The sequence below is a fragment of the Procambarus clarkii genome, chromosome 71 (assembly GCF_040958095.1).
Source record: "Procambarus clarkii isolate CNS0578487 chromosome 71, FALCON_Pclarkii_2.0, whole genome shotgun sequence".
In the NCBI taxonomy this organism is placed as follows: domain Eukaryota; kingdom Metazoa; phylum Arthropoda; class Malacostraca; order Decapoda; family Cambaridae; genus Procambarus; species Procambarus clarkii.
In genome coordinates this window covers 3,082,143-3,154,231 of record NC_091220.1, presented here as the reverse complement: position 1 = coordinate 3,154,231, position 72,089 = coordinate 3,082,143, and positions in this window count along the sequence as shown.

Here is a 72,089-nt window from a genome sequence, read left to right as displayed (position 1 = left end):
ATGAGAATAGTTTATTTTTATATTTTTTCATTGTTGTTCAATTCGTTTTTTAACTGTTTTTCTTATATATCAGTGATGGGAACATCAGATTAATTGTTGTTCCCAATTTTCTGATGGGAACATCAGATCATTGATGATCATCATCATCCTTGTTCGATCTGATGAACGGACGAGGGATTGGGGAATAGTGGGGAGGACGAGAGATGGGAGTGGGGAATGACGGAAAGGACAAGGGGACAGGGAAGGAGAGTAATGGATGGGAGGATGCGGGAGAGTTGGAAATTGTGGGGACGAGGGGACAGGGGAATGGAGAATGGTGGGCAGGACATGGGGACAGGGGAGTGGGGGATGGTAGGGAGGACGAGGGGACGGGGGAGGTAGGGAATGGTAGGGAGGACGTGGGGATGGGGAACTGGGAGATGGAGGGGAGGATGAGGGGATAGTGGAGTAGGGAATGTTTAGGAGGGCGAGGGGACTAAATATGTATAGTCCCTTTACTAAATCTGTTACGATTTCATTTCAATGTTTCCGATTTCATTGATAAATTGAATTTTCATAGATTTCAATTTATTTTCAAATTGATTTAATTATTTTGCGTGACATTGCATTGGAATTGATCTGTGTTGTTTACCATACCGTTCATTTTGTAAGTATAGTTTATTTATTTCTTTTTTCACTTGTTTCATTTTGATTCTTTTACCGTTTTACTAATATTTCATTGATGGGAACATCAGATCATTTGATGTTCCCAATTTTCTGATGGGAACATCAGATCATTTGGGAATTCATTAAATGAGAAAGTGGGAAATAGTGGGGAGGACGAGGGGACAGGGGAGGAGTTAATGGTGAGGAGGACGAGAGAACGGAGGAGTTGGGGATGGTGGTGACGAGGGGACAGGGGAATGGAGAATGGTGGGGAGGACAAGGGGGTGACAGGGGAGTGGGGAGATGATGGGCAAAACGAGGGGATGGGGGAATGGTAGGGAGGACGAGGGGACAGGAGTGGGGGGAATGGTGAGGAGGACTTGGAGACAGGGAAAGGTTGCTGTGGCTCAGTAACGCACATGCGTTGCTGAGCCACAGCAACGCATGGCCGGGTACAGCTAGTATATATAAAAAACTCTGAATTGTAATGTCAATCCTGAGCTTAATTCAAATTCAAATTCAAATGTTTATTCAGGTAAAGTACATACATACAAGAGGTGATACAAAAATTGATAGATTTATAGATAGAGCTAGTACATACAATGCCTAAAGACACTATTACGCAAAGTGTTTCGGGCAGGAAAAACATTAAAGACTAAAACTTAATACTAATTGAGATTAAAGTATAAAATGTGTTGAGAAAAAATAAAAATAAAAAAGGGGGGAACATGGCAGGAAAACAGCAGAAATACAATTAGGGCGACAAACAGCATTGTTTAAAAATAACAAACATGGGTTGACAATATAGGGGTAAGGTAGGTTACAAAGAATTTATTAGGTAGTGATTAGTTTTTATCTTAAACTGGTTGAGAGAGGTACAGTTTTTAACATGGTTGGGAAGGTCATTCCACATTCTGGGTCCCTTGATTTGTAGAGCATTTCTAGTTTGATTAAGTCGTACTCTTGGAACATCAAAACTGTATTTGTTTCTGGTGTGGTGCTCATGGGTTCTGTTACAACCTTCAATGAAGTTTTCGAGGTCAGGATTGGCATTACAGTTCAGCGTTTTATATATATATATATATATATATATATATATATATATATATATATATATATATATATATATATATATATATATATATATATATATATATATATATATATATATATGTCGTACCTAGTAGCCAGAACGCACTTCTCGGCCTACTATTCAAGGCCCGATTTGCCTAATAAGCCAAGTTTTCCTGAATTAATATATTTTCTCTAATTTTTTTCTTATGAAATGATAAAGCTACAAATTTCATTATGTATGAGGTCAATTTTTTTTTATTGGAGTTAAAATTAACGTAGATATATGACCGAACCTAACCAACCCTACCTAACCTAACCTAACCTATCTTTATAGGTTAGGTTGGGTTAGGTAGCCGAAAAAGTTAGGTTAGGTTAGGTTAGGTAGGTTAGATAGTCGAAAAACAATTACTTCATGAAAACTTTGCTTATTAGGCAAATCGGGCCTTGCATAGTAGGCTGAGAAGTGAGTTCTGGCTACTAGGTACGACATATATATATATATAACTGAAAACTCACACCCCAGAAGTGACTCGAACCCATACTCCCAGGAGCCACGCAACTGGTATGTACAAGACGCCTTAATCCACTTGACCATCACGACCGAACATAATGAGGTGATAGCCGAGGCTATTTGAACCACCCCACCGCCGGCACTCGGATAGTAATCTTGGGCATAGCATTTTACCAAATCACCTCATTCTTTGGGGCACACGTAAGGAACACAAATGCGAACAAGCCTGAATGGTCCCCAGGACAATATGCAACTGAAAACTCACACCCCAGAAATGACTCGAACCCATACTCCCAGGAGCCACGCAACTGGTATGTACAAGACGCCTTAATCCACTTGACCATCACGACCGGACATAATGAGGTGATAGCCGAGGCTATTTGAACCACCCCACCGCCGGCACTCGGATAGTAATCTTGGGCATAGCATTTTACCAAATCACCTCATTCTTTGGGGCACACGTAAGGAACACAAATGCGAACAAGCCTGAATGGTCCCCAGGACAATATGCAACTGAAAACTCACACCCCAGAAGTGACTCGAACCCATACTCCCAGGAGCCACGCAACTGGTATGTACAAGACGCCTTAATCCACTTGACCATCACGACCGGACATAATGAGGTGATAGCCGAGGCTATTTGAACCACCCCACCGCCGGCACTCGGATAGTAATCTTGGGCATAGCATTTTACCAAATCACCTCATTCTTTGGGGCACACGTAAGGAACACAAATGCGAACAAGCCTGAATGGTCCCCAGGACAATATGCAACTGAAAACTCACACCCCAGAAGTGACTCGAACCCATACTCCCAGGAACCACGCAACTGGTATGTACAAGACGCCTTAATCCACTTGACCATCACAACCGGACATAATGAGGTGATAGCCGAGGCTATTTGAACCACCCCACCGCCGGCACTCGGATAGTAATCTTGGGCATAGCATTTTACCAAATCACCTCATTCTTTGGGGCACACGTAAGGAACACAAATGCGAACAAGCCTGAATGGTCCCCAGGACAATATGCAACTGAAAACTCACACCCCAGAAGTGACTCGAACCCATACTCCCAGGAGCCACGCAACTGGTATGTACAAGACGCCTTAATCCACTTGACCATCACGACCGGACATAATGAGGTGATAGCCGAGGCTATTTGAACCACCCCACCGCCGGCACTCGGATAGTAATCTTGGGCATAGCATTTTACCAAATCACCTCATTCTTTGGGGCACACGTAAGGAACACAAATGCGAACAAGCCTGAATGGTCCCCAGGACAATATGCAACTGAAAACTCACACCCCAGAAGTGACTCGAACCCATACTCCCAGGAGCCACGCAACTGGTATGTACAAGACGCCTTAATCCACTTGACCATCACGACCGGACATAATGAGGTGATAGCCGAGGCTATTTGAACCACCCCACCGCCGGCACTCGGATAGTAATCTTGGGCATAGCATTTTACCAAATCACCTCATTCTTTGGGGCACACGTAAGGAACACAAATGCGAACAAGCCTGAATGGTCCCCAGGACAACCAGTTGCGTGGCTCCTGGGAGTATGGGTTCGAGTCACTTCTGGGGTGTGAGTTTTCAGTTGCATATTGTCCTGGGGACCATTCAGGCTTGTTCGCATTTGTGTTCCTTACGTGTGCCCCAAAGAATGAGGTGATTTGGTAAAATGCTATGCCCAAGATTACTATCCGAGTGCCGGCGGTGGGGTGGTTCAAATAGCCTCAGCTATCACCTCATTATGTCCGGTCGTGATGGTCAAGTGGATTAAGGCGTCTTGTACATACCAGTTGTGTGGCTCCTGGGAGTATGAGTTCGAGTCACTTCTGGGGTGTGAGTTTTCAGTTGCATATTGTCCTGGGGACCATTCAGGCTCGTTCGCATTTGTGTTCCTTACGTGTGCCCCAAAGAATGAGGTGATTTGGTAAAATGCTATGCCCAAGATTACTATCCGAGTGCCGGCGGTGGGGTGGTTCAAATAGCCTCGGCTATCACCTCATTATGTCCGGTCGTGATGGTCAAGTGGATTAAGGCGTCTTGTACATACCAGTTGCGTGGCTCCTGGGAGTATGGGTTCGAGTCACTTCTGGGGTGTGAGTTTTCAGTTGCATATTGTCCTGGGGACCATTCAGGCTTGTTCGCATTTGTGTTCCTTACGTGTGCCCCAAAGAATGAGGTGATTTGGTAAAATGCTATGCCCAAGATTACTATCCGAGTGCCGGCGGTGGGGTGGTTCAAATAGCCTCGGCTATCACCTCATTATGTCCGGTCGTGATGGTCAAGTGGATTAAGGCGTCTTGTACATACCAGTTGCGTGGCTCCTGGGAGTATGGGTTCGAGTCACTTCTGGGGTGTGAGTTTTCAGTTGCATATTGTCCTGGGGACCATTCAGGCTTGTTCGCATTTGTGTTCCTTACGTGTGCCCCAAAGAATGAGGTGATTTGGTAAAATGCTATGCCCAAGATTACTATCCGAGTGCCGGCGTTGGGGTGGTTCAAATAGCCTCGGCTATCACCTCATTATGTCCGGTCGTGATGGTCAAGTGGATTAAGGCGTCTTGTACATACCAGTTACGTGGCTCCTGGGAGTATGGGTTCGAGTCACTTCTGGGGTGTGAGTTTTCAGTTGCATATTGTCCTGGGGACCATTCAGGCTTGTTCGCATTTGTGTTCCTTACGTGTGCCCCAAAGAATGAGGTGATTTGGTAAAATGCTATGCCCAAGATTACTATCCGAGTGCCGGCGGTGGGGTGGTTCAAATAGCCTCGGCTATCACCTCATTATGTCCGGTCGTGATGGTCAAGTGGATTAAGGCGTCTTGTACATACCAGTTGCGTGGCTCCTGGGAGTATGGGTTCGAGTCACTTCTGGGGTGTGAGTTTTCAGTTGCATATTGTCCTGGGGACCATTCAGGCTTGTTCGCATTTGTGTTCCTTACGTGTGCCCCAAAGAATGAGGTGATTTGGTAAAATGCTATGCCCAAGATTACTATCCGAGTGCCGGCGGTGGGGTGGTTCAAATAGCCTCGGCTATCACCTCATTATGTCCGGTCGTGATGGTCAAGTGGATTAAGGCGTCTTGTACATACCAGTTGCGTGGCTCCTGGGAGTATGGGTTCGAGTCACTTCTGGGGTGTGAGTTTTCAGTTGCATATTGTCCTGGGGACCATTCTGGCTTGGTCGCATATATATATATATATATATTTATATATATATATATATATATATATATATATATATATATATATATATATATATATATATATATATATATATATATATGTCGTACCTAGTAGCCAGAACGCACTTCTCAGCCTACTATTCAAGGCGCGATTTGCCTAATAAGCGTACTTTTTATGAATTAATGTTTTTTCGATTACCTAACCTACCTAACCTAACCTAACCTAACGTTTTCGGCTACCTAACCTAACCTAACCTATAAAGATAGGTTAGGTTAGGTTAGGTAGGGTTGGTTAGGTTTGGTCATATATCTACGTTAATTTTAACTCCAATAAAAAAAAAATTGACCTCATACATAATGAAATGGGTAGCTATATCATTACATAAGAAAAAAATAGAGAAAATATATTAATTCAGTAAAACTTGGCTTATTAGGTAAATCGGGCCATGCATAGTAGGCTGAGAAGTGCGTTCTGGCTACTAGGTACGACATATATATATATATATATATATATATATATATATATATATATATATGTATATATATATATATATATATATATATATATATATATATATATATATATATATATATATATCTATATATATATATATATATATATATATATATATATATATATATATATATATATATATATATATATATATATATATATATATATATATATATATATATATATATATATATATGTGTGTGTGTGTGTATATCACGAAAATGAACACGTGATTAAGAATGTGACAATGTCAGACCACGGAGGAAAATGAAACAGGAAATTTCCTTAAGTACTTTCGTATATTAAATACATCTTCAGAAGGAATCCTTCTGAAGATGTATTTAATATACGAAAGTACTTAAGGAAATTTCCTGTTTCATTTTCCTCCGTGGTCTGACATTGTCATATATATATATATATATATATATATATATATATATATATATATATATATATATATATATATATATATATATATATATATATATATATATATGTCGTACCTAGTAGCCAGAACTCACTTCTCAGCCTACTATGCAAGGACAGATTTGCCTAATAAGCCAAGTTTTCATGAATTATTATATTTTCTCTATTTTTTTTTCTTGTGAAATGATAAAGCTACCCATTTCATTACGTATGAGGTCAATTTTTTTTTATTGGAATTAAAATTAACTTAGATATATGACCGAACCTAACCAACCCTACCTAACCTAACCTAACCTATCTTAATATGTTAGGTTAGGTTAGGTAGCCGAAAAAGTTAGGTTAGGTTAGGTTAGGTAGGTTAGGTAGTCGAAAAACAATTAATTCATGAAAACTTGACTTATTAGGCAAATCGGGCCTTGCATAGTAGGCTGAGAAGTGAGTTCTGGCTACTAGGTACGACATATATATATATATATATATATATATATATATATATATATATATATATATATATATATATATATATATATATATATATATATATATATATATATATATATATAATTCACATGAGAGGATGTACAATGACTTAATATCTAACATATTCAGAGATTTGAGTAGGGGAACCGAGTGATGTCTGGGGCCAGAGTTGGATATTGTCCTAATAGCAGCTTTGTGTTGAGTAATTAGAGGACGTAAATGATTTTGGGTAGTAGAACCCCAAGCACAAGTACCATAGTTGAAATATGGATAGATAAGGAAGTAATAGAGCGTCACCTGGACAGGGCGAGGTACATAATATCTGATCTTAGAAAGAATGCCAACAGTTTTTGAAACTTTTTTTAATACATTTAGAATGTGTCCCTGGAAATTCAGCTTGGAGTCAATGAGAACGCCAAGGAATTTGCCATCTACTTTGTTACAAATTTTGGAATTGTTTATTCTGAGAATTATTTGATTAGAGGATTTATTGCCAAACAGAATACAGAAAGTTTTGTCAATGTTGAGGGTGAGTTTGTTGGCAGTTAGCCAAAGATGGACTTTATTTAGCTCAGTATTCACTGTGACATTTAGAGCAAGGGGGTCAGGACTGGAGTAAATGAAGGTTGTGTCGTCAGCAAATAGAATTGGTTTGAGGTGTTGGGAGGCATTTGGAAGGTCATTAATGTAGATGAGAAAGAGGAGAGGGCCAAGTATGCTGCCCTGAGGAACACCAATGTAGATGGGTAGGGTGGGAGAAATTGAATTATTCACAGAAACATACTGGAGCCTGTCAGTAAGGTAAGATTTGAAGTATTGCAGGGAGTGTACTCTGACTCCATAATGATGTAATTTAAGAAGAAGGCCTTGGTGGTTGACAGTGTCAAAAGCCTTACGCAGGTCCACAAATAACCCAACCGGGAACTCATTTTTATTAAGAGCTGCATGAATCAAGTTAATCATGCTAATAAGTGCATCGTTAGTGATTTTTTGGGGTCTGAAGCCATATTGACAAGAGCTAAGTATATTGTGTTTGGCTAGATATGAGTAAAGCTGCTTGTAGATTAGTTTTTCAAATATTTTTGACAAGTTAGGCAGGATTGATATAGGTCTGTAGTTGTTAACATCAGTGAGATCCCCACATTTGTGGACAGGGGTTACTCTCGCTTTTTTAGAATATCTGGAAAGGTTTGGAGTTCAAGTGACTTGTTGAAGAGCAATGCAATAGCAGGGGCTAAAGATCTGGAGGCTTTTTTGTAAATAAGAGTTGGTATCTCTTGGTTGGTATAAGGGTGCCTGGTAGCCTTGTGGATAGCGCGCACGACTCGTAATTCTGTGGCGCGGGTTCGATTCCCGCACCAGGCAGAAACAAATGGGCAAAGTTTCTTTCACCCTGAATGCCCCTGTTACCTAGCAGTAAATAGGTACCTGGGAGTTAGTCAACTGTCACGGGCTGCTACCTGGTGGTGGAGTCCTGGTCGAGGACCAGGCCGCGGGGACACTAAAGCCCCGAAATCATCTCAAGATAACCTCAAGATAAGATCTCCTCAAGGGCACTAGACTTGGTTTTAAGGGAAAGGATTATCTCATTAACATCAGTGGAATCAGTAGGCTTTAAGTACAGAGACTGTGGATCGTTACCTGTAAGATAGTCCTGAACATCAGAACTGGAAGATGGAATATCTTAATAGCTTCTTAGAAGGTTGTAACAGAACCCATCAGCACCACACCAGAAACAAATACCTCTTTGATATTCCAAGAGTACGATTTAATCAAACTAGAAATGCTCTATAAATCGAGGGACCCAGAATGTGGAATAACTTTCCCAATCATGTAAAAGGCTGTATCTCTCTCATCCAGTTTAAGATGAAAACTAAGTATTACCTAATTAACTCCATGTAACCTACCTTTCCTCTAAATGTCAACCCATGTCTTACTATTTTTAAACAATGCTGTTTGTTGACCAACTTGTATATTGACTATTGTTCCTATATTGTATATTGTTCCTCCCTTTTTTATCTTTTATTTTTTTAACGCATTTTATACTTTAAGTTCAATTACTATTAAGTTTTTAATTTACTATTAAGTGTTTTTCCCCCCACCTCACCTTGCCCAAAACGCTATGCGTACTATTGACTTTAGGTATTATATGTACTAGCTCTATCTATAAATCCAACATTATGTTTGTAAATCAACTATGTATGTACTTTCCTGAATAAAATTTACTTTACTTTGCTTACTTTACTTTACTTTACTTGATCTTTGGGATTTCACTTCATCTCGTTTGTCATCTTCTATTCTGCCTTCAGCTCTTTTCTGAGCTCCTTGTTCTCCCGCTTCATTTGTAACTATCAACTGTCTGAGGATCTTAGCCTTCATTCCGGCCACTTTAGAAGACTTCACCTTGACGCCTCATTTCTCCGCTATCTGCTTTAACTACTCTTTGGTGCAACCTTCCAAATCTTCAGGCTTGCTTGACCCTACAAACGTTTTCATTTTCTCCATCCTGTCCTGAGGGTCTTCCTGAGAGAAACAAAAAATCTACCTGTGGTCACACGGGCTACCTACTGCTGCAATGAGTGAATCAATCCAACCGACTGGGCTTAAACTGTAGGTGTCTCAATTCAATCATGGACTGTCCCCCAAAATTTCTATTGGGATGGGATTGGGGATTTAAACCTCAAAAGGGAGCTCTGGTTGTTGGACCAGACTGTTACTAGCGTAAAGGCAGACAGCGTCCCCAACCACTTCCTGACAGAGCAAACAGCCGACCTCGTCAGCCACACTCCCGCTACCGTCGGTCGACCAGCAATGAACACTGGAGTGCATGGAATTTACTTGGAAGATCGCCCTGTACGCCTTTTGATCTTGGAGAGCGGGTTCAGCGTCACTTATTTACGGGTGAGGCTCTAAAGCTGGTCTCATTGTCTTGTGTGTACACCCTACTCCGGGTGTAGCGGAGTGCAGGACCAACCGGGCTGTGGTGGGGATGTGGGCTGCTCCAAGCAACAGCCTGGTGGACTTAACTCTCACAAGTCAAGTCTGGCCTCGGCCCGGGCGTGGGGAGTACGCCCGGCCCGTGGGGAGTACTCCCCACTCTCTCCTTGTTTGGTCTCTCTCTCATGCGCGCTTTCTAAGAAGCTTCTCCAGGACAAGGGCAAAAGTCTGCCAACATACAAAACACTTAATACATTAATGAACGTACATATCACAACCTATGATAAGCAATATGACCATACCACACTCCAAACTGCTACAACCCGGTAGTACTTTAAAATCGTATCCTGGCTTCACCAATTGTCTATATGAAATGGCTGCACAACTGTTGGTTTATAACTTACTACTCCCTCACCGCTTGGGGACTGAAATCCTGACACAACAATACTGTATCCTCAACCCTAAAAGAATATGAAACTCTGCCTGGGCTGAAACACCAAAAACATCTACATACGTATCCCCCAAACAAAAGAAGAAACCAATCTCTCACTTTACACAGTTTCTTACTTGCCAATAAGCATTCAAGCACTCCCCTTCTATAATCATGTGTCCACAATGAACCTCTGTTCTGCTCCTAGAGGCTCCTTAACCCTTAAGCTGCTCATGTCACTTTTAATTAGAAGCTTATCATCTGCTCGTATTTTAAAATTACTCACTGACGTTAATTATATATTTTTCCACAAATCTCTTAATTTCTGGTCCGGAAAGCAGGAAAACTCTCACAGCGCAGACTCGTTCCACCCAGGCTATATAGGGTCATAACACAACCAGGTGGTGGAGAGTGTGAAGGTGCTGTGGGTACTGGGGACTATACCTGTAGTGACTGTCAACCAGGTACTGGGGACTATACCTGTAGTGACTGTCAACCAGGTACTGGGGACTATACCTGTAGTGACTGTCAACCAGGTACTGGGGACTATACCAGTAGTGACTGTCAACCAGGTACTGGGGACTTTACCTGTAGTGACTGTCAACCAGTTGGTGGAGAGTGTGGAGGTGCTGTGGGTACTGGGGACTATACCTGTAGTGACTGTCAACCAGGTATTGGGGACTATACCTGTAGTGACTGTCAACCAGGTATTGGGAACTATACCTGTAGTGGCTGTCAACCAGGTATTGGGAACTATACCTGTAGTGACTGTCAACCAGGTACTGGGGACTATACCTGTAGTGACTGTCAACCAGGTATTGGGGACTATACCTGTAGTGGCTGTCAACCAGGTACTGGGGACTATACCTGTAGTGACTGTCAACCAGGTACTGCCCAGCAAACACAAATCATCTACACAACGTTCGCCTATCTCTTCCCATAGGTGTGGGAATGATTTGCATTGAGAATGGTGCAGGAGAGCCTTTGAGAAACTTTTACTCAAAAAATCCAAACACAAAGGTTTAATTATAAATTGTTTTTCTACAATTATTTTCTTCCAAATGTAAAACAAATAGTTTTTACATGTTTAAATATAAAATTTATGGTGTTTTTTTGTAAAATTCATTAATAAATTGTGAATGATATATATTGGCTGAGTGAAACCTTTAAAATCCATTTAGTTATAATATGAACAGAAAAAGTAGTTTTCCAAATTTTCTAAAAATCGCTCTTTTTAACACAATTTGACTCCTTATGCATTCCACTAAACACTATATCATGTTTAAATATATAATTTATGTATTATTCCCTAAGATAATTTATATAAATTTTAAAAGTTGCTGGAAAGTGGTGAGAACGAATCTGAAAACGTTTTGTTGTCTTATATTGGCGTGTTCTTATTAACTAGAGTGAGTAAGAGTGAGCGAGAGTGGGTAAGAGTGAGTAAGAGTGAATGAAGGTGAGTGAGAGTGCCAGAGAGTGTGTAAGTGTGAGTAAGAGTGAGTATAAGTAAGAGTGACTGAGAGTGAGTAAGAGTGACAGAGTGAGTAAGAGTGAGAGTAAGAGTGACAGAATGAGTAAGAGTGAGAGTAAAGTGATTGAGAGTAAGGGTGAGTATGAGAGTAAGAGTGATTGAGAGTTAGAGTGAGAGTAAGAGTGATTGAGAGTTAGTGAGAGTAAGAGTGATTGAGAGTAAGAGTGATTGAGAGTAAGAGTGATTGAGAGTAAGAGTGATTGAGAGTAAGAGTGATTGGGAGTAAGAGTGATTGAGAGTAAGAGTGATTGGTAGTAAGAGTGATTGGGAGTAGGAGTTAGAGTGAGAGTAGGAGTAAGAATGAGAATAAGAGTGATTGAGAGTAAGAGTGAGTAAGAGTAAGAATGAGAGTAAGAGTGATTGAGAGTAAGAGTGATTGAGAGTAAGAGTGATTGAGAGTAAGAGTGATTGGGAGTAAGAGTGATTGGGAGTAAGAGTAAGAGTGAGAGTAAGAATGAGAATAAGAGTGATTGAGAGTAAGAGTGATTGGGAGTAAGAGTAAGAATGAGAGTAGGAGTGATTGAGAGTAGGAGTGATTGGGAGTAGGAGTGATTGGGAGTAAGAGTGATTGAGAGTAAGAGTAATTGAGAGTAAGAGTATGAGAGTAAGAGTGAGAGAGTGAGTATGAATGGGTAAGGGTGACTGAGAGTGAGTAAGAATGACAGAGTAAGAGTGACAGAGAGTAAGAGTGACAGAGTAAGAGTGACAGAGAGTAAGAGTGACAGAGAGTAAGAGTGACAGAGTAAGAGTGACAGAGAGTAAGAGTGACAGAGAGTAAGAGTGACAGAGAGTAAGAGTGACAGAGTAAGAGTGACAGAGTAAGAGTGACAGAGAGTAAGAGTGACAGAGTAAGAGTGACAGAGAGTAAGAGTGACAGAGAGTAAGAGTGACAGAGTAAGAGTGACAGAGAGTAAGAGTGACAGAGAGTAAGAGTGACAGAGAGTAAGAGTGACAGAGAGTAAGAGTGACAGAGAGTAAGAGTGACAGAGAGTAAGAGTGACAGAGTAAGAGTGACAGAGTAAGAGTGACAGAGAGTAAGAGTGACAGAGAGTAAGAGTGACAGAGTAAGAGTGACAGAGAGTAGGAGTGACAGAGTGTAAGAGTGACAGTAAGAGTGACAGAGAGTAAGAGTGACAGAGAGTAAGAGTGACAGAGAGTAAGAGTGACAGAGTAAGAGTGACAGAGTAAGAGAGTGAGAGTGATTATGAGAGAGTTAAGAGTGTGAGGTGTGTGAGTGTAGCAGGCCAGGGAGGCAGGATGTGTGGTCACAGGCGAGGCCTAGGCCTCGTGATCTCTAATGTTGGTTTTTATATATATGTGGGATTTTTTGTCCTGTTTCAAATTATAATTATTTAGCAGGAATGTAATAAGATATTGCACAGTATTAATGTGACAATAATATATGCATTATTTCCTTGATAATCAAACTTGTTGTTCAAAGATAATATACAATCTTTGAAGGAAACATTTTGAGAGCGCAAGCTGGCAACACTGTTCTGGTGGGTGAGAGAGACATATGGTTAGTTGTACTCAGACCTACAGTGGAGAAGGGTGGGTCCCAGCTGGCCGCCACCAGCCGCCACCCGCCGCCACCCGCCGCCACCCGCCGCCACCCGCCGCCCACCACCAGCCGCCACCCGCCACCACCCACCACCAGCCGCCACCCGCCGCCACCCGCCACCCACCACCAGCCGCCACCCGCCGCCACCCACCACCTGCCACCACCCACCACCAGCCGCCACCCGCCACCAGCCGCCACCCGCCACCACCCACCACCAGCCGCCACCCGCCACCAGCCACCGCCACCCACCACCGCCACTCACCACCCGCCGCCACCACCCACCACCAGCCGCAACCCGCCACCACCCACCACCAGCCGCCAGCCGCCACCCACCACCAGCCGCCACCCGCTGCCACCCGCCGCCACCCACCACCCGCCGCCACCCACCACCAGCCGCCACCCGCCGCCACCCACCACCAGCCGCCACCCGCCACCACCCACCACCAGCCGCCACCCGCCACCACCCACCACCAGCCGCCACCCGCCACCACCCACCACCAGCCGCCACCACCCACCACCAGCCGCCACCCGCCACCACCCACCACCAGCCGCCACCCGCCACCACCCACCACCAGCCGCCACCCGCCACCACCCACCACCAGCCGCCACCCGCCACCGCCACCCACCACCGCCACCCGCCACCACCCACCACCAGCCGCCACCCGCCACCAGCCACCGCCACCCGCCACCAGCCACCGCCACCCACCACCACCCGCCACCAGCCACCGCCACCCACCACCGCCACTCACCACCCGCCGCCACCAGCCGCCACCCGCCACCCACCACCGCCACCCGCCGCCACCACTTACCACCACCACCCACCACCACCAGCCGCCGCCGCCACCACCACCCACCACCACCGCCGCCACCACCCATCACCGCCGCCGCCACCACCACCCACCACCACCGCCGCCGCCACCACCCATCACCGCCGCCGCCGCCACCACCCACCACAGCCGCCGCCGACACCACCGCCACCGCCCACCACAGCCGGCACCACCACCCACCACCACCACCACCACCCACCACCGCCGCCACCACCAGCCGCCACAAGCCGCCACCGCCCGCCACCGCCCGCCACCAGCCGCCATCACCACCACCACCACCACCAGCCGCCATCACCGCCACCAGCTGCCACCACCACCAGCCGCCACCACCACCACCACCAGCCGCCATCACCGCCACCAGCTGCCACCACCACCAGCCGCCATCACCGCCACCAGCTGCCACCACCACCAGCCGCCACCACCAGCCGCCACCACCGCCACCACCACCTGCCACCAGCCGCCACCACCGCCCGCTATCAGCAGTCACCGCCCGTTGCCACAGTCGCCACCGCAAGCCGCCACCGCCAGCCGCCACCAGCCCCCCCCACCGCCGATCGTCACCACCCACCACAGCCGCCGCCGCCCGCCACCGCCCGCCACCGCCCGCCACCACCCACCACAGCCGCCACCACCCACCACCACCCGCCGCCACCACCCACCACCACCCGCCGCCACCACCCACCACCACCAGCCGCCGCCGCCACCCACCACCCGCCGCCGCCGCCACCACCACCCACCACCACCGACGCCACCACCCACCACCACCAGCCGCCGCCGCCACCACCACCACCCACCACCACCGCCGCCACCACCAGCCGCCGCCACCGCCACCACCACCCACCACCACCGCCGCCACCACCCACCACCGCCAGCCGCCACCACTCATCACAGACCCCGCCACCGCCCGCCAGACACAGCCGCCAGTGTCCGCCACCGCCGCCACTGTCCGCCACCGCCGCCATTGTCCGCCACCGCCGTCACTGTCCGCCACCGCCGCCACTGTCCGCCACCGCCACCACTGTCCGCCCGCCGCCACCACTGTCCGCCCGCCGCCACCACTGTCCGCCCGCCGCCACCACTGTCCGCCCGCCGCCACCACTGTCCGCCCGCCGCCTCCACTGTCCGCCCGCCGCCTCCACTGTCCGCCCGCCGCCTCCACTGTCCGCCCGCCGCCTCCACTGTCCGCCCGCCGCCTCCACTGTCCGCCCGCCGCCGCCACTGTCCGCCCGCCGCCGCCACTGTCCGCCCGCCGCCGCCACTGTCCGCCCGCCGCCGCCACTGTCCGCCGCCGCCTCCACTGTCCGCCCGCCGCCTCCACTGTCCGCCCGCCGCCTCCACTGTCCGCCCGCCGCCTCCACTGTCCGCCCGCCGCCGCCACTGTCCTCCCGCCGCCACTGTCCGCCCGCCGCCGCCCTGTCCGCCCGCCGCCACTATCCGCCACCGCCGCCACTGTCCGCCCGCCGCCACTGTCCGCCCGCCGCCACTATCCGCCACCGCCGCCACTGTCCGCCCGACGCCACTGTCCGCCCGCCGCCACTGTCCTCCCGCCGCCACTGTCCGCCCGCCGCCACTGTCCGCCCGCCGCCGCCCTGTCCGCCCGCCGCCACTATCCGCCACCGCCGCCACTGTCCGCCCGCCGCCACTGTCCGCCCGCCGCCACTATCCGCCACCGCCGCCACTGTCCGCCCGACGCCACTGTCCGCCCGCCGCCACTGTCCGCCCGCCGCCACTGTCCGCCACCGCCGCCACTGTCCGCCACCGCCGCCACTGTCCGCCCGCCGCCACTGTCCGCCACCGCCGCTACTGTCCGCCCGCCGCCACTGTCCGCCCGCCGCCGCCACTGTCCGCCCGCCGCCACTATCCGCCACCGCCGCCACTGTCCGCCACAGCCGCCACTCTCTGCCGTACAGCCTCCCCTCTCTCCGTTAGTAAATAATTATAATTGTTAGTAAATAATAAAAGAAATATAAATTATTAGATTTTTTTACCATTAAATTGGTTTTAATATTTAAATTGAAAATAATAATATAATATAAAATATAATAAAAATAATATAATATAAAATATAATTTAATTTCAAGAAATTTAACTTTAAACACAAAGATGTAAAAAGGGTTCAGATTATTGGCTCAAACCTTTCATAAGAGATTCATATTGGTATATGAATGGATTATGAATGACTCATGTTAGGAGTGTAAAGTTGCCACAACATCTCAAATTAGTGTTAGATACATATGTCTTGGTTATAAGTTTTGGAAACCTATTTAAGTCCACACACAATATCGTATCTGATACGATAAAACAAACGTTTCCAATACTTTCAAATACTTTCCAGATATGTTGTGGCAACCTAAAATTGTTTGCTGGGTGGGGACTATGCCTGTAGTGACTGTCAACCAGGTACTGGGGACTATACCTGTAGTGACTGTCAACCAGGTATTGGGGACTATACCTGTAGTGACTGTCAACCAGGTACTGGGGACTATACCTGTAGTGACTGTCAACCAGGTCCTGGGACTATACCTGTAGAGACTGTCAACCAGGTACTGGGACTATACCTGTAGTGACTGTCAACCAGGTACTGGGACTATACCTGTAGTGACTGTCAACTAGGTACTGGGGACTATACCTGTAGTGACTGTCAACCAGGTACTGGGGACTATACCTGTAGTGACTGTCAACCAGGTACTGGGGACTATACCTGTAGAGACTGTCAACCAGGTACTGGGAGTATACCTGTAGTGACTGTCAACCAGGTATTGGGGACTATACCTGTAGTGACTGTCAACTAGGTACTGGGGACTATACCTGTAGTGACTGTCCACCAGGTGCTGGACAGTGTGGAGGTGCTGTGGGTACTGGGGACTATACCTGTAGTGACTGTCAATCAGCTGCTGGAGAGTGTGGAGGTGATGTGGGTACTGGGGACTATACCTGTAGTGACTGTCAACGAGGTACTGGGGACTATACCTGTAGTGACTGTCAACCAGGTACTGGAGAGTGTGGAGGTGCTGTGGGTACTGGGGACTATACCTGTAGTGACTGTCAACCAGGTACAGAGGACTATACCTGTAGTGACTGTCAACCAGGTACTGGGGACTATACCTGTAGTGACTGTCAACCAGGTACTGGGGACTTTACCAGTAGTGACTGTCAGCCAGGTACTGGGGACTATACCTGTAGTGACTGTCAACCAGCTGCTGGAGAGTGTGGAGGTGCTGTGGGTACTGAGGACTCTACCTGTAGTGACTGTCAACAAGGTACTGGGGACTTTACCAGTAGTGACTGTCAACCAGCTGCTGGAGAGTGTGGAGGTGCTGTGGGTACTGGGGACTATACCTGTAGTGACTGTCAACTAGGTACTGGGGACTATACCTGTAGTGACTGTTAACCAGGTACTGGGGACTATACCTGTAGTAACTGTCAACCAGGTACTGAGGACTATACCTGTAGTGACTCTCAACCAGGTATTGGGGACTATACCTGTAGTGACTGTCAACCAGGTACTGGGGACTATACCTGTAGTGACTGTCAACTAGGTACTGGGGACTATACCTGTAGTGACTGTCAATCAGGTACTGGGGTCTATACCTGTAGTGACTGTCAACCAGGTACTGGGGACTATACCTGTAGTGACTGTCAACCAGGTACTGAGGACTTTACCTGTAGAGACTGTCAACCAGGTACTGGGACTATACCTGTAGTGACTGTCAATTAGGTACTGGGACTATACCTGTAGTGACTGTCAATCAGGTATTGGGGACTATACCTGTAGTGACTGTCAACCAGGTACTGGGGACTATACCTGTAGTGACTGTCAACCAGGTACTGGGGACTATACCTGTAGTGATTGTCAACCAGGTACTGGGGACTATACCTGTAGTGACTGTCAACCAGGTATTGGGGACTATACCTGTAGTGACTGTCAACTAGGTACTGGGGACTATACCTGTAGTGACTGTCAACTAGGTTCTGGGGACTATACCTGTAGTGACTGTCAACTAGGTACTGGGGACTATACCTGTAGTGACTGTCCACCAGGTGCTGGAGAGTGTAGAGGTGCTGTGGGTACTGGGGACTATACCTGTAGTGACTGTCAATCAGCTGCTGGAGAGTGTGGAGGTGCTGTGGGTACTGGGGACTATACCTGTAGTGACTGTCAAACAGGTACTGAGGACTATACCTGTAGTGACTGTCAACCAGCTGCTGGAGAGTGTGGAGGTGCTGTGGGTACTGGGGACTATACCTGTAGTGACTGTCAACCAGGTACTTAGGACTATACCTGTAGTGACTGTCAACCAGGTACTGGGGACTATACCTGTAGTGACTGTCAACCAGGTACTGGGGACTTTACCAGTAGTGACTGTCAACCAGGTACTGGGGACTATACCTGTAGTGACTGTCAACCAGCTGCTGGAGAGTGTGGAGGTGCTGTGGGTACTGAGGACTATACCTGTAGTGACTGTCAACCAGGTACTGAGGACTATACCTGTAGTGACTGTCAACCAGGTACTGAGGACTATACCTGTGGCGACTGTCAACCAGGTACTGGGGACTTTACCAGTAGTGACTGTCAACCAGCTGCTGGAGAGTGTGGAGGTGCTGTGGGTACTGGGGACTATACCTGTAGTGACTGTCAACCAGGTACTGGGGACTATACCTGTAGTGACTGTCAACCAGGTAATGGGGACTATACCTGTAGTGACTGTCAACTAGGTACTGGGGACTATACCTGTAGTGACTGTCAACCAGGTACTGGGGACTATACCTGTAGTGATTGTCAACAAGGTACTGGGGACTATACCTGTAGTGACTGTCAACCAGGTATTGGGGACTATACCTGTAGTGACTGTCAACCAGGTACTGGGGACTTTACCAGTAGTGACTGTCAACCAGCTGCTGGAGAGTGTGGAGGTGCTGTGGGTACTGGGGACTATACCTGTAGTGACTGTCAACCAGGTACTGGGGACTATACCTGTAGTGACTGTCAACCAGGTATTGGGGACTATACCTGTAGTGACTGTCAACTAGGTACTGGGGACTATACCTGTAGTGACTGTCAACCAGGTACTGGGGACTATACCTGTAGTGACTGTCAACCAGGTACTGAGGACTATACCTGTAGTGACTGTCAACCAGGTACTGAGGACAATACCTGTAGTGACTGTCAACCAGGTACTGGGGACTATACCTGTAGTGACTGTCAACTAGGTACTGGGGATTATACCTGTAGTGACTGTCCACCAGCTGCTGGAGAGTGTGGAGGTGCTGTGGGTACTGGGGACTATACCTGTAGTGACTGTCAACCAGGTACTGAGGACTATACCTGTAGTGACTGTCAACCAGGTACTGAGGACTATACCTGTTGTGACTGTCAACCAGGTATTGGGGACTATACCTGTAGTGACTGTCAACCAGGTACTGGGGACTTTACCAGTAGTGACTGTCAACCAGGTACTGGGGACTATACCTGTAGTGACTGTCAACCAGGTACTGGGGACTATACCTGTAGTGACTGTCAACCAGGTACTGGGGACTATACCTGTAGTGACTGGCAACTAGGTACTGGGGACTATACCTGTAGTGACTGTCAACCAGGTACTGGGGACTATACCTGTAGTGACTGGCAACTAGGTACTGGGGACTATACCTGTAGTGACTGTCAACTAGGTACTGGGGATTATACCTGTAGTGACTGTCCACCAGGTGCTGGAGAGTGTGGAGGTGCTGTGGGTACTGGGGACTATACCTGTAGTGACTGTCAACCAGGTACTGAGGACTATACCTGTAGTGACTGTCAACCAGGTACTGAGGACTATACCTGTAGTGACTGTCAACCAGGTATTGGGGACTATACCTGTAGTGACTGTCAACCAGGTACTGGGGACTTTACCAGTAGTGACTGTCAACCAGGTACTGGGGACTATACCTGTAGTGACTGTCAACCAGGTACTGGGGACTATACCTGTAGTGACTGTCAACCAGGTACTGGGGACTATACCTGTAGTGACTGGCAACTAGGTACTGGGGACTATACCTGTAGTGACTGTCAACTAGGTACTGGGGACTATACCTGTAGTGACTGTCCACCAGGTGCTGGAGAGTGTGGAGGTGCTGTGGGTAGGTTGGTCTGGTGAAGATGGCTATGAGGTTGCAGGTGTAGGCGCCACTGATGATGAGACAGTAGAGGTACCACACACCGACGAACATCCTCCGCCACACTGTGCGGGGGAGAACCGGCAAGCTCTGGTTCAGTGGTCCTCTCAGTAGGTAGAGCCAGCCGGAGACCACGCCGCCCACCATGGCCGCCCCCGCCACACGCTCCTGCACACGTCAACATTTATGTTAATTTCCAACGAAAAATAATTAAACCTGCGGAAGATGGCATCAATGTTAACTCTTCCTGAACACCAGTAATGAATGATTTGTCAACATATTTCGCAATGCAGTCCTCGTCCACTTACTCGTGTCTAGTGTCTCAGTCCTCGTCCACTTACTGGTGTCTAGTGTCTCAGGCCTCGTACACTTACTGGTGTCTAGTGTCTCAGGCCTCGTCCACTTACTGGTGTCTAGTGTCTCAGGCCTCGTCCACTTACTGGTGTCTAGTGTCTCAGGCCTCGTACACTTACTGGTGTCTAGTGTCTCAGGTCTCGTACACTTACTGGTGTCTAGTGTCTCAGGCCTTGTACACTTACTGGTGTCTAGTGTCTCAGGCCTCGTCCACTTACTGGTGTCTAGTGTCTCAGGCTTCGTACACTTACTGGTGTCTAGTGTCTCAGGCCTCGTACACTTACTGGTGTCTAGTGTCTCAGGCCTCGTCCACTTACTGGTGTCTAGTGTCTCAGGTCTCGTACACTTACTGGTGTCTAGTGTCTCAGGCCTTGTACACTTACTAGTGTCTAGTGTCTCAGGCCTCGTCAACTTACTGGTGTCTAGTGTCTCAGGCCTCGTCCACTTACTGGTGTCTAGTGTCTCAGGCCTCGTCCACTTACTGGTGTCTAGTGTCTCAGGCCTCGTACACTTACTGGTGTCTAGTGTCTCAGGCCTCGTACACTTACTGGTGTCTAATGTTTCCTCATCTCATCTTTCGATATAGCAGCCCTCTGCTCAATGGTTCTTCCTTTGGGTAGAGTTATCGTACTTCCACCAGATATTTAAATGTCAGTAAACTGTGGTCACCCATTCCTATAGGGGCTTCGGACTGATGTCCAGAGGTTGGAAAAGGATGGGGTAGGGGTGGGAAGGGGGGAGAGATGAACGATATGAAATTCTGGAAGGGGATTGGGTTTGTGAGTGAGGGGGGATGAAAAGGTCGATGGCCTGTCCACCTTGGGTTAGGATGAGGTGTGAATCGTTTGTTTGGTTTGTGTGATTGTTTGGGTGTGTGTTGTGTAAGGTTGTCAGTGTTGGCTGGGTTGGCTAGTGTGGCTGTCTAAGTTAGTGTCGGGGTTCCAACCTCAGGTTAGTTGCACTCCTTGCACCACAAAAAATTATTTTTTTTGGTTGTATTCTTTTTATTTAGTTTTTTATGCATATATATATATATATATATATATATATATATATATATATATATATATATATATAGATATATATATATATATATATATATATATATATATATATATATATATATATATAAATATATATATATATATATATATATATATATATATATATATATATATATATATATATATATATATATATATATATATATATATGTCGTACCTAGTAGCCAGAACGCACTTCTCAGCCTACTATACAAGGCCCGATTTGCCTAATAAGCCAAGTTTTCATGAATTATTTGTTTTTCGACTACCTAACCTACCTAACCTTACCTAACCTAACTTTTTCTGCTACCTAACTTAACCTAACCTATAAAGATAGGTTAGGTTAGGTTAGGTAGGGTTGGTTAGGTTCGGTCATATATCTACGTTAATTTTAACTTCAATAAAAAAAAATCGACCTCATATAGAATGAAATGGGTAGCTTTATCATTTCATAAGAAAAAAATAAGAGAAAATATATTACTTCAAGAAAACTTGGCGTATTAGGCAAATCGGGCCATGCATAGTAAGCTGAGAAGTGCGTTCTGGCTACTAGGTACGACATATATATATATATATATATATATATATTGTGACGGTAAAGCGTTGGTGTTCGGCTGTTTCAAAAGCTAGGGGCAGGGCCTCGTCACATTAAAGAAAAAAAAAGAAAAAGCTGGAACTTTTGTCTGTGGTAAGGTAAATGGGGAGACACACAAAACACAAGTAAATTTAACAATGAAATTTTAATTACGTTAGAAAAACAAGACATGAATAAAATTAAGCATAAAATATATAAGACAAGTAAACAAACAAAATATTAAGAATAATCACTGGCAAATGAAAAGTTACATTAAGACAAGTGAGTAATAGCAAAACATATAAAAATAAAATAAAAATTAAAATAAAATAAAATGTTTATTTAGGTAAGGTACATACATATAATAAATTTTTACAAAGATTGGTTGACTTATAGGTAGAGCTAGTACATACAATGCCTAAAGCCACTATTACGCAAAGCGTTTCGGGCATGATAAACTTAAATGACAAGCTTAATACTAATTGAGCATAATGAGTAGAATGAAAACAAGAAATGAAAACATAGATGAAAAAGCAGCACAAATACAATTAAGTCGACAAACAGCGCTCTTTAAAGAAAAACAGACATTGGTTGACAATAGAAGGGTAAGGTAGGTTACAGGGAATTTATTAGGTATAGCTTCGTTTTTAACTTAAACTGGTTGAGAGAGGTACAGTCTTTAACATAGTTGGGAAGGTCATTCCACATTCTGGGCCCCTTGATTTGCAGAGCATTTCTAGTTTGATTAAGTCGTACTCTAGGAATATCAAAACTGTATTTATTTCTGGTGTGGTGCTCATGGGTTCTGTTACAACCTTCTATGAAGCTTTTGAGATCAGGATTGGCATTATAGTTTAGCGTTTTATATATGTATAATACACATGAGAGAATGTGCAGTGACTTAATGTCTAACATATTCAGAGATTTGAGTAGGGGTACCGAGTGATGTCTGGGGCCAGAGTTGGATATTGTCCTAATAGCAGCTTTGTATTGAGTAATTAGAGGACGTAAGTGATTTTGGGTAGTAGAGCCTCAAGCACAAATACCATAGTTGAGATATGGATAGATAAGGGAGTAATAGAGAGTCACCAGGGCAGGGCGTGGTACATAATATCTGATCTTAGAAAGAATGCCCACAGTTTTTTAAACTTTTTTTGATATATTTAGAATGTGTCCCTGGAAATTCAGCTTGTGGTCAATGAGAATGCCAAGGAATTTGAAATCTAATTTGTTACAAATTTGGGTATTGTTTATTTTGAGATTTATTTGACTAGGGGATTTATTGCCAAACAGAATATAGAAAGTTTTGTCAATGTTAAGGGTGAGTTTGTTGGCAGTTAGCCAAAGATGGACTTTATTTAGCTCAGTATTTACTGTGGCATTTAGAGCAAGGAGGTCAGGACTGGAGTAAATGAAGGTTGTGTCGTCAGCAAATAGAATTGGTTTGAGGTGTTGGGAGGCATTTGGAAGGTCATTAATGTAGATGAGAAAGAGGAGAGGGCCAAGTATGCTGCCCTGAGGAACACCAATGTTGATGGGTAGGGTGGGAGAAATTGTATTATTCACAGAAACATATTGGAGCCTGTCAGTAAGGTAGGATTTGAGGTATTGTAGGGAGTGTCCTCTGACTCCATAATGATGTAATTTAAGAAGAAGGTTTTGGTGGTTGACAGTATCAAAAGCTTTACGCAGGTCCACAAATAACCCAACAGGGAACTCCTTTTTATCAAGAGCTGTATGAATCGAGTTAAGCATACTAATAAGTGCATCGTTAGTGCTTTTTTGGGTCTGAAGCCATATTGGCAAGGGCTAAGAATATTGAGTTTGGCTAGATATGAGTAAAGCTGCTTATAGATTAGTTTTTCAAAATTTTTTGACAAGTTTGGCAGGATTGATATAGGTCTGTAGTTGTTAACATCTGTGAGATCACCACATTTGTGGACAGGCGTTACTCTCGCTTTTTTTAGAATATCTGGAAAGGTTTGGAGTTCAAGTGACTTGTTGAAGAGCAAAGCAATAGCAGGGGCTAAAGATCTGGAGGCTTTTTTGTAAATTAAAGTTGGTATCTCCTCAAGGGCACCAGACTTGGTTTTAAGGGAAAGGATTATCTCATTGACGTCAGTGGAGTTAATAGGCTTTAGGTACAGAGACTGTGGATAGTTACCTGTAAGATAGTCCTTAATGTCAGTACTGGAAGATGGAATATCATTTGCAAGGGATGAACCAATGGAAGAGAAGAACCTATTGAACTCAATAGCAGAATCAGAGGCTGAAAGCTGACCATCGTTATTAGACAGGAGATTCGGTTTGTTATTTAAAGATTTCTTTGATCCCAATATTTGTGAAATTGTGCTCCAAGTTTGTTTAATGTTGCTCTTTATTTGGGTAAATTTATCTTCGTAGTATTTAGTTTTGGCTCGTCTAATTATCTTAGATAGCAATAATGAGTAATTCTTTGAGAATTTTTTGGAGACAATTCCTTACCTATACTTCTTCTCAAGGTCATGTTTTATATTAATAGATTGAAGTATTCCCTTTGTAAGCCAGGGATTGTTGAGCCTTTTGGTTGTGACTTGTTTTGTAAGCATAGGACAGTGGGTATTATAAAGGCTAAGAGTTTTTTGAAGAAAAGATTGCACTGCTAGGTTGATGTCCTCTATGTTACCTAACTCGGACTCCTAGTTGACATTATCAGCAGCAGTTATAAAATTGTCTATAGCAGTTTCATTGTGCAGTCTAAAACGTATCTCTCTTGACTCAAGAGGTGGTTTGCTAATGTTAGTTAAGAGAAATGTGGGGTAATGGTCTGTAGTGCTATCGGTGATTATACCTGAAGTAAGCGGAGAGGTTATGTTTGTCCAGATGTGATCTAGAGTCGTGGCAGTGCTATCAGTGATTCTAGTAGGTCTAGTGATTAAGGGTATGAGGAAGCAGGAATTCATACAGTTGAGGAAGCTAACAGCAGTAGGGTGTTCTGGCTCGCAGAGGTCAATATTAAAGTCCCCTGCGATAATTAGGTGGTTTTTGTTCAGTCTGTTATCAAGTATTAGATTTCTAAGGTTTAAGTTGAATTCGGACACATCAGTGTTAGGAATTCTATAAACTGCACCCACAGACAGGACAGACTCGGCACCCTTGACTCTGAAGCTGGCGAAGATATACTCCCCATAGCAGTCTCTAGTTCTAATTTCTTTTAAGCATGTTAGTTCTTGGTGGTAGTAAAGAGCAGTGCCACCACCTCTCTGAAGTTGACGACAGTTGTGAATTGCTGAGTAGTTAGGCATGTTAAAGAGTTGAGTAGTATCCTCTTTCAACCATGTTTCAGTAAGTATAATAAAAGAGAATTTGTTGTCAATAGTTTCAATCAAGGCACTAACATCATCGAAGTGTTTACCTAGGGATCTAACGTTCAAATTGATTACAGAGATATTGTGATTATGAGTTAATACATTGTTTACATCATGTGCTGCAAAATATCTGCAATTTAGATCATTAAAGTGATTATTGTCATAGATAGTGGATAAGAGGTTAAGTTCTGGGTCTATACTTGTCTGCATAAAAAAAAGCTGATTGCAGGAAAAACAAGGAAAGAAAGGCAAATTACAAGGTAGAAATAAGCTATAAAATAGGGAAAAATATGTACACAATACTGTACAAAAACACAAAATGAATAAAAAAAAAAAGTTAGCTTACAAGGGGCTTACAGGGGTACAATGGAGTAAGGGAGTATGGCTAGGCTAGGCAACCTAGGTAATAAATGAGATTAAAGAAAAAACATATAAACATGGACTATACAAAACACAAGATATAGAAATACAAAACAAAAATATAAACAAGACTAAGCAATACAAAAAACAAATTGAGCAAAAATGAAAAAAATGAGGTAGATTGCTTACAAGTACTCTCAGGTACACTGTAAGTAACAATTTGCAATTTGAGATGCAGGCAAAGCCAGGGGTACAATGGAGTAAGGGAGCATGGCGAGGCTAGGCAACCTAGGTAATAAATGAAATCAAAGAAAAGTTGAATAATAAACATAGGCAAATTTAAGCTAATGATTATTAACTATAAATAGTTCAGTTATGACTGTATAATTAATAAGACCTGAAGAACTACTTAATGCACTCAATTAAATAATTTCAGTAAATGACTAGTTAAGAGTAAGTTAAAAATTAAGACAGAAAATGAAACAAGGAGACTTAGGATACCTAGCCCCACTAGTTGACAGGGGGTTAATTAAGTTAATTCACTGGGAGTGATAAGGTGAGAGAAACCACATTGGGAGAGGAAAGTGTTGAGGTTTTCTTCTTTAGTAATTGTAAACATTTTGCCCTATGCGGTTTTTCTCACCCTTATCAGTCCATCTCTAACGAAGCACTGATGAATCGCATCTGGGTTTTGTTGACGGATTTGACGCAGGCGGTAGAGGAGTTGCTGTCTGTTCCTAGTCAAGCACTCGTTGATGTATAATCCCTTCCGTTGGGATGCAGCTGTCCGGACTAGATGGGATTTCGTGAACTGGGAAGACAGCTTCAGGCGAATTTTCCGTTGGTTTTGACCTGATGGATTCTTTTTGCCTACTCTGTAGGCAGCAATAACGTCAGTTTTGTTTAGACTGAGCTGCAATTTGTTTTTTAAGAGATCCTGAGCTATTTCGACACAATTTTCACCTTCATGTTCCACAGGTATATCTTGGGACGACACAATAACAGAGTCTAGCAGCTTTTGCTGGTCTTGTTCATCCTGGGAGACGGAACGTTGGGCTGAAAATGTACTGATACATGCAGCCATTTTACTGAGAGCTTCCTCCTGTTTTTTTATGGCTTCATCAGTTTTCAGAAGGTTGTTTTCCTCACGGAGATCATTCAAATCATGCTGTAGTTGGTCTTGGCTAGCCTTGCAGTTTCTAATATCCTCGCAGAGGAGGGTTAAAAAAACTTTTAAAAAAACGTTAAAAAAAGCACTTTCGCGCTTTATATTAGAGATAACTCGTCACCGTTTTTTCTTACGATTCCGCAGAACAGCCTACTTTTCTCGTCCATCGAAAAAATATTTCTATAAATTCCATTTTTTAACCGAAATGGATGGGGATACTCTCAGATTTTTCTCCATGAAATTCCCGTTCTCCCTCACCGAACACATGGCATCTCGGCCTACCCGATCACGTGGTCGGCCCATTGTTTTGTTGACACTCCAAGTGCCCACACTGCGCTCCCCTCTCGCGGCAAACGTGACCCGTTTAACGCATTTATTTCCGTTCCGTTTCCGTTCTCGTGTACCTAAAACCCATTCAATACCTTCAACATGGATGCTGCACCAGGAATTAGCAGTGGAACGCAAAAGAAAGGTAGGAAATCTAGGAAAGCAGAAGAGATCGCCATGATTCACGATCTGTATCGTAGGGTCAAGCTCACTCTATCCAAGATTCCCGATGTTGTTGAAGCCTTTTCAGGGTCTTCTGATGATGAATTTGAGGCTGACGAACCTGAAAATGATGTGTTATATGAGGTTTCCACAATTGATGATGATATTTCGAGTGAGAGTGAGGATGAGAGTGAAGAAGAAGCCCCTGCCCCGCCACGCGGAAACCGCACGTGTCCGGTACCAAAGAGGGCTAGGCTGGGTGATGACTGGAATCGTAGCAATACTCCTCCCATCGTTGATGACTTTTCTGCAAACCCTGGCCTAACAATTCCACTACCTACTACTCCATTGCAGTTTTTACAACTGTTTTTCACTAGAGCAGTGGTTGAATACTTAGCGTATGAAACCAATTTGCATGCCACACACATCATACATCTTATGGCTGACTCAGCAAGAAACACGTGGAAACCAGTGTCTGTGAAAGAAATGGCCCGATATTTGGCCCTGTGCATACTGATGGGCATAGTGAAGATGGCTACAATGAGGATGTACTGGCAGACGAATCAGATGTGGCATTGTCGCTTCTTCAACTTGTTTATGTCGTCTGCTCGGTTCCAACACATTTCTAAGTTCTTCCACATGTATAACAAAAAAGGCGTTCCAGTGAATAATAGTGACCAACTGATAAAAGTGAGACCACTAATGGACTATTTTTCAGAAAAATTTGCATCTGTATATATCCCCAAAAAAGAATTGAGTCTCGATGAGGGTACAATGGCATGGCGCGGCCACCTCTCTTTCAAGGTCTACAATCCCAACAAGCCTGATAAATATGGTGTAAAATTTTATATGTTGGCCGAAGGGACATCAGGCTACATATATAAATTTGATGTGTATTGTGGAATTGGAAAAACGACAGTGGAAACCGTGATGGGGTTGATGGCGCCCCTAGTCAACAAGGGTTATCATCTGTATATGGATAACTACTATAACTCGGTAAGCCTAACAGAACAATTACGTGAAGTGGGTGTTTACACATGTGGCACACTTAGACTCCAACGTGGCGCCCCCAAGGATCTGCAACAAGTGGTAAAGGGTAAAATGGCAACCGACACGACCCTATACATGCGTAAGGATAAGACCTTTGTTATAGTTTGGAAGGACAAGCGCCCCGTCTCTGTCATCACCAATATCCACAATGCCGACACTACTCAAGCACAGCGCAGGAAACGCGTTCGTAAACGTGACGGGAGAACTGGAGTAGAAATTGTGAAAATGAACAAACCCAAGGCCATAGTGGATGACAATAAGTTCATGAAAGGTGTTGATCATTTTGATCAAATGGTCAAATATTATGAGTTTGCAAGAAAAACCCACAAATGGACCAAGAAGATCACTTTCTATTTTCTGCAAATGGCCATGCACAATGCATACGCATTGTATAACCACTACTCAACAGATACAAAAAAACTAACACTATTAGAGTTTCACGCAGTAGGAATAAAAGCCTTATTGGCGTGGAACAGCGAGGAATGGCCAACAACAACAAGTATACCACATGTTCCCGACATAGATGCCAGCGCAGCTCCTCCTGCTGACGCGGCAGTTTCAACACCCGGCACATCTGGTGCGAGGCGTCCTCTGTTCACCTCAACACCTCAAGCCCACTCATCAACCACAAATTCTGAAATGGACATTGAGGACATAGAACCACTTGATGTTTCTGATTTCATAGAAGATTCTACTACAAGTTTGGTGGTTCCTGTAGAAGACAATATTCCTCCAGTGCATCCAAGAAATACAAGAATTATAGATTCAGAACAACGTCTCAACTACAAGTTGACGCATGAACTCGTGCACTTGGCTAAAAAAAGAAGATGCCGTGTTTGTTACAAGTCTGGCAAAAGGAGGGACGTGATATATGGATGTAAAACTTGTGATGTGGCACTGTGCGCTGCGCCTTGCTACACAAGGTACCACCGAAGAAAGATATTTTGGGTGGAGAAAAAATAACTACCGGCAACAGCTTCACTCCACCTAAGAAACATCAGATGAGCAACTTCAGGATCAGAAGCCTGAAGATGGTGGAGTGAAGACAAAATACTCAACTGTTGATCTTCAATCAACATAGACTGGGTAAGTACACCTTTTTGGAATTTTTTATCATGTATAAGAAGTTATATTATATACGTTTTGTAGAAACTTATTTGCGAATTTTTTGGTACCAGAATGAATATTATATCACATAAACTTCTATGAGTAAAAAAAAAAAAAAAAAGTATGTTTGGGGGTGTGGCGGGTGTGGCTCTGGGTGTGGCGGCCGTGTGGCAGTGGGTTCCCTTTAGCCGTTGATATATCCAACACGTGGGAAATATTTGTATGTGTTATGTATATGTCTGTGTAGGGAATTTTACTGCGATCACTGTCATACAAATTATAAAATGTTTCAACAAGTATAAACATGACAAACATCAAACGAACGAAAACAATACGTTCGTTTCTGCCGCGAACGCATACTGAGCCACGTGGTTCTATATTTGGCGCTTCTCTTACACATGCTTTGTACAAATGTTATACATTTCATCTTATAGAAAATTTTATTGCGAACACATTGGTATAAAAAAGAAATACGTACATAGAAAAGTAGGGTCAGGAAACGTATAAATGTATAAACTTTCCAAGCATGATTTCCCCCCTGTGTTTTCGCCAGTGCGCTCGCGGCTAACTACTCTCCACTTCACACTCTCTTGCGGGTGGGCAATTACCTATATTAAACATTCATATGCATATGTCCGTGTAGAGAATTTTATTGCGATTCCAATGATACCAAAATTAGCGATGTAGGACAACTGTAGGCTTCGCAACCATTAAGAGAGTGGAAACATTTTGTTGCTGTTTGGCGCTCTCGGCGAGTGATCTGCATAGTGTTTTATTTGGTGTTGATACTCCTTATGCTTGGGCGGCATTTTATAGGTATGCTCTTATAGACAATTTCATTGCGAACACAGTGATACCAAATTTAAATACGTGCGCCTTCAATTATTGTCAGGACAGTCAAAAGAGTGTACACTTTTTCGGTCTTACCGGGTAGGCGCGCGAAGTGCCGAAAGCATTTGGGGTATTGATTTTTTTTGAGCGCTGAGAGCGCGAAAGTGTTACTTCTTGTTGTTGTTGGAGATTAGCGCGGTTCGCTAGATTCTCATTTAGAAGACTCAAGATGATAGTATTTTGATACTCGAGGACTAGGCACAACTTTTTGAACCACTGATTCTCGGTCCAGTTAGTGAATTCCGGTAAGGGACCGGAAGCTCGCTTGAGTTGCTTATACTGGGATGCTACCATGTTCAATGGAGAGGGTTGAGAGGACTCTGCTCCCTTGCTCAATGGGGTGGAGGGGAGGGCAGCACCGCCGCCCCGGACCCCAGAGCTTCCAGACGGAGAAACACGAATATTGTTAGAGTTGGCCGGGATGGATGCCTTATTAAGGGGTTTGTTGCCCTTATTTCCCTGAACAGTCACATTTTTATAATAATGATGCTGGAATATTGGCTTCGAGCTGCCACCTCCCTTAGTACACGAAAGCCAAGGCTTAGTCTACCAATGAGAGATGTCAACTGCAAGGAGCACTGGAATATTCTGACGACTCTGGGCCACAGCAGCCCAGACATCAACTTGTGGCGGAGGGTGGAGGGCAGGTGCGACGGGACACCAGCCAATCAGCGACAGGCAGGCAATGGACAAGCAGTTTGCCGGTTAACGGTGGCGGGCGGTAGCAGGTGTGCTGGTGTGCTGGATACGTTTTGCTCTCTGGGCAAAACGTTTTGGAGATACTTGCTGGATATATCTTCTATATTATCTGTTGTTTTTACATACTTTGAAGGGAAGAGCAGGCTCAATCTCTCTTGAAAGAGATTATCGTCACAATATATATATATATATATATATATATATATATATATATATATATATATATATATATATATATATATATATATATATATATATATATATATATATATATATATATATATATATATATATGTCGTACCTAGTAGCCAGAACGCACTTCTCAGCCTACTATGCAAGGCCCAATTTGCCTAATAAGCCACGTTTTCATGAATTAATTGTTTTTCGACTACCTAACCTACCTAACCTAACCTAACCTAACTTTTTCGGCTACCTAACCTGACCTAACCTATAAAGATAGGTTAGGTTAGGTTAGGTAGGGTTGGTTAGATTCGGTCATATATCTACGTTAATTTTAACTCCAGTAAAAAAAATTGGCCTCATACATAATGAAATGGGTAGCTTTATCATTTCATAAGAAAAAAATTAGAGAAAATATATTAATTCAGGAAAACTTGGCTTATTAGGCAAATCGGGCCATGCATAGTAGGCCGAGAAGTGCGTTCTGGCTACTAGGTACGACATATATATATATATATATATATATATATATATATATATATATATATATATATATATATATATATGTCGTACCTAGTAGCCAGAACTCACTTTTCAGCCTACAATGCAAGGCCCGATTTGCCTAATAAGCCAAGTTTTCATGAATTAGTATATTTTCTCTAATTTTTTTCTTATGAAATGATAAAGCTACCCATTTCATTATGAATGAGGTCAATTTTTTATTATTGGAGTTAAAATTAACATAGATATATGACCGAACCTAACCAACCCTACCTAACCTAACCTAACCTATCTTTATAGGTTAGGTTAGGTTAGGTAGCCGAAAAAGTTAGGTTAGGTTAGGTTAGGTAGGTTAGGTAGTCGAAAAGCAATTAATTCATGAAAACTTGACTTATTAGGCAAATCGGGTCTTGCATAGTAGGCTCAGAAGTGAGTTCTGGCTACTAGGTACGACATATATATATATATATATATATATATATATATATATATATATATATATATATATATATATATATATATATATATATATATATATATATATATATATATATATATATATATTTCAAGTATAAATTGGGTCCGGGATGGTCCACTTATCTGGGTCTTCTAGCAGTCCTGTTGAGAGCTCTGTGGATCTGGACTGTCCTCTAGTTTGATTTCCCTCATGTCTGACTCATTCAGGGTCATGAGATCAAGTCTAGCTGGTTCGCCATTGCCTCATTCTTGTGGGCCTCTTGACTTGCAAAGTTTCTTCTCACCAGGTCTAATAGTTTAGCTCTCCATTAGTTTGTTTCTCCATGTGTGTGTCTGTTTTCTCAGTATTTCTTTCCTTAGGTAAAGTCTCCCGTAATTAACAGTCTAGATCTATTCCTGCAAGCGAAATTTTAATAATGGTTGCCAAGCTGCTTCTGTCATACTGATGGCTGGCCTTTTGTTGTCATTTAATGGAGGGGTATATAATACTTGGGTGTCAGTCAGGGGTAGTACGTCTGACAGGAAACAGTCGTACCTTCAGGTGGTTCACCTGCTGTGGTCCCCACCTGCACTCAACTCTCACCTGTGGCTCCTAGCACCTGTTTGCATGCAACAGCGGCCACTCCCTGGTAAACTGCTTCGACTGGCAGGCAAAACCAGGTGAGGGTAGACGGAGGTTTGAAGCCCTCAATGAGTTCAGCCTTGTCTGCCTACTCATGTGAAGACTGGACCGGCGGACTATCTGGAGGTAACCACCAGAACGGGCAGGAAGGCGGACCAGCAGAGCGTTGTGGACCGCAACTAGAGCACAGTGAGACACGTTGAACACTGCTAGCTATCCACTGCATCATAACCTATTTTCTGTTGCCTTGACTGCCCTATTCAGATAGACCAGGACGAGAGAGCGAGGCTGACGATTTGCACAACTCTCCCTCACTTGAATCCAAATGAAGCGCAAGTCATAACTTCAACCCATACCTCGCAACCTCAACTCCTGTAGGAATGGGCGAGTGGCGAAGCACCGGGTGAGGATACACTAGAAGCTGTAGTCACAGACCTGCACACAGGCGGCTCACGGCATAGGGTCACTCTCTTCTGGACCGAAGAAGCAGTAGAGTTCGGCAGCCTCCTGGGTGCCTGAGCAGCCTTCTTCAGGACACACTCTATTCGCCTCCATGGAGAAAGAGCTAGAAAAGGTGCCTTAAACTTAGCCTGCTTTAAATCATCGTGGCTAGCAATCCGCGGCTGGCGGGGATTCCCGACAGCAGTCGAACAAATATAAAGTAAAAAGTGAGGATGCTCCATCTCGGTACTTGGGACGTTCGAACTCACCTGAAAGGTGAACTGCACTGGTTGCAAAGGCACTAACACGCTACATTGTGGACATAGAAGCACACAGTAAACCACGCTTGGCTGACAAAGGTCAGCTTACAGAAAGTTGTGGTTGGTACACGTTTTTCTAGAGTGGTCGCGGGAGTGCCAAACGACGAGAAGCTGGTGGGGTGGATTTGCCATCACATCCCACCTCACCCAAAAACTTGCCAAGCTCTCAGAGGACATCAACGACCTCCTAATGAGGCTCCAGCTCCCGCTTGGAAGCAAGTGGAATACAACGCTCATTAGTGTGTATGCCCCAACCATGACCAACCCAGAAGACATCAAGGAAAAGACCTATGAAAAACTGGACAACATCATTGCAGCATTTCCAAAATCAGAGAAACTTTTTATCCTCGGGGACTTCAACGTCATAGTAGGGACGAACTACCAGACCTGGGAACGGATGATTGGAAGACATGGCACTGGAAAGTGCAACATATTATGACCCCAAGTAGCCTGGGTGGAACGAGTCTTCACCTCATAGGTTATTCTGTTTTACAGGCCTGATGCGAGAGGTCAGAGGAAAGATGTATATATTAAATAATTGAATAAACATCAGTGAGTAGTCTAAGAATAGGAGCTGAAGAGCAGCTTCTAGTAAAAGTGACATGGATTGACATGTCGATATTTTGGTGACTTGACGTGAGGCTAGCGGAACGTCGTGACGTTACTTGTGTAACGTCACGACGTATTCAGAGATGGTCGTACTTCGTTGATTCTCCTGGAAGAACGAAGAATATCGTTCACTGTGTTTGTGCCGGAGTGATAGCTACTTGTTTGCAAGTGTGAGGAAGCTGTTGGGGACATAATACACCATTTCCCTGTGATTTGGATATAATGGAGGCGACCTGGAAGTGAGTGTTGGTCGCGCCTTTGTGGAACTCTAATTGCGTGCTGTTTCTGTGTGGAGCCTGCCGGGGCGACTCCTTGTACTTAAGCCAGTACTAGAAGAAGCCTTGTGAAGCAGTCCTACAGCGATATTTGTGAGCCGCCTGTATGAGTGCCATGTTGAGGGCCAGGGAGTGAACGCCCTACGTCATAGATCCCTGCGGTAAGCCTGTTTAATCAGTGGTTAGATTATCTACCAGTATTTGATCGTGTGCCCAGCGATCATAGTGAGTATATGTGTATATATAAGGTAGTAATTTTATTGAGCCATTAAGCTGAAATAGGAAATTTAAGTTGAGAGGACATGCTGGAGGGAGCAGTGGTACGTCTGCTCTCGATGGAGGTCAAGGGTCAACTGAGGCGGTGGCCCCACAGCGTCACGGCCGACGGAAGCTCCCGGCGGCGTGTCAAGACTTGTTTCCAGCTTGGATTCGTCCAGGATGGGGGAATACCCACCACAGTTTAACGGCATGGTGGTGTTGGAGGGCGAGATTTAATACTGGGATATAGGTTTATTACTTATGTTTTATTAGGAAATATTTTTATTTGCATGGTAATGGAATTGCAGGTTTGTCTGGGAAGAAGGTAATGGAGGAACTACGAGGCTAGAGAAGACATTAATGGGGGAACTTCGAGGCTGGAGTGAAAGTGTATGCTGAACACTGAGGAAGAGCAGAGCTCCTTAGTGAGGACTCTCCCTGGACAGATGTAATAGGTCCCATTATCACAACACCAGAAATAAATATCTCTTTGATATCCTCAGAATCAAACTTAATCTGTGTAAACACTCTATGCAAATAAAGGGACCTAGTCAATGGAACTCACTCCCTAATGAATTGAAAAGCTGTTCAACGTGTATTTGTGTGAATGTGTGTATTTGCCTCATTCAAAACCAAAACCAAAAAGTACCTAATTTCATATTCATAGTTTCCTACTCTGTGCTTTAAAATCGCACTGTATCTAGTGCTACCCAATCTCCCAATCTTTATGTACCTTATCCAACCCACTTTACCATTGTGATCATTGGTGTCTTCTTATATGTGCTATCAATATGCTGTATTGTGTCTATTAATCTTCGTTAAATTACCAATCAAGCTTTCAATGCAATCAATCATCGCTACCAATGTGCTTTAATATACCTATTAATCTCATCTTATTTTTTTCCTTGCAATGTACCTGTTATCATTTTATAAAATTTATTAAAATTTACCTACTTATAATTGTCTGTTAGATTAAGGACCTGCCAGAAACGCTGTGTGTACTAGTGGCTTTATAAGAATGTAAACACCATATATCCTCACAATATATCCAATGTCCTTTCTTGTACATAAATACATATATATAAATATGTAAATAAATAAATAAATAAGTAAATAAATAAGTAAATAAGTTGATCTTCAAGCAGTGTAGGGGAGTTGCAGGTTACCTTGTGGAAGCAGTGAAGAAGCGACACAGATGTTGGAGAAGGACTTCGTTAGCACCAGACTGGGAGGAATGCAGAAGTCTCTTTCCTGATATTTTGGAGGACCTAGAGATATGCATTGGTTGTAAACCTATAAGAGCAGAACAGAGGTTCATTGTGGACACATGATTGTATAAGTGGAGAGCTTGAATGCTTATTGGCATGTAAGACAGGTGAGAGTTTGATTTCTTGTAAGGTGAGAGATAAGTGTAAGTGTAAGGGGAGAGATTGAGTTCTTTTGTTGGGGGGATACTTATGTAGATGTTTCAGGTATATTAGCCCCAAGCAGTTTCATATACTTTTAGGGTTGCAGATACAGTACTGTTGGGAGAGGATTTCTGCCTCCAAGCAGTGAGGGAGTAGTAAGTGGTGAGCCTAGAGTTGTGCACTCACCTGATAAGAACAGTTGGTGAAGCCAGGATATGATATTGGAGTGCTACTGGGTTGTAGCAGTTTGGAGTGTTGTATGGTCATATTGCTTCTTATATGTTTTCATTGTGTACGTTTATAAATATATTAAATATTTTATATGTTAGCTGGCTTTTGCTCTTGTCCTAGTGAGGTTTCCCAGTAAGCGAGAGAGAGAGAGGGTCACGGCTGTTGATAGGGTGACAGTAAACACTAATTCACAAAAGGGGGATATAGGAGATCATTCCAAACAAGTAGAGAGTAGGGAGTTACGGCAGCTCGAGTAGGGTGTGTACACAAGACAACAAGGTCAGTTTTGGAGCCGCACACCTAAATAGTTGATGCTGAACCCCTCACCAAGATCAAGAGGCGTACAGGGAGATCTCTTAGGTAAATTTCAAGCACTCCAATGTCCCCTGCTGATCGACCAACGGTAGCGGTTGGCTGTTTGTTCTGTTGTGGAGTGGTTGGGGACACTGTCTGTTGGAAATTTCCAACACTTAATTACTAACCACCTAGTACGAAAAAAGGTAATTCTTGTACTAGACATTATAATTTACTAACACTACTGACCAGTAGTATATAGATATTCAAGTTATAGATTTGAGGCGTAGAACACCCGATCCCTTTTAGAAATCATGGCCATGGTGTTGCGTCAGCCACCCGACTAGAAGAAATAATTTCACATATTAATGGAACAAGTTGAATCCAATCTTATTTTACCTTTTTTTATTAAGCATAATTGAGTAGTAATAGATTTACCTTTAGTTAATAATCTATATGGCCGTTTACTGGAAATAATTTATACAGTCACGATCAGCTGTTCCTGTAAATAAAACGATAAATTTGATTTCAACTCTCAATTTTCTCGTGTGTTTAACATCATCTAAATTAATTGACCTACACTATGAAAAATCATTTGCAGTCTTATAAAACCCCTTATTATGACGTAAATAGTCATCAACCCACGTCTCCATCTATTCGAAACCCTGTTTGAAATATTACAATTAATACCCAGAGTTCCAGCATTGGCGTGAGTGCGCATGCACCACGGGATGGAGGAGAGAAGGGGGATAGACTCGCCATGTTAGAAATCTGGTGTTTGGATGTTCCGGAGCTGCACGAGAGTAATCGATCGAAATAGAGCACATCCGTACTTCTGGGAGCTTCTCATCGAGTGTACAGCCTCCATAATTTACAAACATCACGTTCGGCAGGACAGAGTACTGCATTTGTATTTAATTTGGCCATTTTATGTACTATATTGTTGGTGTCCAGTTGTTACGTAGCGAGAGATAAAATAACCCCACTTAAGTGCTGATCTTACCCTCCAATCAACCCGTTCTCGCAAATTCGTAAAGTCAATATTGACTTATTAAATAAGTGCATAGGTGACATACTAAACATAATAGATACCCTTAAAAAGCTTCATAGAAAACACCGACCTTACCTAACCTTGTTAGTATCTTAAGATAAGCATTTTATAGCTTCGTAATTACAATTGTTACTTAACCTATTATAGGTATAGGTTAAGTAATAATTGTAATTACGAAGCAATAAGATGCTTATCTTAAGATACTAACAAGGTTAGGTAAGGTCGGTGTTTTCTATGAAGCTTTTTGAGGGTATCTATTATGTTTAGTATATCACCTATGGACGTAGGTAATAAGTCAATATTGACTTTACGAATTTGCGAGAACGGGTTGCTCCAATTTCTTTAGAATATGCGATTGAATGCACGAATTTAGAGTCTAGAGTGAAAATTACATAAGATTTGCCTTTCAGTGTGGAAATAACTGTGAGAGGGACAAGTTTCTACCTGCATGCTCACGTGTCATTGGGGACGGCTGACTCAGACAGGAATAAAGGGGTTAACGCAGCCGGACGTTATCTGCGTTATCTCTGGCAGCTAAGCTGTTTCTGTCTTATATAGCAGTTAGCTAATATACTTGTCTTCTCACTGGAATTTAACCATTTGAATGATTTATTTTATAATCCGAAGTGTATTAACTTCATATTATTTAATCCCAAGTTGTAGGGTGTATGGAGTTAGTTCTGAATTGGCATTAATATTACAGTTCATTTCTCTAAATATATTGAATTATATTCATGCATTTATTATTGGGGATCCAAAAGCCACTGGTTCTCTGATCTTTAACATTAATTTTGGTCCTTCGAAACATTTAATATAATTTCATTGTAGATCTAATTCCTCCCCGACACTGTCTGCCTGTTCGCAAGTTACAGTCTGGTGTAACAACCAGAGACCCCTTTTGAGGTTTAAATCCCCAACCCCATCCTGATAATCCCCAACCCCCTCCCGATAAACAGTAATGGCCTTCTGCTCCTCACGTTGTGTACTACTCACGACCTCATCGTCACCAACCCGCTGTTTCACCTTCCCTCCCGCAACAAGACATCATGGATACACCTATGCTCTCGGCATTGGTATCTTACTGATTATATCATCACCAGGAGGAAAGACAGGCAGGACATGAGAGTGACTACGACCATGTTTGGTGCCGACTGATGAAATGACCATTGCCTTATTGTGTCCAAGTGCAAACTTCACAGCCTCCCCACGAGAAAACCCTAAAGTCTGAAGAATATTGAGACTCAATGTCTAAGCTGAAGAGCAGTAAAGGTGCTGACTGATTCTTCAACGACCTAGAAGGCAGGGTACTAGACACTACAGAAGGGCCAGGACAGCATCGATGTGAGGTTGGCAGCCTAAAGAGATGCAGTCTACTCTACTGTTCTTGAGCACCTCGAACCAGCAACCCGCATAAACCAGGACCGGTTTGACGAAAACGATGAGGAGAAACTGATATTGCGGTAAAAAATATCACCTGTTCTCTGCACACCAGAATGATCCTACGTCACAAGGGAAGAAAGATGCCTTTGCCAGTGCCCGAATAATGGTACAAAGGAAATGCTGTGAGATGCAGGACGCATGGTTTAGCAAGAAGGCCGATGAAATCCAAAGTTATGCAGTCACGACACCAAGCATTTCTATGACGCTCTGAAGGTAATATATATGGACCACAGCCCTCTGGCTCAGCTTCTATCATCAGTGCAGATGGGACCAACTGCTGACAAAGAAGATGCAGGTCTTGGATAGATGGGGTGAGCAATTTAATCAAGTCCTTAACCGCCCTGCCACAATTAACGACGAGGCCATTGCTCGCCTGCCTTGAGTGGAGATCAATCAGGACCTTGATAAACCTCCACCAGAAAAAGTCAGGAAGGGGCCGGTAATGTTGTTCTCAAACTTCCTCAAACACTCTCAATTTTTTTTAGTAATCTACATGGTAAATGCTCCCATTTTCCCTAATGGATCAACATCGTAACACGAGCAGAATTATTATTTTAATAAATTGACAATTTCACATTAACAAAAATGTAAATAGTAAAATATCACCATTTTTTTTCATTGTGGTTTCAGAGTAGCATATGATCTTCATTTCACTCGTTTAGATTATAGTTTGGGTGTATAGTTTACTGTAAAAAACATGTATTAATAAGAATTATCTCTATCTCTTATTTGTCTCTGTTTGGAATTATGTCCAATCCCAACTCTCTAGTCGTTAGAGGGAGGTAATTTCTCTCAATCTGTTCTTTTGCCCATGAAAGAGTGTTAGAGACTGAAGTGTCATACTTGCCATTCAGAGTGGTGGGACCACGGCCTGCTACTGTAGTATCTCCTAGTTGTTGGAAGTAACACTCTCCATTAACGTAACGTAACCATGTCATAGTGTATTAGTGAGTAAGTTTATAGAATAAATTTATTTTGTTGTACACGTGTCTTTCCGTCATCCCTTTTTCTGAGTCATGTCTCGATATATATGTTCTGTTATTAAATTATTGCTGATATCTGTGTGTAATGAAATATGGGCGAAGAGGTAGAATAGTTTACTGGCTGAGCTCGGGTGCATGGGTTTATTGTGTAAAAAACCTGGTTTGTGTCATGGAGAGACTGCAGGATCCGTGGTAGGTCAAGTTGATTTCCTGATTGCAATTCTTATACCATGTCGTAGCTCAGTCGATTAAAGTGCGTCTGGGATCATCTCGGACGTAAGTTCGAATCCTCGTCACGGCCCTTGTGGATTTGTTCATTTGATGCATCACGCTTTTGTTATTTCTGTGTGTATTGCTGCTTGTTTTAATTGAGCTTGCTCAGGGTATCAAGACCCATAGTCTTACACAGTGAATACAAATTCGGTGTGAGGACCCATTAGTTTATCCTCTAGATTGCTTAAGCAGTTGAGAGACTAACGACCCAATGATGGGAGATAATTGAATACTGGGTTGGGGACGAGGGTTGACCAGAACCTTTTGAGGATTCGACAGCCTGCCGTCAGAGGAGGCAGGTTTACTCTACTATTGCTCCCAGTTGGCATGTAAGGCTTGGAGCTGACGGTCGTGTGGCTGTTCCTTGATCTGTTTTGGGTCTGTCAACACACACAAAAGTTAGTGTGAACAAACACACCCAGCTGGTACGGGGTGTGTTGGTTCAAGGATGGGATCGCCCCTTTCCTCCGGTGAAGCGGACTGCCCCGGCTGGCCTCGAGTTTTTCATCAGTGTTCCATGTGGCGTTGGTGAAGGTGCTCCTTTTCAACTTTGCGGAAGAGATGGGCATTCAGATCGTGCGAGACAGACGTGTGGTCAAGTTTACTCAGCAAGGTGTGTTCAGAAGTTCGTCAACTGTTTAGAGGGACACTCATTCTGTGTCCTATTCCATAATTGTGGTATGGTAGGTATGGAGGCTTATTCGTGAATGAAATTGTTACCTGCTCGTTATTATGCCAATGACTGACCCTCTTTTCACTTCCCAGACTCGTGGGGAGGGCGACCAAGCCCCCGAGTTAGAGTGTGTTGGAAAACCGGTCTCTGTATAGCACCGGCTACATTGGGCCACTGATCATGTTTCCTCCCCGGATCTACCGACTGCCTCTCTGCTCCTCTCCCACCTCTGTGGAGGGTTTGAGCCTCCAGTGGTGACAACTTCCTCACTTGGCATGGCTCTATCTCTAGTTGTCACCACTGTTCTTTTTACCCCCTCTGCAGACGATGAGTCACAATAACGTGGCTGAAATATGTTGACCAAACCACACACTAGAAAGTGAAGGGACGACGAAGTTTCGGTCCGTCCTAGACCATTCTCAAGTCGATTGTGAATGGTCCACAATCGACTTGAGAATGGTCCAGGACGGACCGAAACGTCGTCGTCCCTACACTTTCTAGTGTGTGGTTTGGTCAACTTGCCCCCACTAAGCCCACTCTTAGTGTGGGTACTCAGCGTCATCACCTCCACACTCCCTCGCACTTGATTCCTTCCCAATCTCTTTCTTTCCAGTCTTTGTTTAGTCCTGCTACATGGACTAAGTATTTTGATCTTAGTCATGTTGACCCTCCTCGTCCTGATGACTTATTTCTCTATAAGCCCCTTGTTGATTCGGTGGATACGATGATCACCACTAACCCCACCCATACTGGTACCCGTGTTGTTGCAGCCCCGTCTCAGGAAGCGTCTGCCCGCTTGGCTTCGTTGTCCTGCATTAGGGGAGACCCCTGTTCGGATCTCCAAAAATGCCCCGTTGAATGCCTGCATCGGCACAATTCTTCTTCTGCACCATGTTGCGACTGGTGATAGGGAAGTTAAAGACTGCCAAGAGGATATTAAGTATATCCTTGACGCCCAAGGCCATTCTATCCTCCAGGTGGATACCTTTACTTGGCTCCCTCGTGGTCGTCGCCGTCAGCCTCTTAGCGTTGTGAAGGTCACGTTTGACGGTCGGTCCCTTCCCTCTTCAGTCATTCTTGCTGGTGCCAGATGCTCCGTTCATGAATACATACCCGCGGCCCGATCCTCGATCAGGCCTCCTTTTTGTTATATACCCCCAGGAAGTAGGTGTGTCTCGTAGCAGCAGTCTAACTCCCAGGTACCTATTTACTGCTAGGTAACAGGAGCATCAGGGTGAAAGAAACTCTGCCCATTTGTTTTCACCTCCACCGGAGATCAAACCCGGAACCTCAGGACTTTGAATCCGAAGTGCTGTCCACTCAGCTATCAGGCCCCCCTCAACTCAGCTGTCAGGCTCCCTGGAGATTTGGGCATGGTCCCTCCAGCTGCACAAGTTAAACCTCTCTCTCTCTCTCTCTCTCTCTGCCCCTTGTGGAGCCTCGGGTCATTCCAAGACGGAGTGCCCGTCTTCCCAAACTCTCTGCATCAATTGCGGTGACGCTCACCCAGTCTTCTCCCATGCATGTGTGCTTTACAAATTTGAGGAAGCCATCCTCAGTATGAAGCATCGTGATCATTTGTCTTTTCCTGAGGCTAGTCGCCATGTTCACCGTCTTCCCTCTGTCTGGCATGTCTTATGCGCGTGTGTTGCGTGCTTCTTCGCTCTGGGCCATTTTCTTCGCTCTTTATGTTGACGATCTAACTCTCTGCTGTCAAGGTGATGACTCGCCTTTCCTCCAACAGCGGCTTCAATTTGCGATTAATGCCGTGATGTCCTGAGCCACCAATCATGGCTTCAAGTTCTCTCCGGCTAGGAATTGTGCTATGACCTTCACTCAGAAGCAGGTCGTCCTTTGACCCCCCTCTATCACTTTATGGTAATCCTCCTTTGTATAAGGCTTCTGGTAAGTTTTTGGGGTTAATCTTTGACACTAACTTGTCCTGGTCACCCTATATCTCTTACCTCCGAGTTGAATGCTCTAAGGCCTTTAATTTACTTAAAGTCTTGTCCCATACTTCCCGGGGAGCTGATAGACGCACACTCCTCTCTTAACATTCCTCTCTTGTGCTGTCTAAACTTTATTATGGTCATCCTGCTTATTCGTCTGCCTCTCCCTCCACACAACGTTGTCTTGATGCTCTTCACCATATTGGGTTCTGTCTTAGCTCTGGTGCATTTCATTCGACCCCTATCCAAAGACTGTATGTTGAGACCGGCATCCTGCCTCTCAGGATCGTCGTGATCGTTTCTGTCTTCGCTACTTTGCGCGGTCTTTATTCTCTCATTCTCACTTATGTTATACTTTGACCGTTACCCCTCCTGTGGGCCCTTTTCCCTTTCACCACCTTCCCAAGCGAGACAACCGAGACAAGCGGTTGTCTCGCTTGCATGGTTCTCTCTCGGTTCGTGTTGCCAATGTTTCTTCTCTTGTCGTTCCACCCTTGCCCCCATGGAGGGTAGGGTGGAACCCTTCTTCCTATATTTTGTAGAGCCTTTCCTGCATGACTAAAGCGTTTACCCCTCATACAGTTCTGAAATGCCTTTTCCTTGCTCACTTTTCTTCACACTCCCGCTCCAGTTCCGTTTTCACCGATGGGTCTAAGTCTGCAGATGGTGTAGGCTACTATGTTGTATTTCCTGACCACACCTATATGTGTCGCCTGCTTCCGGAGACTAGCATCTTCGCGGCAGAACTTTATACTATTCTATACGCTCTTCGTCAACTGCTTTCGCGCCGTAATTCTTCCTTTGTTGTTGTAGTTGACTCTCGCAGTGCCCTCATGGTTCTCGAGTCCTTTAATCCTGTCCATCTTGTGGTCGTCGAAATTCCATGTTGGCTGTTTCTTATCTCCAGCAGGTTTAAGACAGTCGAGTTTTCCTGGGTTTCCAGCAATATTGGTGTGTTCTTAAATGAACGTGTGGACGTTGCTGCTAAGGAGGCTATCCACACTTGTCCCATCTCCTGTAAAGGTATTCTTTATTCCCCCTTCTACCAAGTTATTCATTCCTCCATCCTTGCCTGTTGGCAGGGTCGTTGGTCTTCTGTTATTGGTAACAAGCTGGGTGCTCTTAAAGGAAGTGTGTCCCTTCGGCCTTCCTTCTTCCACCGTAACCGGCGGTGAGAAATGGCTCTAGTGAGGTTACGTATTGGCCATACATGCTTAACTCGCAGGCACTTAATGGGGCGCCGCCCTGCTCCTTATTGTCCAAACTGCACTGTCCCTCTTAAGGTCGTGCATATCCCTGTTGAATGTCCTGACTTCCAGGATGTTAGTGCGCCTCGATTTCCATCTGTCCCTCGTGGTTCCCTGTCCCTCGATAGTATCCTTGGTGAATCAGATGCCTTTGATGTTGTTCCCCTTATGCGCTTTTGTTCTCGTATTGACATCCTTAGTGATATTTAGTGCCTTTTGAATATCCCGCACTTTTGACAGTGTTATGTAGCCTCCCCCGGCTTGGTGCCTTCTTTTGATAATTATTTACTTGCCATTGTGCGCTCGGTCCGGCAGGGTTTCCCTCTTTATGTTATTTTTCAGGAACCGTTGTTTCGGGCGGACAAGCCCGCGCTTCCTGGTCCTGCTCTTAGGTGGTGTCCAACAATGCAATGAGTTTTGCCATGCATTTTTCCTTGACATTGTGCTGTCTTGACCCCATTGTATGTGGGGATTTCAATGTGTGTGTGTGTGTGTGTGTGTGTGTGTGTGTGTGTGTGTGTGTGTGTGTGTGTGTGTGTGTGTGTGTGTGTGTGTGTGTGTGTGTGTTTTTGTGTTGCAAGTTTCAGAGGTGTCTCTCCTACTTGCTAGTTACAACTGAGCTGTGTATGTGTTTTGACCCTGGAATATGTTCATTCCGGTCGTGTGTGTGCCTCTTTCCTCTCTGACTGTAGTCAGTTGTAGTGTAATGTTTTCATTGGATTGTTGTTGGATTTCCCTTTTTGGGCCTTATTATGTTGGGTGTTTCCGTCTGTTTTTTATTTATTTTGGTGCGTGGTAACGGCCATCATTTGTGGAGGGTTATTGTGTGTGTTATTGTTATTGTTATGTTTTTCTGTCGTGTGATACTGGTGCTCTGTATTTGAAGTACCTTATGTGTGTTCCACTTGTGTGATTGGTGTACATATAGTGCACGTATATGTGCTGTGCCCTGGGTATGTGTCTTCTGTATTAGCATTGTGTATATATTGTTTTATAAAGTTATGTATTGGTTTGGTGTATTGTGGAGCCCTGGTTTGGTGCATTGTTTCTGGCGCTGTATCTGGTGGTGTTCGTGTACAACAATGTTACTTTGGTATCTTTACATTTATGTGTATATAATTGTTGTTTTATATAATAAATAAAGAAAAAAATACATTTTGCGACTCCACCAGAGGGTCTTTCTCTCCACCTGAGTGGACCTCGGTGATTGCTCTCGCCTGTTGCTAGGACTTTCTGCAAAGTGACTTCTTGCAGTGTTACCACCTGTTCTAGTGCCGTTACATGCAATTTCCGGAATAAAACAATATATAATATCCCTCACAATGGAGTCTGCCTCTGCCACATCTCTTCCTAGCGCATTTCTTTTGTTAAGTACCCTGATACTGAAAAAAATATTATTTGTTTAATTAAATTATGTACACGCCGACCTGTGACTAGCGTCGTCTCGTGGTAAATGACGACGCTCCAGGGATAACTCAACTGGGGACTCCGCCAAATGTGCAATTAATGCCAGAAATACACAAATTGAGGAAATATACAATTTATGTCAACATTCTCACTGTTATCACTGTTATCTTTGAAATTAATTAATTTTCTAGCTATATGCTTACTGGTGTTTGGAGAATCACAGGCGCATTACCAGTCTCGGTGATTTCATCCACTCACACTAACATGAACAGCACTGAACACTAAGTGAGAGCACAATACGTAGCCTGGGTCGGAACCGGGCTGTCAATATCTTCCACTAAGAGCCGTCTGTGGCATAGGCGTCCAGCAGTGATTTAAAGACAGTTGGTATCACGATTCTCCTTGATGTTAGTGAAATTGTGAAGACCGTGTCTATGTTCGAGATCAACATGGCTGTCCTTCTCTTACTTGTTTGTGGATTAATAGTTATTAAATTGGAAGTTGTTCTAATCAATTTGAGTTATTACTAAATCCGAATTAAATATATTAAATTGTTTAATATATAATATATTGGATTTAATCTCCACACTTTAGTTCACTAACGAAATTTAAGGGAATTATTTCAATTACTCGTTCAAGAGAATTAGTTTATGTAACAATATAGTTAGAATTTATATTTAAATAACAAGAATTATCCTCATATATAACTTAGTTTAAGTATTATTAATTTGTAATTAGTCTTATAGATTTAAACGAAGGATGAATCCTTATTAGTTGTGTCTTACTAGATGAATTTATCAGGCCATTATTTATGTTTACAGGAGGGAAATAGTTCCCAAATATTTCAGGGGAGGGGGGGCTGGGGGGGGGAGGTGAAACACAGACCGGAGCCCACTCTTCAAGAGTGGCCCAGCCACACTCGAGACTGCTATTTAAACTTTAAAGGCAGGCGGGAGTAAAAGGAAAAGCCCTGGCATATGTAAGGAACTACCTAACAGGCCGGAGCCAGAGAGTAACAGTCAGGGCCGAGAAGTCAGACTAGCGAACTGTAACGAGTGGAGTACTTGGAGAATCCGGCTGGGACCAGTTTTATTTCTAATATACGTGAACGACATGTCTACAGGAGTCGAATCCTATATGCCATTGTTCAAGAGGGAGACTCCTCTTCTTCCACTCCCTAATGCATTCCATTTGTTAACTACTCTGACACTGAAAAAATTATTTCTACTGTCTCTGTGGCTTATTTGGGCTCTAAGTTTTCCCCTGTGTCCCCTTCTTCTTGTTCCACTCATGCTAAATAGTTTGTCTTTGTCCACCCTGTCCATTCCCCTGAAAACTGAGTAGGTGGTGATCATTTCTACCCTTACTCTTCTGTCTTCCAGGGACCTGAGGTTTAGCTCCCATAGCCTTTCCTCGTGCTCATACCTCTCAGTTCTGGGACTAGTCTGGTGGCATTCCTCTGAATCTTCTCTAGTATGGCCTTGTGTCACGATGTCCATACCTAGTCCATACAAGTTATGGACTACACGCTGGGGCTACATACTCCAGAAGTGGTCTGACATAAGTGGTATACAAGGTCCTGAACGATTCCTTACACAAGTTTCTAAAGGCAGTAGTCTGTAATCGTCCTGTAGTCACTGTCTATCTTCATCTGTCTTCATTCGTCTCATAATTTTTGCATCATGAACAAACATTGAGAAGAATGAGTCTATTGAGTCTATATAGGATGATGAATGAGACTGAATCTATGTATGAGTGTGTTCGGGTGGATATAAATACGTGCTCCTCATGTAGTCCATCCGACCTTTTACAAAGTCCTTAATTCTTATGGTCTTATAATGCCCTTGATATTTCTTCCCATATATGCTTTATTTCCATTATACCAATATTAAATAGCCAGTTATATCTAAATATGGCAGGCTCGTCGAAATTTGGTAACTATTGTAAAGATATATTGTTGCCATATATGTGTATGTGTGTTTGTGCATTGTTGTGTATATTTCTACCCGTTTATATGAATTTATATGTTACCCTCGTTTGTGAGTTTGTGTTGGGTTGATTATATGCACCAGTGAATGAGAGGCCCGACTCACCTGGAGAGTTAGGAGTCCAACAGCGACCACAAGAGAGGCGATAACAGCAGCCCACACCAGGGGCTGCAGGGGCCGGAACACGTTCCTCCACGTCGCCAGAGGCTGAGGCCTCAACAGGAAGGCTCCACAGTTATGCATTAAATACTGCTCAGATGCTGCAAAGTCTCTGATACGATCATCCATCAATGTAAAACAATTCACAGTGAAATTCTTTTCTTTTCTATATATCATTCCCAGAATTCCAACCCAGGTTCCGTTTTCCATTCTGCCCCACTTGTGGTCAGGCGCACTCTCCGTCATTGTGTAGGTGAAGTTTAGCGTTGCTGAGAGCGCAGCCAACATCCTTATTGCTGACCCTGATATGGCGTTATCAGACTTCCTCTGATATAAGAAAGGTTCGTCGTCCATGGAGGTGGCCAACTGAAACCTGTACCCTTCAAATGCAGGAAAGCGGTCAGGAAACAAGATTTCTCTCCGAGTAAAAAACTGGGGATTCCACTTACCGAGGAATTTCACACTGCTTGATGAGAAAGGCAAGACAGTAAACACCCCCATTGCATTAGGCCTTCCATTTCCCTCACTCGGGATCTCGTCAATAAGAGCCAGACTTCTGACGCTGCTGAAAACCTCCTCACTAAGGACATCGAGACTGGAGCTGGGTGCCAGACTGAAGAGTAAGAGGTCCAGGGGCTTCCAGTCTAGCCACAGCGGCTGAAGGAATTGTGTTGGGTCAGCGATGAAGAGGACGAGATGGAGCACGGAGATGCCCTGAGAGAGCGCCACAACCTGCTGGTCTGGCCTCCACCTCTCATTCACTCCAAGATTTATAGTCGTGTAAAACGTCTTCTGCATCGCCTCTAGAGCAATTACCGTTTGCTGGGTTTGGCCTGGAACAGAGGGATCCAGATACAGTATCACAGTCGAGCCTCGGAACAAGTCCAAGGCCTCCGACAGCACCACCAGCTTGCTGGTGTTGATGTATGGTCGTTTGGGAACCAATGACCAACCATTACCAGCTAAAAGTACCAGGAGTCCAAAGAGTAAGATGCATTGTCGGTCCATAATTAGTATCCGGAGGGATGAATCTCCTGGCTCCTTGCTTGATGGTAGCTCTAGTGAGTTTACAACGGACGCGACCACTCGCTATAACAGCAACTTTTTTTCTATTCCCCCTCACACATCCCTTTGCCCCTCACATTTCACAGGTTCTCCCCCTTCACAACTCACAGGCCTCTCTCACACCTCCCAGCTCACAGGAAATATCCTGCCCTCGGGAGTCAATGAAAACAAGGCGTTGGCCAAGAACGAGCAATTCCTCATTGATTATGTTGATAAACAAATTATGTTTAAAGGATGATTCAGGAGGTAAGTATCAGGACAAACATAACACCATAAGAAATTAGGAGTGCAGAAGGCAGCTTGACCTAGGCAAGACAGCTCCTACTGATACCAAAACTAATTAAAAACATTAGACCAAAAATAAAACGAAACTGCTGAAGCTCAAACCATCTTCCTGTTTAGACAGTACCTATTGTGACGATCGTCATTAGTCAGAATTCGTACGTACTTAGCTTTTAGTTAGTAGTATATTGACCAGTAGGGAATTCTTTTAAAATAAATGAAGCTAAAACACACACTTATTCATTCCCAGGGCTGGAGTAGCGCACATATGTACCACATTAGGCCTTAGATGTCATGTATAAGGCCGAGGGAGGTTAGGATGGGTAAGTTTAGTTTGTCATTTACAACACAAGTAAAAAATAGTTTTCCGGTTTGTCCAACTCAATAGTTCAGATTTCTACGTTCTAATTTCCTTGTACGTCGGTACATATACTCTGGTCCTCCGTCCCGCACCCAGTCCAGAACCCGGTCCAGCACCCACTCCCACACCCCGTCTAGCACCTCCGTCTAGCACCTCCGTCCAGCACCCCATGCCACACCCCGTCCAGCACCCCATCCAGAATCCGGCCCAGCACCCAGTCCAGCACCCCGTCAAGCACCCCGTCCAGCACCCGGTCCAGCACCCCGTTCAACACTCCGTCCACCACCCGATCCAGCACCCCGTCCACCACCCGGTCCAGCACCCCGTCCAGCACCTCCGTCCAGTACCACCGTCCAGCACAAACGTTCAGCACCACCGTCCAGCACAAGCGTTCAGCACCACCGTCCAGCACCACTGTCCAGCACCCGGTCCAGCACCACCGTCCAGCACCCCGTCCAGCACCACCGTCCAGCACCACCGTCCAGCACCACCGTCCAGCACCCCGTCCAGCACCTCCGGCCAGCACCACCGTCTAGCACCCAGTCTAACACCACTGTCCAGCACCCCGTCCAGCACCCAGTCTAACACCACTGTCCAGCACCACCGTCCAGCACCTCCGTCCAGCACCACCGTCCAGCACAAACGTTCAGCGCCACCGTCCAGCACAAACGTTCAGTGCCACCGTCCAGAACCCCGTCCAGCACCACCGTCCAGCACCACCGTCCAGCACCTCCGTCCAGCACCACCGTCCAGCACCCAGTCTAACACCACTGTCCAGCACCCCGTCCAGCACCCAGTCTAACACCACTGTCCAGCACCACCGTCCAGCACCTCCGTCCAGCACCACCGTCCAGCACAAACGTTCAGCGCCACCGTCCAGCACCACTGTCCAGCACAAACGTTCAGCGCCACCGTCCAGAACCCCGTCCAGCACCACCGTCCAGCACCACCGTCCAGCACCTCCGTCCAGCACCACCGTCCAGCACCACCGTCCAGCACCTCCGTCTAGCACCACCGTTGTTACGGACCCGAGTCTAGCGTCTGGGCACGGAGCGGTGACGACCACGCCATCTGTGAGTCAGCTCCCGAAACCCCCTCCAAATGGACGACGCCATCTAGTGAGGATGGGATATACCGGACACAGGGGCTGGATTCCCGTCTTAATCAGCTCGTAACATAGCCGCTGCTGACCTCTGGTGAGGTGGCGCTTAGACAGCAACACCATCTATGGAGTGAATAGGTGGACTTTTGTGTCTAAGCCTGTAAGTGAGGTGCCATAGAGTGTAACCAGTACTAATGACGTGTCTGATTACAGAGTCGACCTGGGACTGCTGTATTGGACGATGAGGCAGTCTACCCAGGGCAGCCTAAATCTCTCAACGTGTTTGCTGCAGAAGTTTTGAGTCACCGCCCCCCCCCCCCCCCGGGACGAACACTGTTGTGTGTGTTAGCCTGCCTGTGACGTGGCAGTACCAGGAATCGTCGTATCTGGGAGCTGGTTGGTGAAAGAGACTAGCCACTGTGGTGAGGAGAGGAATCACACGAGGCTCCTGCCTAGGGCTCGCCACCCTAGTATCGATCGTGGAGTGGCCTACACTGCAGAGCTGATCGAAACCTGCCAGCTACAGGCTGGATTTGTGGTTGAAGGCCTCCATGACGGTGCACCCAGTGGGACTGTGATTTGGCTGGCCTGTGGCCGGGGTAGATTCGCCGATAAATCAAAGGATTCATCGTGAGGCCACGAGAAGAGAACCAGAGCTACTCATCTTGATCACCGTAGAGCATCCTGTGTCTTCGGAGGAAGACAAGTTATTGTATATAAGTGTAGTTATAGTCCCAGCGAGTGACTGTGAGATATTTATTTATGGTGGTGGTTAATATATATATTTAAATTAGTGCATTTGTATCCCTTCCCTTTTAATTTACTTGCGTTACGGAACACACCCCTTGAAAGCCACTACTAACTTGGGGCCGGATTCCCAAATTCTAATAACATCAGAAAAGAACCTGGTTACGCCCCAGTAGGGCCGTAACAACCGTCCAGCACCACTGTCCAGCACCTCCGTCCAGCACCTCCGTCCAGCACCTCCGTCCAGCATCCCCGTCCAGCACCACCGTCCAGCACCTCCGTCCAGCACCTCCATCCAGCACCACCGTTCAGCACCTCCGTCCAGCACCTCCGTCCATCACCACCTTCCAGTACCCGGTCCAGCACCACCATCCAGCATGACCGTCCAGCAACACCATCCAGCACCTCCGTCCAGCACCACCGTCCAGCACCACCGCCCAGCACCACTGTCCAGCACCACCGTTCAGCACCCAGTCTAGCACCCGGTCCAGCACCACTGTGCAGCACCACCGTTCAGCACCACCGTCCAGCACCCGGTCCAACATCTACGTCCAGCACCACTGTCCAGCACCTCCGTCCAGCACTACAGTCCAGCACCACCGTCCAGCACCCCATCCAACACCACCGTCCAGCACCTCCGTCCAGCACCACCGTCTAGCACCTCCGTCCAGCACCCAGTCTAGCACCACCGTCCAGCACCCCATCCAGCACCACCGTCCAGCACCACCGTCCAGCACCACCGTCCAACACCACCGTCTAGCACCCCGTCCAGCACCACCGTCCAGCAGCACTGTCCAGCACCCCGTACAGCACCTCCGTCCAGCACCTCCGTCAAACACCACCGTCCTGCATCCCCGTCCAGCACCACCGTCCAACACAACCGTCCAGCACCACTGTCCAGCACCCCCGTCCAGCACTACAGTCCAGGACCACCGTTCAGCACCACCGTCCAGCACCACCGTCTAGCACCCCGTCCAGCACCACCGTCCAGCACCACCGTCCAGCACCACCGTCCAGCACCACCGTCTAGCACCCCGTCCAGCACCACCGTCCAGCACCACCGTCCAGCACCACTGTCCAGCACCCCCGTCCAGCACTACAGTCCAGCACCACCGTCCGGAACCACCGTCCAGCACCACCGTCCGGAACCACCGTCCAGCACCACCGTCCGGAACCACCGTCCAGCACCACCGTCCAGCACCACAGTCCAGCACCACCGTCCGGAACCACCGTCCATCTCCACCGTCCAGCACCACCGTCCAGCACCACCGTCCAGCACCACCGTCCAGCACCCCGTCCAGCACCACCGTCCAGCACCACCGTTCAGCACCACTGTCTAGCACCCAGTCTAGCACCACCGTCCAGCACCACCGTCCAGCACCACCGTCCAGGACCCGGTCCAGCACCACCGTCCAGCACCCCGTCAAGCACCTCCGTCCAGAATCTCCGTCTAGCATTACCGTCCAGCACCCCGTCCAGCACCACCGTCCAGCACCACCGTCCATCACCACCGTCCAGCACCACCGTCCAGCACCTCCGTCTAGCACCACCGTCCAGCACCCCGTCAAGCACCTCCGTCCAGAATCTCCGTCTAGCACTACCGTCCAGCACCCCGTCCAGCACCACCGTCAAGCACCACCGTCCAGCACCTCCGTTCAGCACCACCGTCCAGCACCACCGTCCAGCACCACCGTCCAGCACCTCCGTTCAGCACCACCGTCCAGCACCACCGACCAGCACCACCGTCCAGCACCTCCGTTCAGCACCACCGTCCAGCACCACCGTCCATCACAACCGTCCAGCACCACCGTCCAGCACCACCGTCCAGCACCTCCGTCCAGCACACAGTCTAGCACCCCGTCCATCACCACCGTCCATCACCTCCGTCCAGCACCTCCGTTCAGCACCACCGTCCAGCACCACCGTCCAGCACCACCGTCCAGCACCCCGTCCAGCACCACCCTCCAGCACCTCCGTCCAGCACTACAGTCCAGCACCACCGTCCAGCACCACCGTCCAACACCACCGTCTAGCACCCCGTCCAGCTCCACCGTCCAACACCACCGTTCAGCACCACCGTCCAGCACCACCGTCCAGCACCACCGTCCAACATCACCGTCCAGCACCTCCATCCAGCACCACTGTTCAGCACCACTGTCTAGCACCCCGTCCAACACCACCGTTCAGCACCACCGTCCAGCACCCCGTCCAACACCACCGTCCAACACCACCGTCCAACACCACCGTCCAGCACCACCGTCCAACACCACCGTCCAGCACCACCGTCCAACACCACCGTCCAGCACCACCGTCCAGCACCACCGTCCAGCACCACCGTCCAGCACCCCGTCTAACACGATCGTCCAGCACCACCGTCCAGCACCACCGTCCAACATCACCGTCCAGCAACACCGTCGAGCACCACCGTCCAGCAACACCGTCCAGCACCCCGTCCAACATCACCGTCCAGCACCACCGTCCAGCACCACCGTCCAGCACCACCGTCCAGCACCACCGTCGAGCACCACCATCCAGCACCACAGTCAAGCACCACCGTACAACACCACCGTCAAGCACCACCGTCAAGCACCACCGTACAACACCACCGTCCAGCACCACCGTCAAGCACCACCGTCAAGCACCACCGTACAACACCACCGTCCAGCTCCCTCTCCAGCACCCCGTTCAACACCTCCGTTCAGCACCACCGTCCAGCACCACCGTCCAGCACCACCGTCCAGCACCTCCGTTCAGCACCACCGTCCAGCACCACCGACCAGCACCACCGTCCAGCACCTCCGTTCAGCACCACCGTCCAGCACCACCGTCCATCACAACCGTCCATCACCACCGTCCAGCACCTCCGTCCAGCACCACCGTCCAGCACCACCGTCCAGCACCTCCGTCCAGCACACAGTCTAGCACCCCGTCCATCACCACCGTCCATCACCTCCGTCCAGCACCTCCGTTCAGCACCACCGTCCAGCACCACCGTCCAGCACCCCGTCCAGCACCACCCTCCAGCACCTCCGTCCAACACTACAGTCCAGCACCACCGTCCAGCACCACCGTCCAACACCACCGTCTAGCACCCCGTCCAGCTCCACCGTCCAGCACCACCGTTCAGCACCACCGTCCAGCACCACCGTCCAGCACCACCGTCCAACATCACCGTCCAGCACCTCCATCCAGCACCACCGTTCAGCACCACTGTCTAGCACCCCCGTCCAACACCACCGTTCAGCACCACCGTCCAGCACCCCGTCCAACACCACCGTCCAACACCACCGTCCAACACCACCGTCCAGCACCACCGTCCAACACCACCGTCCAGCACCACCGTCCAACACCACCGTCCAGCACCACCGTCCAGCACCACCGTCCAGCACCCCGTCTAACACGATCGTCCAGCACCACCGTCCAGCACCACCGTCCAACATCACCGTCCAGCAACACCGTCGAGCACCACCGTCCAGCAACACCGTCCAGCACCCCGTCCAACATCACCGTCCAGCACCACCGTCCAGCACCACCGTCCAGCACCACCGTCCAGCACCACCGTCGAGCACCACCATCCAGCACCCCGTCCAGCACCACCGTCAAGCACCACCGTACAACACCACCGTCCAGCTCCCTCTCCAGCACCCCGTTCAACACCTCCGTCCAGCACCACCGTCAAGCACCACCGTACAACACCACCGTCAAGCACCACCGTCAAGCACCACCGTACAACACCACCGTCCAGCACCACCGTCAAGCACCACCGTCAAGTACCACCGTACAACACCACCGTCCAGCTCCCTCTCCAGCACCCCGTTCAACACCTCCGTCCAGCACCACCGTCAAGCACCACCGTACAACACCACCGTCCAGCACACCGTCCAGCACCCAGTCCAGCACCATCGTCCAGCACCACCGTCCAGCACCACCGTCCAGCACCACTGTCCAGCACCACCGTCCAGCACCACCGTCCAGCACCCCGTCCAGCACCATCGTCCAGCACCACCGTTCAGCACCACCATCTAGCACCACCGTCCAGCACCACTGTCTAGCACCCCGTCCAGCACCACCGTCCAGCACCACCGTCCAGCACCAAAGTCCAGCACCACCGTCCAGCACCCCGTCCAGCACCCCGTCCAGCACCACCGTCGAGCACCACCGTCCAGCACCACTGTCTAGCACCCCGTCCAGCACCACCGTCCAGCACCACCTTCCACCACCACCGTCCAGCACCACCGTCCAGCACCCCGTCCAGCACCACCGTCGAGCACCACCGTCCAGCACCACTGTCTAGCACCCCGTCCAGCACCACCGTCCAGCACCACCGTCCACCACCACCGTCCAGCACCACCGTCCAGCACCCCGTCCAGCACCCCGTCCAGCACCACCGTCGAGCACCACCGTCCAGCACCACCGTCCAGCTCCACCGTTCAGCACCCCGTCCAGCACCACTGTCCTGCACCCCGTCCAGCACCACCGTCCAGCACCCCGTCCAACACTACCGTCCAGCACCACCGTCCAGCACCAAAGTCCAACACCACCGTCCAGCACCCCGTACTGCACCGTGTCCAGCACCCGTCCAGCACCCCGTCCAGCACCCCGTCCAGCACCATCGTCCAGCACCACCGTCCAGCACCACCGTCCAGCACCACCGTCCAGGTCCACCGTTCAGCACCACCGTCCAGCACCACCGTCCAGCACCACCGTCCAACACACAGTCTAGCACCCCGTCCCTCACCACCGTCCAGCATCTCCGTCCTGCACCCAGTCTAGCACCCCGTCCTGCGCCACCATCTAGCTCCTCCGTCCAGCACCACTGTCCAGCACCCCGTAAAGCACCCCGTCCAGTACCTCCGTCCAGCTCCTCCGTCCAGCACCACTGTCCAGCACCACTGTCCAGAACCTCCGTCCAGCACCACCGTGCAGCACCCCGTCCAGCACCACCGTCAAGCACCACATTCCAGCACCCCGTCCAGCACCACTGTCCAGCACCACCGTTCCTCACCACCGTCCAGCACCCCGTCCAGCACCACCGTCCAGCACCCGGAAAAGCACCACCGTCCAGCACCTCCGTCCCGCACCCAGTCTAGCACCACTGTCCAGAACCCCATCCAGCACCACCGTCCAGCACCCCATCCAGCACCACCGTCCAGCACTCGGTAAAGCACCACCGTCCAGCACCCCGTCCCACACCCCCGTCCAGCACCTCCGTCCCGCACCCAGTCCAGCACCACCGTCCAGCACCCCGTCCAGCACCACCGTCCAGCACCACAGTCCAACACCCCATCCAGCACCACCGTCCAGCACCCCATCCAGCACCACCGTCCAGCACCACCGTCCAGCACCCCGTCCAGCACCACCGTCCAGCACCACCGTCCAGCACCACCGTCCAACACCCCATCCAGCACCACCGTCCAGCACCCCATCCAGCACCACCGTCCAGCACCACCGTCCAGCACCACCGTCCAGCACCACCGTCCAACACCCCATCCAGCACCACCGTCCAGCACCCCATCCAGCACCACCGTCCAGCACCACCGTCCAGCACCACCGTCCAGCACCACCGTCCAGCACCACCGTCCAGCACCACCGTCCAGCACCCCATCCAGCACCACCGTCCAACACCCCATCCAGCACCACCGTCCAGCACCCCATCCAGCACCACCGTCCAACACCACCGTCCAGCACCACCGTCAAGCACCACCGTCCAACACCCCATCCAGCACCACCGTCCAGCACCCCATCCAGCACCACCGTCCAGCACCACCGTCCAGCACCCCATCCAGCACCACCGTCCAGCACCCCATCCAGCACCACCGTCCAGCACCCCATCCAGCACCACCGTCCAGCACCCCATCCAGCACCACCGTCCAGCACCCCATCCAGCACCACCGTCCAACACCACCGTCCAGCACCCCGTACTGCACCGTGTCCACCACCCCGTCCAGCACCACCGTCCCGCACCCGGTAAAGCACCACCGTCCAGCACCTCCGTCCCGCACCCAGTCTAGCACCACTGTCCAGCACCCCGTCCAGCACCACCGTCCAGCACCACCGTCCAACACCCCATCCAGCACCACCGTCCTGCACCCCATCCAGCACCACCGTCCAACACCACCGTCCAGCACCCCGTACTGCACCGTGTCCACCACCCCGTCCAGCACCACCGTCCTGCACCCGGTAAAGCACCACCGTCCAGCACCTCCGTCCCGCACCCAGTCTAGCACCACTGTCCAGCACCCCGTCCAGCACCACCGTCCAGCACCACCGTCCAACACCCCATCCAGCACCACCGTCCTGCACCCCATCCAGCACCACCGTCCAGCACCCGGTAAAGCACCACCGTCCAGCACCCCGTCACGCACCCCCGTCCAGCACCTCCGTCCCGCACCCAGTCCAGCACCACCGTCCAGCACCCCGTCCAGCACCACCGTCCAACACCACCGTCCAACACCCCATCCAGCACCACCGTCCAGCACCCCATCCAGCACCACCGTCCAGCACCACCGTCCAGCACCCCGTCCAGCACCACCGTCCAGCACCACCGTCCAGCACCACCGTCCAACACCCCATCCAGCACCACCGTCCAGCACCCCATCCAGCACCTCCGTCCAGCACCGCCGTCCAGCACCACCGTCCAGCACCACCGTCCAACACCCCATCCAGCACCACCGTCCAGCACCCCATCCAGCACCACCGTCTAGCACCACCGTCCAGCACCACCGTCCAGCACCCCATCCAGCACCACCGTCCAGCACCCCATCAGGCACCACCGTCCAGCACCCCATCCCGCACCACCGTCCAACACCACCGTCCAGCACCCCGTACTGCACCGTGTCCAGCACCCCGTCCAGCACCACCGTCCAGCACCTCCGTCCAGCACCCCATCCAGCACCACCGTCTAGCACCTCCGTCCAGCACCACCGTCCAGCACCACCGTCCAGCACCCCATCCAGCACCACCGTCCAGCACCCCGTCCAGCACCCCGTCCAGCACCTTGTCCAGCACCCCGTCCAGCACCACTGACCAGCACCCCGTCCAGCACCACCGTCCAGCACCACAGTCCAGCACCCCGTCCAGCACCACCGTCCAGCACCTCCGTCCAGAACCCCATCCAGCACCAAAGTACAGCACCTCCGTCCAGCACCACCGTCCAACACCACCGTCCAGCACCATCGTCCAGCACCACCGTCCAGCACCACCGTCCAACACCACCGTCCAGCACCACCGTCCAGCACCACCGTCCAGCACCCCAGCCAGCACCACCGTCCAGCACCACCGTCCAGCACCACCGTCCAGCACCACCGTTCAGCACCTCAGCCAGCACCACCGTCCAGCAGCTCCGTCCAGCAGCTCAGTCCAGCACTTCCGTCCAGCACTTCCGTCCAGCACCACCGTCCAGCACCTCCGTCCAGCACCACCGTCAAGCACTACCGTCCAGCGCCTCCGTCCAACACCTCCTTCCAACACCACCGTCCAGCACCACCGTCCAGCACCACCGTCCAACACCACCATCCAGCACCCCGTCCAGCACCCAGTCCAGCACCCCGGCCAGCACCGTGTCCAGCACCCCGTCCAGCACCACCGTCAAGCACTACCGTCCAGCGCCTCCGTCCAACACCTCCTTCCAACACCACCGTCCAGCACCACCGTCCAGCACCACCGTCCAACACCACCATCCAGCACCCCGTCCAGCACCCAGTCCAGCACCCCGGCCAGCACCGTGCAGCACCCCGTCCAGCACCACCGTCAAGCACCACATTCCAGCACCCCGTCCAGCACCACTGTCCAGCACCACCGTTCCTCACCACCGTCCAGCACCCCGTCCAGCACCACCGTCCAGCACCCGGAAAAGCACCACCGTCCAGCACCTCCGTCCCGCACCCAGTCTAGCACCACTGTCCAGAACCCCATCCAGCACCACCGTCCAGCACCCCATCCAGCACCACCGTCCAGCACTCGGTAAAGCACCACCGTCCAGCACCCCGTCCCACACCCCCGTCCAGCACCTCCGTCCCGCACCCAGTCCAACACCACCGTCCAGCACCCCGTCCAGCACCACCGTCCAGCACCACAGTCCAACACCCCATCCAGCACCACCGTCCAGCACCCCATCCAGCACCACCGTCCAGCACCACCGTCCAGCCCCCCGTCCAGCACCACCGTCCAGCACCACCGTCCAGCACCACCGTCCAACACCCCATCCAGCACCACCGTCCAGCACCCCATCCAGCACCACCGTCCAGCACCACCGTCCAGCACCACCGTCCAGCACCACCGTCCAACACCCCATCCAGCACCACCGTCCAGCACCCCATCCAGCACCACCGTCCAGCACCACCGTCCAGCACCACCGTCCAGCACCACCGTCCAGCACCACCGTCCAGCACCACCGTCCAGCACCCCATCCAGCACCACCGTCCAACACCCCATCCAGCACCACCGTCCAGCACCCCATCCAGCACCACCGTCCAACACCACCGTCCAGCACCACCGTCAACCACCACCGTCCAACACCCCATCCAGCACCACCGTCCAGCACCCCATCCAGCACCACCGTCCAGCACCACCGTCCAGCACCCCATCCAGCACCACCGTCCAGCTCCCCATCCAGCACCACCGTCCAGCACCCCATCCAGCACCACCGTCCAGCACCCCATCCAGCACCACCGTCCAGCACCCTATCCAGCACCACCGTCCAACACCACCGTCCAGCACCCCGTACTGCACCGTGTCCACCACCCCGTCCAGCACCACCGTCCCGCACCCGGTAAAGCACCACCGTCCAGCACCTCCGTCCCGCACCCAGTCTAGCACCACTGTCCAGCACCCCTTCCAGCACCACCGTCCAGCACCACCGTCCAACACCCCATCCAGCACCACCGTCCTGCACCCCATCCAGCACCACCGTCCAACACCACCGTCCAGCACCCCGTACTGCACCGTGTCCACCACCCCGTCCAGCACCACCGTCCTGCACCCGGTAAAGCACCACCGTCCAGCACCTAAGTCCCGCACCCAGTCTAGCACCACTGTCCAGCACCCCGTCCAGCACCACCGTCCAGCACCACCGTCCAACACCCCATCCAGCACCACCGTCCTGCACCCCATCCAGCACCACCGTCCAGCACCCGGTAAAGCACCACCGTCCAGCACCCCGTCACGCACCCCCGTCCAGCACCTCCGTCCCGCACCCAGTCCAGCACCACCGTCCAGCACCCCGTCCAGCACCACCGTCCAGCACCACCGTCCAACACCCCATCCAGCACCACCGTCCAGCACCCCATCCAGCACCACCGTCCAGCACCACCGTCCAGCACCCCGTCCAGCACCACCGTCCAGCACCACCGTCCAGCACCACCGTCCAACACCCCATCCAGCACCACCGTCCAGCACCCCATCCAGCACCTCCGTCCAGCACCACCGTCCAGCACCACCGTCCAGCACCACTGTCCAACACCCCATCCAGCACCCCCGTCCAGCACCCCATCCAGCACCACCGTCTAGCACCACCGTCCAGCACCACCGTCCAGCACCCCATCCAGCACCACCGTCCAGCACCCCATCAGGCACCACCGTCCAGCACCCCATCCCGCACCACCGTCCAACACCACCGTCCAGCACCCCGTACTGCACCGTGTCCAGCACCCCGTCCAGCACCACCGTCCAGCACCTCCGTCCAGCACCCCATCCAGCACCACCGTCTAGCACCTCCGTCCAGCACCACCGTCCAGCACCACCGTCCAGCACCCCATCCAGCACCACCGTCCAGCACCCCGTCCAGCACCCCGTCCAGCACCTTGTCCAGCACCCCGTCCAGCACCACTGACCAGCACCCCGTCCAGCACCACCGTCCAGCACCACCGTCCAGCACCCCGTCCAGCACCACCGTCCAGCACCTCCGTCCAGCACCACCGTCCAGCACCACCGTCCAGCACCATCGTCCAGCACCACCGTCCAGCACCACCGTCCAACACCACCGTCCAGCACCACCGTCCAGCACCACCGTCCAGCACCCCAGCCAGCACCACCGTCCAGCACCACCGTCCAGCACCACCGTCCAGCACCACCGTTCAGCACCTCAGCCAGCACCACCGTCCAGCAGCTCCGTCCAGCAGCTCAGTCCAGCACTTCCGTCCAGCACTTCCGTCCAGCACCACCGTCCAGCACCTCCGTCCAGCACCACCGTCAAGCACTACCGTCCAGCGCCTCCGTCCAACACCTCCTTCCAACACCACTGTCCAGCACCACCGTCCAGCACCACCGTCCAACACCACCATCCAGCACCCCGTCCAGCACCCAGTCCAGCACCCCGGCCAGCACCGTGTCCAGCACCCCGTCCAGCACCACCGTCTAGCACCCCGTCCACCACCACCGTCCAGCACCACCGTCCAGCACCACCGTCCAGCACCACCGTCCAGCACCACCGTCCAGCACCCTGTCCAACACCACCGACCAGCACCCCGTCCAGCACCATCGTCCAGCACCTCCGTCCAGCACCACCGTCCAGCACCACCGTCCAGCACCTACGTCCAGCTCCACCGTTCAGCACCTCCGTCCAGCACACAGTCTAGCACCCCGTCCAGCACCACTGTCCAGCATCCCGTCCAGCACCACCGTCCAGCATCACCGTCCCTCACCACCGTCCAGCACTTCGTCCAGCACCCCATCCAGCACCTTCGTACAGCTCCTCCGTCCAGCACCACTGTCCAGCACCACCGTTCCTCACCACCGTCCAGCACCACCGTCCAGCACCACCGTCCAGCACCCCATCCAGCACCACCGTCCAGCACCACCGACCCGCACCCCCGTCCAGCACCTCCGTCCCACACCCAGTCTAGCACCACTGTCCAGCACCCCCGTCCAGCAACTCCGTCCCGCACCCAGTCTAGCACCACTGTCCAGCACCACCGTCCAGCACCACCGTCCAGCACCACCGTCCAGCACCCCACCCAGCACCACCGTCCAGCACCACCGTCCAGCACCCCACCCGGCACCACCGTCCAGCACCACCGTCCAACACCACCGTCCAGCACCACCGTCCAGCACCTCCGTCCAGCACCACCGTCCAGCACCACCGTCCAACACCACCGTCCAACACCACCGTCCAGCACCACCGTCCAGCACCACCGTCCAGCACCACCGTCCAGCACCACCGTCCAACACCACCGTCCAGCACCACCGTCCAACACCACCGTCCAGCACCCCGTCCAGCACCACCGTCCAGCACAACCGTCCAGCACCCCGTCCAACAACACCGTCCAGCACCCCATCCAGCACCACCGTCCAACACCACCGTCCAGCACCCCGTCCAACACCACCGTCCAGCACCCCGTCCAACACCACCCAGTCCAGCACCACCGTCTAGCACCACCGTCTAGCACCACCGTCCAGCACCCCGTCCAGTAACACCGTCCAGCACCCCGGCCTGTAACACCGTCTAGCACCACCGTCTAGCACCACCGTCCAGCACCACCGTCCAACACCACCGTCTAGCACCACCGTCCAGCACCCCGTCCAGTAACACCGTCCAGCACCCCGTCCAGTAACACCATCCAGCACCCCGTCCAGTAACACCGTCCAGCACCCCGTTCAGCACCACTGTCTAGCACCCAGTCTAGCACCACCGTCCAGCACCACCGTCCAGCACCACCGTCCAGCACCCGGTCCAGCACCACCGTCCAGCACCCCGTCAAGCACCTCCGTCCAGAATCTCCGTCTAGCACTACCGTCCAGCACCCCGTCCAGCACCACCGTCCAGCACCACCGTCCATCACCACCGTCCAGCACCACCGTCCAGCACCTCCGTCTAGCACCACCGTCCAGCACCCCGTCAAGCACCACCGTCCAGCACCACCGTCCAGCACCACCGTCCAGCACCTCCGTTCAGCACCACCGTCCAGCACCACCGTCCAGCACCACCGTCCAGCACCTCCGTTCAGCACCACCGTCCAGCACCACCGTCCAGCACCACCGTCCAGCACCTCCGTTCAGCACCACCGTCCAGCACCACCGTCCATCACCACCGTCCATCACAACCGTCCATCACCACCGTCCAGCACCTCCGTCCAGCACCACCGTCCAGCACCACCGTCCAGCACCTCCGTCCAGCACACAGTCTAGCACCCCGTCCATCACCACCGTCCATCACCTCCGTTCAGCACCTCCGTTCAGCACCACCGTCCAGCACCAATGTCCAGCACCACCGTCCAGCACCCCGTCCAGCACCAACGTACAGCACCTCCGTCCAGCACCACCGTCCAGCACCACCGTCCAACACCACCGTCTAGCACCCCGTCCAGCTCCACCGTCCAGCACCACCGTTCAGCACCACCGTCCAGCACCACCGTCTAGCACCACCGTCCAACATCACCGTCCAGCACCTCCATCCAGCACCACCGTTCAGCACCACTGTCTAGCACCCCGTCCAACACCACCGTTCAGCACCACCGTCCAGCACCCCGTCCAACACCACCGTCCAACACCACCGTCCAACACCAACGTCCAGCACCACCGTCCAACACCACCGTCCAGCACCACCGTCCAACACCACCGTCCAGCACCACCGTCCAACACCACCGTCCAGCACCACCGTCCAGCACCACCGTCCAGCACCACCGTCCAGCACCACCGTCCAGCACCACCGTCCAGCACCCCATCTAACACGACTGTCCAGCACCACGTCCAGCACCATCGTCCAGCACCACCGTCCAGCACCACGGTCCAGCACCACTGTCCAGCACCACCGTCCAGCACCACCGTCCAGCACCACCGTCCAGCACCCCGTCCAGCACCATCGTCCAGCACCACCGTTCAGCACCACCATCTAGCACCACCGTCCAGCACCACTGTCTAGCACCCCGTCCAGCACCACCGTCCAGCACCAAAGTCCAGCACCACCGCCCAGCACCCCGTCCAGCACCCCGTCCAGCACCACCGTCGAGCACCACCGTACAGCACCACTGTCTAGCACCCCGTCCAGCACCACCGTCCAGCACCACCGTCCACCACCACCGTCCAGCACCACCGTCCAGCACCCCGTCCAGCACCCCGTCCAGCACCACCGTCGAGCACCACCGTCCAGCACCACCGTCCAGCTCCACCGTTCAGCACCCCATCCAGCACCACTGTCCAGCACCCCGTCCAGCACCACCGTCCAGCACCTCGTCCAACACTACCGTCCAGCAACACCGTCCAGCACCACCGTCCAACACCACCGTCCAGCACCCCGTACTGCACCGTATCCAGCACCCCGTCCAGCACCCTGTCCAGTACCCCGTCCAGCACCATCGTCCAGCACCACCGTCCAGCACCCCCGTCCCTCACTACCGTCCAGCATCTCCGTCCTGCACCCAGTCTAGCACCCCGTCCTGCGCCACCATCCAGCTCCTCCGTCCAGCACCACTGTCCAGCACCCCGTCCAGCACCCCGTCCAGTACCTCCGTCCAGCTCCTCCGTCCAGCACCACTGTCCAGCACCACTGTCCAGCACCTCCGTCCAGCACCACCGTGCAGCACCCCGTCCAGCACCACCGTCCAGCACGCCGTCCAGCACCACCGTCAAGCACCACAGTCCAGCACTCCGTCCAGCACCACTGTCCAGCACCACCGTCCAACACCACCGTCCAGCACCACCGTCCATCACCACCGTCCAACACCCCAGTCCAGCACCCCGTCCAACACCACCGTCCAGCACCACCGTCCAACACCACCGTCCAGCACCCCGTCCAAAACCACTGTCCAGCACCACCGTCCAGCACCCCGTCCAACACCATCGCCCAGCACCCCGTCCAACACCACCGTCCAGCACCAACGTCTTGCACCACCGTCCAGCACCCCGTCCAGCACCAAAGTCAAGCACCACCGTACAGTACCACCGTCAAGCACCACCGTACAACACCACCGTCCAGCACCACAGTCAAGCACCACCGTCAAGCACCACCGTACAACACCACCGTCCAGCTCCCTCTCCAGCACCCCGTTCAACACCTCCGTCCAGCACCACCGTCAAGCACCACCGTACAACACCACCGTCCAGCACCACCGTCAAGCACCACCATCAAGCACCACTGTCCAACACCACCGACCAGCTCCCTCTCCAGCACCCCGTTCAACACCTCCGTCCAGCACCACTGTCCAGCACCACCATCCAGCACCACCTTCCAGCACCCCGTCCAGCACCCCGTCCAGCACCATCGTCCAGCACCTCCGTCCAGCACCACCGTCCAGCACCACTGTCCAGCACCACCGTCCAGCACCACCGTCCAGCACCACCGTCCAGCACCCCGTCCAGCACCATCGTCCAGCACCACCGTTCAGCACCACTATCTAGCACCACCGTCCAGCACCACTGTCTAGCACCCCGTCCAGCACCACCGTCCAGCACCACCGTCCAGCACCAAAGTCCAGCACCACCGTCCAGCACCCCGTCCAGCACCCCGTCCAGCACCACCGTCGAGCACCACCGTCCAGCACCACTGTCTAGCACCCCGTCCAGCACCACCGTCCAGCACCACCGTCCACCACCACCGTCCAGCACCACCGTCCAGCACCCCGTCCAGCACCCCGTCCAGCACCACCGTCGAGCACCACCGTCCAGCACCACCGTCCAGCTCCACCGTTCAGCACCCCATCCAGCACCACTGTCCAGCACCCCGTCCAGCACCACCGTCCAGCACCCCGTCCAACAATACCGTCCAGCACCACCGTCCAGCACCACCGTCCAACACCACCGTCCAGCACCCCGTACTGCACCGTGTCCAGCACCCCGTCCAGCACCCCGTCCAGCACCCCGTCCAGCACCATCGTCCAGCACCACCGTCCAGCACCACCGTCCAGCACCACCGTCCAGGTCCACCGTTCAGCACCACCGTCCAGCACCACCGTCCAGCACCACCGTCCAACACACAGTCTAGCACCCCGTCCCTCACTACCGTCCAGCATCTCCGTCCTGCACCCAGTCTAGCACCCCGTCCTGCGCCACCATCCAGCTCCTCCGTCCAGCACCACTGTGCAGCACCCCGTCCAGCACCCCGTCCAGTACCTCCGTCCAGCTCCTCCGTCCAGCACCACTGTCCAGCACCACTGTCCAGCACCTCCGTCCAGCACCACCGTGCAGCACCCCGTCCAGCACCACCGTCCAGCACGCCGTCCAGCACCACCGTCAAGCACCACAGTCCAGCACCCCGTCCAGCACCACTGTCCAGCACCACCGTCCAACACCACTGTCCAGCACCACCGTCAAGCACCACCGTCTAGCACCACCGTCCAGCACCACCGTGTAGCACCATGTCCAGCATCCCGTCCAGCACCTTGTCCAGCACCCCTGTCCAACACCACCGTCCAGCACCCCGTCCAACACCACCGTCTAGCACCACCGTCTTGCACCACCGTCCAGCACTCCGTCCAACACCACCGTCCAGCACCACCGTCCATCACCACCGTCCAACACCCCAGTCCAGCACCCCGTCCAACACCACCGTCCAGCACCACCGTCCAACACCACCGTCCAGCACCCCGTCCAAAACCACTGTCCAGCACCACCGTCCAGCACCCCGTCCAACACCACCGCCCACCACCCTGTCCAACACCACCGTCTTGCACCACCGTCCAGCACCCCGTCCAACACCACCGTCCAGCACCACCGTCCAGCACCCTGTCCAGCACCACCGTCCAACACCACCGTCCAACACCCCGTCCAGCACCACCGTCAAGCACCAACGTCTAGCACCCCGTCCAGCACCACTATCCAGCACCCCGTCCAACACCACCGTCCATCATCACCGTCCAGCACCCCGTCCAACACCACCGTCCAACACCCCGTCCAACACCACCCAGTCCAGCACCACCGTCTAGCACCACCGTCTAGCACCACCGTCCAGCACCCCGTCCAGTAACACTGTCCAGCACCCCGTCCAGTAACACCGTCTAGCACCACCGTCTAGCACCACCGTCCAGCACCACCGTCTAGCACCACCGTCTAGCACCACCGTCCAGCACCCCGTCCAGTAACACCGTCCAGCACCCCATCCAGTAACACCGTCCAGCACCCCGTCCGGTAACACTGTCCAGCACCCCGTCCAGTAACACCATCTAGCACCACCGTCTAGCACCACCGTCCAGCACCCCGTCCAGTAACACCGTCCAGCACCTTGTCCAGCATCTCCGTCGAGCACCACCGTCCGGCACCACCGTCCAGCACCACCACCCAGCACCACCGTCCAGCACCACCGTCCAGCACCTCTGTCCACCACCACCGTCCAGCACTACCGTCCAGCACCACCGTCCAGCACCACCGTCCAGCACCACAGTCCAGCACCCTGTCCAACACCACCGTCCAGCACCCCGTCCAGCACCATCGTCCAGCACCTCCGTCCAGCACCACCGTCCAGCACCACCGTCCAGCACCTACGTCCAGCTCCACCGTTCAGCACCTCCGTCCAGCACACAGTCTAGCACCCCGTCCAGCACCACTGTCCAGCATCCCGTCCAGCACCACCGTCCAGCATCACCGTCCCTCACCACCGTCCAGCACCCCGTCCAGCACCCCATCCAGCACCTTCTTCCAGCTCCACCGTCCAGCACCACTGTCCAGCACCACCGTTCCTCACCACCGTCTAGCACCACCGTCCAGCACCACCGTCCAGCACCCCATCCAGCACCACCGTCCAGCACCACCGTCCCGCACCCCCGTCCAGCACCTCCGTCCCACACCCAGTCTAGCACCAATGTCCAGCACCCCCGTCCAGCAACTCCGTCCCGCACCCAGTCTAGCACCACTGTCCAGCACCACCGTCCAGCACCACCGTCCAGCACCACCGTCCAGCACCCCATCCAGCACCACCGTCCAGCACCACCGTCCAACACCACCGTCCAGTACCACCGTCCAGCACCTCCGTCCAGCACCACCGTCCAGCACCACCGTCCAACACCACCGTCCAACACCACCGTCCAGCACCACCGTCCAGCACCACCGTCCATCACCACCGTCCAGCACCACCGTCCAACACCACCGTCCAGCACCACCGTCCAACACCACCGTCCAGCACCCCGTCCAGCACCACCGTCCAGCACAACCGTCCAGCACCCCGTCCAACAACACCGTCCAGCACCCCATCCAGCACCACCGTCCACCACCACCGTCCAGCACCACCGTCCAGCACCACCGTTCAGTACCACTGTCCAGCACCACCGTCCAGCACCACCGTCCAGCACCCCGTCCAACACCACCGTCCAGCACCCCGTCCAACACCACCCAGTCCAGCACCACCGTCTAGCACCACCGTCTAGCACCACCGTCCAGCACCCAGTCCAGTAACACCGTTTAGCACCCCGTCCAGTAACACCGTCTAGCACCACCGTCTAGCACCACCGTCCAGCACCACCGTCCAACACCACCGTCTAGCACCACCGTCCAGCACCCCGTCCAGTAACACCGTCCAGCACCCCGTCCAGTAACACCGTCCAGCACCCCGTCCAGTAACACCGTCCAGCACCCCGTCCAGTAACACCGTCTAGCACCACTGTCCAGCACCCCGTCCAGTAACACCGTCCAGCACCCCGTCCAGCATCTCCGTCGAGCACCACCGTCCGGCACCACCGTCCAGCACCACCATCCAGCACCACCGTCCAGCACCACCGTCCAGCACTACCGTCCAGCACCACCGTCCAGCACCACCGTCCAGCACCCCGTCCAACACCACCGTCCAGTACCCCGTCCAGCACCTTCGTCCAGCACCACCGTCCAGCACCACCGTCCAGCACCTACGTCCAGCTCCACCGTTCAGCACCTCCGTCCAGCACACAGTCTAGCACCCCGTCCAGCATCACTGTCCAGCACCCTGTCCAGCACCACCGTCCAGCATCACCGTCCCTCACCACTGTCCAGCACCCCGTCCAGCACCCCATCCAGCACCTTCGTCCAGCTCCTCCGTCCAGCACCACTGTCCAGCACCACCGTTCCTCACCACCGTCCAGCACCACCGTCCAGCACCCCATCCAGCACCACCGTCCAGCACCACCGTCCCGCACCCCCGTCCAGCACCTCCGTCCCACACCCAGTCTAGCACCACTGTCCAGCACCCCCGTCCAGCAACTCCGTCCCGCACCCAGTCTAGCACCACTGTCCAGCACCACCGTCCAGCACCACCGTCCAGCACCACCGTCCAGCACCCCATCCAGCACCACCGTCCAGCACCACCGTCCAACACCACCGTCCAGCACCACCGTCCAGCACCTCCGTCCAGCACCACCGTCCAGCACCACCGTCCAACACCACCGTCCAACACCACCGTCCAGCACCACCGTCCAGCACCACCGTCCAGCACCACCGTCCAGCACCACCGTCCAGCACCACCGTCCAACACCACCGTCCAGCACCACCGTCCAACACCACCGTCCAGCACCCCGTCCAGCACCCCCGTCCAGCACAACCGTCCAGCACCCCGTCCAACAACACCGTCCAGCACCCCATCCAGCACCACCGTCCAACACCACCGTCCAGCACCACCGTCCAGCACCACCGTTCAGTACCACTGTCCAGCACCACCAGTCCAGCACCACCGTCCTAGCACCACCGTCTAGCACCACCGTCCAGCACCACTGTCCAGCACCCCGTCCAGCAACACTGTCCAGCACCCCGTCCAGCACCACCGTCCAGCACCCCATCCAGTACCACCGTCAAGCACCACCGTCCAGCACCACCGTCCAGCACCCCGTCCAGCACCCCATCCAGCACCACCGTCAAGCACCACCGTCCAGCACCACCGTCCAGCACCACCGTCCAGCACCCCGTCCAGCACCACCGTCCAGCACCCCGTCCAGCACAATTGTCCAGCACCACTGTCCAGCACCCCGTCCAGGACCACCGTCCTGCACCCCGTCCAACGCCACCGTCCAGCACCACCGTCATGCACCACCGTCCAACACCACCGTCCAGCTCCACCGTCCAGCACCACCGTCCAGTACCACCGTCCAGCACCACCGTCCAGCACCCCAGTCCAGCACCCCAGTCCAGCACCACCGTCCAGCACCACCATCCAACACCACCGTCCAACACCACCGTCCAATGCCACCGTCCAGCACTCCGTCCAACAGCACCGTCCAGCACCACCGTCCAGCACCTCCGTCCAGCATCACCATCCAGCACCACCGTCCAACACCACCGTCCAGCACCACCGTCCAGCACCACCGTCCAGCACCACCATCCAGCACCACCGTCCAACACCACCGTCCAGCACCCCGTCCAACACCACCGTCCAGCACCACCGTCCAGGACCTCCGTCCTGCACCCCGTCCAACGCCACCGTCCAGCACCACCGTCCAGCACCACCGTCCAACACGACCGTCCAGCTCCACCGTCCATCACCACCGTCCAGTACCACCGTCCAGCACCACCGTCCAGCACCCCAGTCCAGCACCCCAGTCCAGCACCACCGTCCAGCACCACCATCCAACACCACCGTCCAACACCACCGTCCAATGCCACCGTCCAGCACTCCGTCCAACACCACCGTCCAGCACCACCGTCCAGCACCTCCGTCCAGCATCACCATCCAGCACCACCGTCCAACACCTCCGTCCAGCACCACCGTCCAGCACCACCGTCCAGCACCACCATCCAGCACCACCGTCCAACACCACCGTCCAGCACCCCGTCCAACACCACCGTCCAGCACCACCATCCAGCACCACCGTCCAGCACCACCGTCCAGCACCTCTGTCCACCACCACCGTCCAGCACCACCGTCCAGCACCACCGTCCAGCACCACCGTCCAGCACCCTGTCCAACACCACCGTCCAGCACCCCGTCCAGCACCATCGTCCAGCACCTCCATCCAACACCACCGTCCAGCACCACCGTCCAGCACCTACGTCCAGCTCCACCGTTCAGCACCTCCGTCCAGCACACAGTCTAGCACCCCGTCCAACACCACTGTCCAGCATCCCGTCCAGCACCACCGTCCAGCATCACCGTCCCTCACCACCGTCCAGCACCCCGTCCAGCACCCCATCCAGCACCTTCGTCCAGCTCCTCCGTCCAGCACCACTGTCAAGCACCACCGTTCTTCACCACCGTCCAGCACCACCGTCCAGCACCACCGTCCAGCACCCCATCCAGCACCACCGTCCAGCACCACCGTCCCGCACCCCCGTCCAGCACCTCCGTCCCACACCCAGTCTAGCACCACTGTCCAGCACCCATGTCCAGCAACTCCGTCCCGCACCCAGTCTAGCACCACTGTCCAGCACCACCGTCCAGCACCACCGTCCAGCACCACCGTCCAGCACCCCATCCAGCACCACCGTCCAGCACCACCGTCCAACACCACCGTCCAGCACCACCGTCCAGCACCTCCGTCCAACACCAC